Genomic DNA, 72,089 nt, shown 5'->3' on the forward strand with positions numbered 1-72,089 from the left:
CACATAAAGAAGACACACCCATCCACACATACCCTTTTGCCAAGAACAATTACAATTGGCAATTCTATGCTTTGTTCAGCTATGCAGTCCTTTCCCTCATAACTGTTATTATGCAATTAAGCCTCAGAAAAACATGGTGAGGGAGGTAATGGTCACGTATTGATCACAATGATTTTCAGTAAGAGGCAGCCACTCCCAGGGTGAAGCAATCTAGCACACTCAGTACTGTGTGACAATTCAGGACAAAGAAATAAAAAATCGTTATTCAGCTGAACCTGCATGAGTAGGAAAAACAGGAGGAGACAGGATTTGTCTGGAACATCGGTTCAAGAACGCTATTCATACACAAAGACCTCTGGGATATTAACTGAAAAATACACCATAATTATGACTTCAGTTTTGTGAGTCATTAAGGAATTAGCACCTGCAACAGCCTACTGACTCTTCCACCATTGTGTGACATAAGTCTAGCCCTGACTCAAAACCAAAACCAGTGCCTTGTGCCTCAGCAGCATTTTAAAGGTGTTGCCTGTTGGTTTTTAATTCATTTACTGATTGTCTGAAGCTTTGAAAATGTGAAGAGGTGGCATTATATAAAAATGATTTTTCACCTATCAGAAACTTTTCAGTATATTCCAGGTGCCAAGAGAAAGGAGGCCATTGCAGCACCTAGAAAGGAATGTGTCTGAGTGCACCTTGGTGGTTCTTTTTTTAGCCTCAATTATGCTGCAAGAGATGGACCAGAAGGGGAGGATGTGTCTTGTGCAACTACCAGCAACCTTTGCAGTGTAGCTCCTCTGGGATCAGGATCTGTAGGGCGGAGGACTATATTTATTTTAAGAATAGATCCAGAGTTCACAACATGGCTCCCATTGTAAACTTGCAGACAGCTTTGTAAAACACAAGGTAAGGGAATTACATCAAAAATCTCTCTCTTTTTTTTTTTTTTTTTTTTTTTTTTTTCTGGAAGTGTTTGCTACATGTACATTTTTACTATGGAAAATGCTCTCAATTCACAGACTTTTGGTATTATCTACTTTTTTTTTTTAAAAAAAACAAACAAACAACTTTTTTTTTTTTTCTATAAAGCTCTTTACACACTTAATAGGTTTTTCTGCCTCCTCTCCTCTCTTGTGCTCATGACTCAGATGTCACACAAGATTTAAATATCTTCTTGTTCATTACTTCTAATGCAATCATCAGTCTCAACTCACAACATATTGAACAAAACCCCTTCTCTCTCTTTTCTTGGAGACCGTATTTATATAAGCATATCTGCTTAACAAAACCTGCTAATAGCTCACAATCTCTCCTTCCCTGAAATTTACCTGCAAACTGTCCCAAAATGCAGGTTCCTTTTTGGTGGTCATGTTATGTGCCTAAAATGTCTGTTTGTTATGTTGACAAACATTTTTTGGAATATCTCTGATATTAGGGATTATGCAGGGATTATGTAGGGATTACACAAGTAGGAATTCTGCACCTACAGAAAAAGACTGTTTAATAAAGAAAAGCACAGCCTTTCCTTTTAACTCTAAGAGGTCCCAAACTATCTGGTCTTAAATCCATACCATTATTTTACATCTTTTTTACTATTATCATCATTTATTTTTTTTTATACATGGATGCATGGACGGATTTCTTTTACTTCAAGTGTTTGAATTTCTTATGTACGCAAAAGTACCAAAATATTTTAAAAAAGTAATCTCTCCAAAACATGCTTGTATTTTGAGGGACAGCAAAATGCTGTATAAAGGCTATGTTGCTGTCGTGAAAACATGTCGATGTCACTCTATTGATATGCCCTGTGTAATAAATGAGTGGGAAAGTTCTCTATAAACTCTGAAGATGTCATGAAATAAATGTACCCCTATTTTTTCCTTGGTCTGTTTTCAGATCTCCTTTCCTGTCAGGCTTCCTGACTTCACCACTTCAGGGGAGAGTCAGGATTTCACAATTCTCACAATTATTCTGGGCTCTGGGACACTGTCTCTATAGTAACTGTGCTAACCTGGGCAGTCTGAATGGATTTGCAACTTTTCTTTTAGGGAGGCTGTGAATACTCCACTTAATTAAATATAGAACGTTATTCAACTATTTAAGCTTAAATATGTAAGATTTAATATTTCAAATAAATGGATTTGAAAACAACGGTCTATATGTGCATATCCACTCTGTTAAAGCTTTCCCATCCATTAATGGGAGTTTAATCCAGCCTAATTTCTTTGTAAAATTTAGCAATGCTTTGCATTTTAGCCTGCTCAGACATAAATCTTGCCTGTTCTGAAACAGATCTCCTGATCTTTCCTATCCATATTTTTTTTCCTTTGCCTGCTTGGACTATGATCAATTTAGGTGAGATGCATTTTTCAGACTGGCTGGGGCATCTGTCAAATCTCCTGGTCCACCAGGACAGATATTAACATTTTGAAAATCTCACGTTCTTCTAAGAGGCATGCCACTTACAAGCATTCTCTCCATATTCTTTTTTCCCCCTAATTTGAGACCAATAGACAAGTCAACTTATTGTATTAATAAATTATTACAAAGATCCACTTTCATCACAACAGGTATCTGACTTCCTACAGATCCAGCTTTCAGAACACGGTAATGGATTATATATTAGAGAGTCTTTCTGTCTTCCCCACTAGATAGTGCTTTGGCATTCTGATAATCTATTTATCCTGTATTTACATTCATTAATTTTATTTTTCCAGTGTTGATAGTGAGGCTCTTCAACAGTGCTAAAACAGTTCACCACCATGAACTTAACACTATAGAGCACTCTTGAACATGCTCTCTTGGATTACTAAGGCACCAAATCTTGTCCTTATTATCAATGAAGTGAATAGTCTTCATGATGGTGCAGTTTGAATTGATTTTTTCTGTTTTGCAAATTTAACACGCTTTGTGATCTTTCAGAAGACTGAATTCCATATAATGTAATAGTCATGGTCTATAATGGAGTGGAAAAATTTTACTTAGAAACACCAGTGGCATTCTCTTCCCTGAGTCAATAAAGACTCAAAGAGGTTTCCCAGCAACAGCAACACTGTAGAGGTGCTATCAGATAAAATATAAAATCACAGTCCTGAGCACTTACTATCATCAAGCATCCCCTAGCACTTAGCACAAAATTGAAGGTGTTAGTTCCATTTTCTGGCCAGATTCCCCTGTGATATTTAAATCCCACATGCAGCTTCATATTTTCTTAGTGCTCCAGCTCCTGGTTTGTTGTGTGCTCTTACAAAACTGCTTATTTCCAACCAGGACTAAGGAAAAGAGGAATTGTGTATGAGGCATTAATTCATTTGGGTTAGTAAACAAAAGACAGTTTTGAAGTTAAAATATTTGCCTTGGATACAGCAAGTGACTCTGATAAGGACCTCAATTAATTCTTACACTTAATTCTAACTTTTCATCAGGTACCTCCCTCTTTCTTCCTGCTTTATAGTACATAATGAAAAGATAAGTGATATAAATATTGGGATGACCATTAGTTTTGAAGGGAAGCTTTTCATTTTAGAACATTTACAGTTGAACTGACTAGCTGTGCATCTGCTGCCACATTTTCCTTTGTCTTTCTCAGCCCTGCAGTCTGCTCTCTGGCACAATCTATTTTCTGACACCAGAGAGCTCGGTTTAGACTGACAAGCCTCAGAAGACAAGTGAAAGTGAATTTTGAGCAAAGGCTTAAACTGAGTCTCAGCAGTGCTGTGAATGAGAGAGAACATTTTCCATCAAAACTTGCATTAATATTCCTGTCATATATACTGTATGTTATCTGTATTTTGGATGGTCTGACAGATATTGTATGAGCTTTGCCTAAAAGTTACCTCACTGTCTAATTAACACTTAGACCATATTTTAACACCTACAGTTTTTTCATATTTCTAGAAATAGAGTCATATGAACGTTTTAGATCAAAGAACCTCAGCACAGATTAGTCCAGTATTTTTCATGAATTGAAATCTATTCTGATAAGGTGGGGGTGTTTTGTTTTGATAGAAGTGCTAAACAATAATGATTGATTATACATTTTGCAAGTGCAAATACTTGTATGTGCAAATCTAAGCTTTTGTATTCTCTATTAAAAACATTTTCAAATTTTGCAGGCACATTTATGGATCTCTGAAAAAAATATTTTCAGCAGGAGAAGAATTCTATCATGGAGTTCTAAAATAGTTACTCACTAAAATAGTTACTTTAAAATTTTTACACATTTAAAGATATAGTCAAATGATTTCAGAAACTGATGTATAAAGCTTTTAAGATCATTAATCAAATTAATTGATAGTGTGACAAAAAGTTAATACGTATAAAAGTTTATTGGATATAATCACTTAATTTATTAAAAAATGTAGCAAAAATAATCTGGGAACCAAAGAATCATGCATGTGTTGTGCGTGGTAAAATCTTTCAAAAGGATTAAATAGAAGTGAATAAAAAAACCTGAAAATTAAGAGAAATGGTTAGATTGAATAAGTGGTTTTTGGAAACTTAATTTTCTTAATATTGCTCAAAAAATGTATCAACAGAAAAACGATAGGAAGTAATTGCTTTTTCTCTTTGGAAAAAATAAACAAAAACAAAAGCACAACCAAACAAACAAAAAACAATGACAACATTTCATGCTTGCTCAAAATTTTCTTCAAAAATGTTGAATAAAGTTGTGATTCATTAAAAAAATATATGTAAAAATATGAAGTCAAAATTTTTCCATATATTGAAAAAGAAATGTTGCAGGGGAGATTTTGTCCTGATTCTCTCGTTTTGTTTTATTGATTCTGGACACTTTCTTTGTCCTTGGCCAATATATATATCCCTGAGATACATATATTGCCCTCATTGCTTGCTGGGAGCCAAAAACCATACAGTATCATTGATTCCATAAACTTCCAGGTATCATAAGGGACTGTGGAACATGGAAGTTACTTCCCTGACAGTTTTTCATAAAATGAAAATGAGAGATTTAGCTATCCTATACCTCACAGGTTTCATATTACTGCATTTTAAGAAAGAAGTCATCTTTTAGCAGCACGGACAAAAGTAAGGGTCAAGTCTGCTGCTTGAACAGAAACCCAATATAGAAAAAAGATGGCGGGAAAAGAGATAGTAACTTGCTGAGAGAGTGAGGGGAAGGCCCATATCATCAGATGGATACAATAAAGCCATCCAAAGTTGAGTTCATAGAGTACAATATATGACCTACAGCTCACAGAATATCTGCTAACCTATGCTACTGTCTGCAGTATCACTGGAATCCTAAATCTACCTGTGTTTTAGGGTCCTACTTAACATTTTGCATAGACCTAATAACAATTTTATGGTTGCTCAGAGCAAATCTAATGGTCCCTGAAAACTTATTTAAAGTGAGAAAGGGAAGCAGTTGTTTGAAAACAATATTTACCCAAAAGACCATAATGGCTCATTAGATACATTTGTATGTGGGCTTTTTTCACTTTACAGTGCATTATTGAAAATAAATGTAAAATTTAACAGCTCCCCTGAAACCACTTAATCCATCATGTACTTTCTCTGTACAGATCTGTGGTTTACTGTTGTGAAAGTACAAAAAAGCTCTGCAGTGCAAAATACAATTCTTATTAAGTACAATTACTGTTTCCAGCAAAACATTTCAATAAAAATAACTCAGGCTTGTGAGTTAGCTTCAGGAATGTGAGTTCTTCAAACTCTTGTAAAATTGCTACAATATATTTTACACCATTTTCCAGATCTGATTTCTCTCAAATTAGGCTAATGTTTGTGATATGACAGAATGTGGATAAACAACAAATAAATATTCAGTATGGAAGAAGAAAATTTACAACTATTCTGCAAATTAAAACATTTTACATATCTTAATAAAGAGATTCATAAAGCAACATATTAATTGATAAACTGTGCTAAGTTTTTACTTAAAGGTACTTCTGTGAGTTCACTCATAGAGTAATGTGTGAACCAGGCTCCAAAGCCAATGGACAGGTTATACTAAATATATACCCTGTCTTATGAGATAGTGAAGCAAAAATGAAAAATTATAACCTTCTGCATTAATTCTATTAATTTCTGAAAAGGGATTAATAAGAATTAACCAGGTGATAATTTCTGAAATTAGATGTCCTGATAATGTTGCAGCCTGATTTTTCATATACGCAGAGCACCCATAAATCAAGTTTAGACACAAAAGTCATTTGCTATTATTGTTAACAATACAAAACAAAACCAAAAACAAACAAACAAACAAAAAAAAAAAAGGAAAGAAAAAACAACCACCAACCTCCTCCCCCCCCAAACAGGAGCATAACTAACATAACAACAACAACAGAATCAGCAACAGGGCACATAGTGAGCTATTATTCCTTTGGCGTCTGACAACAATTTAAATTTAAGGAAATGACTGTTGAAATATCATACTAACGATGAATCGTACTCATAGAGGACAATGAAAAAGTTAAAAAGATGTTGCTCATTGCTGAACAGTTATGCTACATTTGATTGTGAAATTGTTAACTTTTTGGATATTAGGTGCAAAAAAGTGCAAAGAATATTTAGTCAACTGTTACAGTACCACATTACAAAAAGTATTTTCTAGGCCACAAAGGCCACTGCTGATATAATTTATATTAAGATACATGTATACACAAAATAGTTTTTCTATATCAACGTATATATTTATGTACGTATAAGAACTGTGAGAATGATCTAGGCCACAAAATCTCATGAAGATGATGATAGGAGAAAAAAATAACAACAAAACAGAAAGGAGATCTTGTTCTCCTATTTAAAATATTAGTCACCTGGAGCAAATGGAGGAATGAATTCTGCAAGGTTGTTCTGTAGTTATGGTGATGAAAATACAATCTTAATCAAGGAGGATCAGTATTCAGTATTACCAACCGTCTCTGGGAAATCTATTACTGTCTAGAAACCATGAAAAGCAACCTGGAACAGACATTCAAAAACTCGGGTTGGAGCCTTTTTTTTGTTATTATGTTATTATTATTATTATTATGTAAAGAATGCCTGAAAGATTTATTTACTCTTTTTTTTTTTTTTTTTTTTTTCCTTAGAAACACCAGTAATGTTAAGACCAGCCTTCCCAGCTTTCTCAGAGCAGTCAAGACACTTCAGAGTATAACTGACTGACTGTCTGACTGTTACAGGAGGAGCTGGATCTTTATTAATGTTTTCTGTGTCAACCAGGCCAAACTAACCAACCCCAAATGGTTCTTTCGAAGTCTGTCTAGGACCCCCTTTCCATTCAAAGCTAGATTAATTCCCACATTTTTTTCCATTATCATAAAATAATCTTCTATTTTTCTCATGTATGACACTTCTGTAGAAGTAACATTTTGGAAAATACTATCTTCACATGTTTCATATGTTATAAAGATACAAAAAGAGCCACCAACCCAATTTTTTCCAGTTGCAATTCAGCTTTCAAAATCTCAGTCCCAATCACTCAGTCTTTTCTGTGCTCTTCATAGAAAACAAAACAAAACAAAACAAACAAACAAAAAAAAAATAACAAAAAAAAAAAAAGGAAGGAAGAAAAAATATCTGATTGAGACAATCTGTATTAGGAAGAGTTAAATGCAGAAAATAATATGCACTTCTCTTCCATTTTTTAAATTATCTTCTTTCAGGCAAAATATATTTTTTTGTATTTGCTCTCACTTTGTATTCTATTTAGTAAGTTTACTAGTTTATAAAATTGTTACATTTTATTTTTTTTCCCATATATATTGACACAAAAATTATTTCAAATTCATATTAGACATCTAATTTGAGGCATCCAGCCAGCACCAGAAACTATCCTACACGAGCTATGCACTCAGTTAAAATAATTTCAAACAAATACTAAGTCAAGAACCAGAAAAATGTTTTGTGTAACTGAAAATTTTGGTCAAGTTTTTGAATACTAAAATTCATTAAATAAATTCTTCTATTTCAGAGCATTCTCTTATCTACGGTTTGGCCTGAATAAAGGCTGAAAAGGACTGCATGATGCCCACAGAAAACAGGCTTTATTGAAGGGGCTAGATGCACCTCATAAGGAGACACCTACTACATCTCTGTGGAGCTATATCGTCCTCCACACAGCTTCTTGTAGACACATTTGCTGTCCACAGTGATAGTTCAGTGCCATGCAGACATGTGAGCTAGCTCTTCATCAGCCTGTGGGTAGCTGAAGCAAAATAGCTGCCAAGCACAGCTGCTTGCCTGGGCGCACATGCCTAGTGGTTATGACAGACAGGTTTCCTGTAGGTGCAGTGGGCATCCTAATTGCTGGAAAGTTATAACTGCATAGATACAGTTGCGGGACCTCTTCCTTAAAGGCTGAACTAAAACCCAGTAAAGCCAGTAGGGTGCTACTCTGTAAACTTGGCTTCAATGGGTTTTTGATCAGCCCTCTTTCCCTGCACAAGGAATGAACTAGTTTTCCATACAGTAAAAAAGTGACAGTAGTTTTTTGTTGATATTATTTTCTTTTTCTCATGCAATATTCAGCTTGAAGTGTTTAGAAATCATACAGGATTTAGTGCAATTTAGAGATGTAATACAATAGCCATACATGACTATTTGCTTATCCTCAAAAGAACTAAGCATTATGATATGCAATGATTTTGAATTGCTTAAGGGATTTTTTTTTTCTGATTTCTTTGTCTATGCAAAGATACAGGTCATATAAAAACCATACTTGGATATGACACTGGATATATGCCAGAGAAAACAGGTGAATGAATTTTTATGAAGAAAGATTATATTCAGCTCAAGTCAATTTCACTCATAAGAAATTATTATAAACTGTAATATAAGACAGAATAGGAAAAATGTATTTTAATACAAAAATATGGATACAGTTCGTCAGCAGAAGCCAAACCTTCTGTTCATGTAGATGTGAGCTACATAGGAGTGTTGTACATTGAACATGATGAATGCACTCTTGTTCCCTAGGGTGTAAGCGGTGGTTTTGGTGATGAACAGGATCCCTGGCTGTCAAAACTGGTTGCTCGACCAGGTAACTGCAAGAAAAATGTTAATATAACAAATGTCATTAATATGTCCATGACTCACACTCATTTCAGAGGATGAGAGAATACCTCAAAGAAGAACCTGAGTCACAACCAGACCCTTTCTGGATCAAACTCTTAATCAGAACTGATAATGGTAAGAAAATTCCTAAAGTGACCTCATAAAAATCTCTGACTCTTTCCACAGGAGTAGGTTTAACCACCCAGAGTACCTCCTTCTTCAAACATAAGTAATTCAGAGAAAGCAAGAAACCACTCAAAAGAGGCTTCAGTTTTGCACTGATCTTTTTCAGATGTTCTACTGAGGCCTTGTTGTTGGTTGCCTTTTTTTTTTTTTTTTTTTTTTTTTTTTTTTTTTTATTTGTTTGCTTCTATCTATTACTGAAGATGCTGTGCAGCCATGTGCTAAATGATTGAGAAGCCAAATGGACCATGTTGCTTTGGACTGCAGCTCATTTTTCTACAGAGACTGATTTAGGGGAGGGCTAGAAAGTGTGTCCTCTGTGTCCGAAAGGTCCGAAAGTAGGATCCATTGTTTCTTGAGACTTCAGTATGAATCTTTTCAAACCCAAAGCTAATGAGCATTTTATATACAGAAAATCCATAAAATGTGGCCATAGCAGGCTGAAGAGGTAGTCTAAGCCCAGGGATTTGTAGGTATGCATTGCACCCATGCATGCAAATAAGCTTCCAATCAGTGTCTGCTTGAGCAACTCTGGAGGTAGCTGCTGTTATGTTGCCGTAACTTAGCACAATTAGAAGGCCAGTTTCAGGTTAATGTTTTAGCAACATAACTATTAATGTTAAATATTTTTGAATAGGAAATGATTGCTTTTGAAATGGTTGCAAATGATTTCTTATAAGTGGATGTAAGCTCCTTAATTTCTGGTATTTTAAATGTTTTAATATTACAATGTTGTATCATGCCGTATCATCATGAAAACTTTTGAAATGGAAAATTTAAATAAAGAGTAAACCCATGAAACTAGATTTAGATTGAGGTAATTATATTATAGCTGCTTGACAGATGGACAGTGACTCCCATGTTGCACTGAGTTTAATGATTCTCAGAAGCACATACATGTTAGAAAGAAAATAACACAAAACATTTAAAATACTGAGGAAAGAATTGTGTTACTTCTTACCTCTACCAGTGGATGCCAGTGAGTTATTGGTTTGCGTGGGTAAGCCAACATTTCATTCCAATGATCTCTTCCAAGCCCTTCAGCATCAATTCCTGTCCGACATACCCCAATGACCTCATTGTGCCCTACTCTGGGAAACGTAGAGACAGTTTTTTTTTTTTTTTAAATAAAAATAGTTTTAATAAAATCTGATGTATAATTCAATTTACTGGTTTAATGCAGCAGAGAATGCATGCCCAAGGTTCTCCTATTATTTATTACAGATATTAGTTTTAGTGGTAATATAGTAATACGAAGTTCTGTAATGGCAGCATCAAAAACCTCCAGCCACTACCAGAGTGCTTCTAGAAGCCATAAAAATAGCAGTGAAGACTTAACCTTTGCCATAAAAAGGTTAAAGGCCAAAAGACACAAAGACAGAAAAGAACCATGTTACACCAAATGATCTAGAAGGAAAGCATATTTAAATTTTGTTGCTGAAGAAGGTGAAAGAATAAATTTTCTGCTCCAGGGAATAAATTTCCTGTTCCAAATGCTTCAGACATAATTTCACACTACATTTCCTAACTCTAACTGTTGTGGTAATTGGAACTTCAGCCAAAAATGAGAAAGACAAGGGGTGTAACCATAACAGGCTATACCTTAATATTTCTACATGCCTGTTGAGGGAATCCAGAAGGTCATTTTCTGCACCTCACTTATAGATGCCTTAGAATAACATTTCCTACTTTCCACAAGAGCTGATGAGCATTGAAGGTGTACAAGTTGCAGTACTATCCTCCTCCTAATAGCACTGCAGTACCCCTTTCATATTTTCAGGGAATACCTTCCTGACTCAAGTTAGAGAAAAATGAAACCGGATGTTGAGGAAAAATAATCTGAGGTTTGTGTTGCTAAACTGGACTTTCACTGTTTATTTGCCTTGCAATCTCAAGAACTCATTACTAATAGCCCTTGAACAATGCAGGCTTGGCTCAGACATGATGCTGTCGATCATTGTCTAATTTAACCTGCAGTCTTAGTGCTACTCTAAGCATCAGTCTCTTCAGTTGTCAGTGAGGTTACAGATTTGTTGAGGCTTGGAAACATTATCAATGAGGGCTGAACCCAAAGGTTACGAAGCTTCTTTATTGTGTCAACCAAATAATTAATTATGACTTATTATACCTTAATTCAATGAGACAATTAAGCACCTAATTCTTCCATTCTCTTTTAAACTAGAAGACACACTTGACAAACTTTTTGCATAGTCCAGCCACCAGATGGGGACAGAAATGCCAATGTTAGTGGCAGGTAAGGAGACTGAGACATTTCTTCCTCATCACAGTTATTTATGACAAAAATAAAATGAACTGAGCTTTAAAAGTTGAGGAAGCTTTAAACTGCTCCAGGAAAAGGTCTGAAGGCTTTGTCTTTTGTGATACTGAAGCTACCTGTATGTTCAGGGAGGTAGAAATTGGTTGCTTGCAATGATCAGATAATGTCTCACTGAAGTTTAATGTTCAGAGAGCAAACTCTGCTTACCGATCATAGTCCATCACTGCAATGGAGAGGCTGACCTGATCCACATTCTCTGGAGGGATATCAAAGATGATGGCCTCATTATAAACTGGATTGAGTGTGTTCTTCTTCGTGGTTGTTTTCCGCTTTTTCAGTCTTCGACCCTCACACATTAGTGACACTTTGACGTATGGATCTGAGTAGCAAATAATCAGTTGTGTGCACTTGGACTCAAAGTCTTTCAAACATGTTAAGCGGTGTTTTTGTAGGTATGTCATATTGGTAAGACACATAAATACAAACATTTTGTGACCTTGGAAAACTATGTTTTCAATATGCTGTCAATGCAATGGAAAGGTATAGGCTTCTGAATAAATGTACTAAATGTCATACCAGAGATAGCAAGTAGATCTGTACAGAAGCTATACCCACTATCTTACTGCTTCCTTTCACAACCATGTTAAACATACACATACAAAAAAGGAGTTGCTATTAATCCACTTTTTGAATAGACTTGACCTTGTTATTTAAAAAAGAAGTAGATTCACCTGATGAGCCAGTTATATCCATTGCTTTGAGATTTCTACATTTGATGACTGTTAATGTCATTCTCCCAGCAGTAGGCAAATAACAAAGGGAAAACATGATCTCACCCAAATCTATGCTTTCCTGAAAAAGAAAAATAATAATTAATTATCTGACTATAAGGCCAACAATAAATGCAAAATTCAGATCATGCAAAATTTTAGAAATACTTTTACATTCACAGAGACTTCTTTTTGCAGCTTCAGATGCATTCAAAGAGATTGTAAACAAGAATATTCAGAAATTACTTCTACAAAATATGGAAAGAGTAACAATAGGATAATATTTTAGTGACAGGATCTGGAATTGCCAAACTGAGAATTTAAATCAAAAATATGGTCAAAATTTTCTTGATGTCTGATACATTTGTGTTGAATTCACATTGGAAAAGGTGATGAATGTAGAATGTTAAGACCCACTCTTGAAAAGACTCCAATTCCATCATCCCCAGTAGAAAGAAATCAAGTGGGATATTTAAATGACACACATTTCCTTGCAGTTTAGCCACTGAAATGTAGGAGTTTTATTTGTGCACATATGTATGTACATGAAAAGTTCATCCTCAGAGATTTGAAGAAATAAAAGCACTTGTAAATGTTGCCAACCTTATTGCTTTCATTGTGTTTTGGGGGTTCTGTTCCAGAAGAAAAGCAAAGCAAAAGAGTAACACCTCTAACTTTCCTGTCTAAGGGATAACTTAAAGGAGGATGGTATACTAGAAAAGATGGATAAGGTATATATGGATCTTAATACTCACAGAAAGATAATTTCTTTATTGAGACCATGTGCTGCAAATTCAAACAAAATGATGTAGCTATACAGTTCAGATGCTACAACATTTGGGGAATGTGATCTAAAGAAGAGAGGTTCCATCAATTCCTGTTTTTTCTCTCATGAGGAGAACATGTGATTTCTTTAATATCACACAAGATTAGTTGTTGAGATATCACTTATGTACCAGATTGTTTCTGTTCTTTTAAGATTTTAAATACCTCTCCCCCACTCCAAAAATCCAACACACAAACAAACAACAATAACTAACAACAACAAAAACATATTAAGAACAATTTAGAATTTTTAAATGAAAGTTTTTAAGGAGCTTGTAAGGCAGTCAGTTTAGTAAGGCAGCAATTCTCAAGCTTGATCTCAAAAGACTATTTTTGACATTACTAAAAAGCCTATTTTTTAATATTCCTTCTTCAAAACCTGTCAAATCTGCAACTACTCTGAGTGTGAATTTGAGAACTACTGGTACAGCTACAGAACTACTACTATGGTACAGCTGTTCTAGCATCAGAACACAAGTGTGACATATTTTCAAATGATACATGCTAAAATAATCGTTGTGTGTATGACAAATATGTTGCTCATAGTTATGAGACAGAGTGGGACTTCTTCACATATTTCAGCTGCTTACTGGAAATATTTTATTATCTTATTTTTTGTTAATGCTTTATCTAAATTGAAGTAGGTACTTAGGATCTTTCTTGATGAACTTAACCAAGTGCCTCTTTTATTTTATTTTATTTTATTTTATTTTATTTTATTTTATTTTATTTTATTTTATTTTATTTTATTTTATTTTATTTTATTTTATTTTATTTTCCTGCCTTGCAGACTCTAGCTCAAAGAATGTAGGTTTAGAATATCTTTGAATTCTCTGCTGCACTGTTAATAAAATATAGGCTTTTGGCTGGTTGGTTCACATGTTCAGTTATTTTACTGGGTTTCTGTTTTGAGAATTAATAGATTGGTATATATATTAACAAGTTATGAGGGGAAATTTCATACATGTTAAGATTTCTCAGAATTTCAAAATGATTTAGCTCATTCAGTTTACATTGGATGAACAGGCATTTAGCATTCCCTTTGCCCAACCCCTTACTTTGCCACACACAATGAAGAATTTGTGCCACAGAATACACACACAGAAAGCAAACAAATTTACTTTCCTATTTCAGAAAATATAAATAGAACTTGAACAAATGAAGTGTAATTCTTTTCAATCATTTATTGAAGTGGTAGATGTCCTCTATTATACTTTGCAGTTTTGTCACATCTGAAATCTGTTTTAAACACAGCTTCTGTTTGCTTTCTAAAACACATTGCTTTCTGAATTCAGAATCTGATTATTGATCCTCATATGTGTGTATGAAATACATTTCACTCTTTTGTTATAGAAGTAAACACAGTTCCCCCACATCTAGCACTTCAAAGTGTGAGTTCTGTGTTGAGAGAGGTGATGAAGATGGATTGTATCATAGAGCATAGTGGACAGAACATGAAAAAGACTAAGGGGTATAAATTCTTCTTTCAGAGACATGATTTGTGTAGGTGAATAGAGAAAAAGTCTTTTCCCCCAAGAGCTGTGTATGAATTTGAGTCTTCTATTATCTCTTTCTGGAGAGAAATTACATGCACTCAAAAGTTTGAGTGAGCTGAAATTATAAACAAGAACACAAACAGCGCTATTTAAAGTGACTTAAATGCTTTTAAAAAAACATTGCTCAAAATACTTTCAAAACTCTTTGTGATTGTTACCTCACCTTAGTTTTCTGCAAACCTGTGAAAACCTCAGTGCTTAATGGCAACAATTTGAGGCTTATGCTTGGTCCTTTTTCTTTCCTTTCTAATCCCCATGCACTGAAATTGTATTGAATATGAGCTTGGAAAATCCCTTGCAATCAAACCCAGTGTGTTTGACCATGAAATTAATAAGAAAGATGCCTTCATGCAAAAATAACGATTAGACAATGAATGAGGGGGATGTTTTCACTCCACACAGCAGGCTGTCCACTGAGGTTACCAGGGCTCAGTAATCTGTGTTCTGGTACTCCTCAGTTTGAAGTAAAAAGTTATGGGTTGGAAAAATTGTCTTTACCATTCCAGTATTTATGCAGGAATCTTCTGACACCTATGACCTATGCCTAGAGAAAAAGTGGCTCGTGTTGCCCTGCAATGCCTGATTTTCACATTGTGGAACAACTCATGCTGCTCTATGCATTTCTACAATAGATAAATTCTTCAGTAGAATAGAATACATATTACTTCAGATAAACATAATCTATGTCAAAGACATTTATGAGCATCACATTGTAAGATCAAAGGGCTAGAAATAAAATTTGTAGTTACCCTACACTAGGCAGTAGACACCATGTAACTTACCTCCTTTTGAAGTTCTTTTGAAGAATTGAGGATAAAATTATTCACATATAAATAAATACTATCAGAGGCTGGGTATCACATAAAATGGCTGGGTCATCACCAGCTTTGTTTTCTATTTTTCTTAACTTGTATGTTAGTGGTTCATATATTTGGAGATGAAAACACAGATTCAGACTTGGATAATGAATAAAGTAAAACTCCGCATTTAAGCTTTTCATGAAAGTCTGTCTACTGCCCTGATTATCATGAGTAAAATTTTTAAACACCCTAGGTGCTTGAGTATTATTGATTTTAATTGAGATTTAAAAATAGGATTTAAATTACTTCAGAATCCCAGCGCTTTAGAAAATTCATATTTCTCTCATTTTATAATACACTTGATAAATAAGTTCACACAACTTATTTGACATTAACCCTTCAGTACAAGCAAATCTATGGAAGCCAAGGCATCACCACATCAATAACTATGTCTGCACTGCATTCCACTTCAAACAAAGCACAATTCAGAAAACATGAACCTGGAACCAGAGGCTGCCTCTCACACACTTTTTAAACTATCCTTCATATTATATTGCATGTACTATATATTCACATATAACTTTTGTTAGAGTAGTTGTGCATTACTTAGCTAACTCATGAAATATTCTTCCTTTCCTTTGCCTATTTTGATTTTTTTTTCTTCTTAAATTAATCTTAGATTTCAATTAACAGCCAACTTTACAGATGCTTATAATGATCCAAACAACAACAAAAACCAAACAATCAAAAAAAAAAACCAAAAAAACAACACACTAGCATAGCTGCACTAAGACAAAAATAAGCATTTGTTTGTAATGTCTCTCTCTTCTTCATTTATTTCCCTTTTGTGTACAAAAGCCATCATACAGAACTAAGGAACTGGAATGGTGGTAAGTGCTATACCAGCTTCAGTTATTTTTATGGTTCCCAATCTACTTCACTGTCCAATTCATTTTTCTGGTACAGCAACACTAGAACAAAATAAAACAGAGAAAACACAGACTTCAAATGTGTATGTCAGCTACTGAGATGAATTTGATTTTTTTTTAGCTATAGAACACAGATTCTTTGAATAGTGTAATTCTTGTCCCACACAAGAAACCAAACCTAAATGGATACACTAATCAGTTGCCAAGGATCTGTATGCATACATTGCTCTATGAGGTTTTGGGATATCAGTCCAGGGGTTGGCAAAATCAGACAAAAAATAATTACTCTTTTTTTTTTTTTTTTTTTTTTTTTTTTTTAAATCAGACTTACTGGAGAACAGTGGTCTCACCTTCACACTTAATCCTGTAGAGGCAGTAGCAGCATTTCTGTGGAAATGCTCCATGTTCACAATATGGATAAACAGTGAAGGGGTGTAAGAATTTTGAAGCCCTTGAATGGGAACATAAATTATTTTGATCAAGTTTTTAGAACTATTGTTGCTGGAGAAAGTTTTCCTGTTTCTCACTCTGATTAATGTTTCCAGTTGCCATTGAATTCAATCAGAGAGAACTTTCAGCTAAGAATATCTGCAAATTCAGTGAGGAAGTTAGTAAGTCAACCTTTAACATTCAAGGAAGTTTCTTCTCATATATCACCACCCATAATTCTGAATTGAATGGGAAAAATTATTTACTGATTAAGTTGAAAGTGAGATAACTCGTACAGTGTTCCTCCAAGGTCTTTGCTGGTTTCATGTGCTAGCAGGAGAGAAAAGTTGACAGAGAGCTGATACATGAAATACAGTGTAATTTTTGCATCAAATTTTGAAGAAAAACGTACTCTAGCCATTTGTTTAACTGATGTTTGTTTTATGCCTTTCCCTTTTTCAAATTTTGCTATTTAAATAAAATCTTAAAACAACTCAGTGATCTATGTGAATGTTACTGGAACTCAAAATATTTTATACTTTTATTGGTACTAGAGTGTCATTAATTTATGTTGTTAAAATATGAATTATTTGCATAATTAATACTGCACTAGAAATCTAATTTCCTAAAAACCATTCTGGGTAGTTTCATTTTCATTCCAATTATCATAATCCAAGTTAATAAATTAATTCTTAATCTCACTTTTATTATCTAGAACTACTTTCCTAATAATTGTAGTTTAAATGATGTTTTAATGATTACATGAGAAAGTAAAATAGTGAAAATCCTTACAGTGACTTGAATTTATTTTGCAATTAATTCCTAAATAAATGATTTGCACATTTTCTCTTTTAATTTTCTTACTGTATGTTGAATGAGCAATTGTACTAACAATCATTTACTAGATGTGAAATAAGTCATTTAGGCATTTGCATTTCTAGACTCTTAGCTGTTCAGTCACAGTGAGGACTGTCTTTCTGTTTAGTATGCAATTAAGAAAAAAAAAAAAACAACAAACTTGGATTTTTTGAATACTGCAGAAAGATAATTTCCCAAAATGAAATTTATTATTTCCAACAAAAGCTATCTTTGCATGACCTCAATGTTCAAGAATCAGGGATGAAATAAAAGATAAAGCTAAATGTTAGGGGTTGAACAAAAAAAAAAAAAAAAAAACAAACAAAAAAACAAAAGAGGGGCTTGTCCCCTCAGAGAATCAGCAAAGCTTAATGTATTAAGACATTTCTGCTTTTGAGGTGTAGATCAAGAATTAGAAGAATGATAGAAAAGAAGAGTACAGAGCTCTAACAATTTGTTTTCTCATCTGTGCATTTTGACTTTGATGGTATTTATATTATCACAGACGTTGTCAAAAGTTACCTACCTGAAGCTCAATAATACAGGGAATTCTCCTATCTCTCAAAGGGATTTCACTTTGGAAATCTTGTCCCCACAGCTAATATTTATCTCCCTCTCCTGTTAGTCTTTGCATATCAAATTCAACTCTTCTTCCCAACACCTCTTATTGATTGAGCTGTTCTCCTGGGAAATAAATCAATCAGATTTGTGTTTGTTCTTGCCCCTGTGGAAGATGGTCTGGAGACACTGGGGCCTGTTGCTTCATAATGACTGTGTCTACTGCTTCTGGAGGCCTAAATCTTGTTTTAGCCTGACATCCTGATTGCTCTGGGTAAGTGCAGCTGCTGATTGTGGTCCTGATTGCAGAGAGGACTCCCTGAGACAGCAGGCTGGGTCCAGCAGGCTGAATACTCTCAACAGGAGACCAGGAAACCTCCTGCATGCTTCTTTTGTCATCCCCTTTGTACATAGCCATCTGCCTTGTGTGGTATGGGGGTAGTTTCATTTTGCCAGACACCAAGGAAGCCCATTCCTGCTTCAGAACAGCTGGGGACAGAGATGCTTATGTAACCTAACCGTGGCATCTATTGGCATGTGAATGAAACAATAACTAAGTGGCTTCAAATACAGAGATGCACTTCTGAAGCAGCAATGCATTGATTACAAAGAGAATATTTGCAGCAAGAAACTCATAGAGTGCTTAGGGCATAGAGTGATCATCAGCAGAACATCAAGCTGAACACTTTAGCATAGCTACCATGTACCACCTAGACACAGAAATATTAATTTTCCTTGAGGAAATCATATTTTTAATTCATCTGATATTTCCTACTTTTAAGGTAGAACCGAAAGTAGCAGTTTGCCTCCAGCAAAAGAGAATATTCAAATAATTTGTTGTTTCAAACTAATAATAATTCAATAATTCATTCAACTCAATTTGTTCAATAATTCAATCATTTAACAATAATCAAAGCCTTCCCTGCTTTCAGTAACTAGAAAGAAACTTGCCCTTTCTCTATTGTCTTTTCTTGTTATCACCCAAACCTAAGGCAGTCCCAAACCTAAATGAAAAACCTAAACACTTTTCTTGTAAAAACTGCCCCAGAATATTGTCTCATGTACTCAGCAGCAGGTGATCACATGGATCATCTTTATATCATCATCATTGATTGGAAATGACAAGTGCCACCTATTCTTGGTTATTGGGGGGCTGTTCCCATTATAGAGATGATAAATCCGAATATCTCTAATATTAGGGGGCCTTTACTTTTTTACGTTTAACATTGTTTCGTGGCTTTTATGGACATTTCCAGAAACAATAGTGTAAACCCATTTTGATGAGGAACTATGAGGAAAACTAATCAAAGACAATGGCTGCAATTGCTCTAGATGGACTGCAGAGGTAGGCTTAATTTTTGTTTGATTTTGTTTGAATCAGAAGAATCTCTCAATCTCTCTTCATAACAGAAGTCAATGTCAAATAGGATTACCTGTGCGACGTCCTACACTGGCGAGTGTTTGAGATAGATCTACTGAGACAAATGTTACTATTTTTGTTTGTTTGTTTGTTTTTAAGTTACCTAAACATTTCTGTCTTTTCCAACAATGTTATTCATTTATATTCCAAGTGCTTTAGAAGTAGAAGTCACTCTTCATGTGCATTATATGAAGTCTGTATCCTTACATAACCTTTTACTAACATCCCACTTCACAAATGGGAAAAATGAAGCACTGTAATGTTTGGTGCTAGAAATGAAGTAGTAATCAAGTTCCATCCATCTACATGAGATAATTCAAGAGGCTACAAATATGTGACATCTCCATGACTAACATCCCCAGGAGATGACCATTATCCTGGAAGTGGCTTTCATCTAAATGTTGAGTTCTATTAAATTTTTAATCCAATTGCAGTGTCATATAATTGGTTACACTAACGGAGCTCACAGAATACCTTTACTTTCCACCAATATTTTGGTCAATGGTGTTAGAGGCAGGGATTTCCAAAGCAATCTATCAAGATTAAAAGAATAATCAGAAGTTAATACACTTTTAAATCCAGAAAGTGTTAGATCATAGCAAGAGGGGGAATTTTTGTCTGAGTGATTTTACAGTACTGAATATTTGCACTTAAATGATTATCAATTCAAATTAATGTTTTTTGTTGTTGTTTTTTTTTTTTTTTTGGTTGTTTTGTTTTTTAAGTATGCAGTAAGTATTGATAGTGACAAACCTCAGAAATATACATGAAGCTCACAAGCACTTTGCAAAAACACATGACAGATATTTTGACTAAATAGTTCATGTAATATTGTTTGCTTTTGATGCTATGAACTAATCTCCTACAGTGTTTTAAGAACTGCAGTATTCCAATATACTAAACAACCTCTGCAGGTAGTCCAAGGCTGCCTCTGGTTTGTCTTTTTATTAATCAATCAAACAAACAAAAGTAAATGATGGATTATTTATTGAAAGTTCAACCACCCAGTTATAAGCAAAAATTGGGGATGTTAATATCATCAGATATTTGGGATACTTATTTTTTCACAATCAATTTTACACCAAATTTATCTTGGTAAATAAACATTAAAAATGAAAATGCGTTAGCACTTATAACAGGTACATGCTACATATTATACAACAGCTACAGGTTTCCAACAGAACGTGTAACAGAGAAACAACGATATGAATGAAAAATTAAATGAAGAAAATACAAACTACAAAAGATGAATAAACATCAACAATTGTAAACTATAAGTGTAAAAATGAGTATGTGAGGGACCAATCCTGCACTTGTAAAATCATTTCAAATGAAAAAAGAAAAAAAAGAAAAAAGAAAAAAGAAAAAAGATTCAAATTGTGGTTTCCCACAGATTCATTGGTTTTATGGCCAAAAAAACTCAATGCAACCATCCAGTCTGATCTTCCCTTGGTTTTGTATTTCCTGTACCAAATAAAAAAATCCTTGCAAGCAAAACCTTTAAAAATGCTCTTAACTAGTGACAGTCTTTGCATAATGGAGAATCTGATCTACTGTGGTAATGTCTTTTACTGGCAAAATTTTATAGTTCATTTCCTTGGTAAATCTGTAAATCTCTTCAACTCCTATACTGTAGAGCCTTGTGTCATAAAATCAGATTCTTTCCAAGTAGGTAATAGTAACAGGATTCAACCAGTTTCTAACTTCTCAACAGAAAATCCTTGACTATGGAATAGACATAAAAGACTCAAAGCTGAGGAGAGGCCACTTCTGTGTTGTATTTTAAGTTTTGAGCTCTTTTAAGTTTTGAGCTCTTTGAGCTCTTACTTTTTCCTGTTTTCTACCACTTATCATTTAGCAACTGTATGAGTAAACCATTAGGTATGGAAAGCATGTCTGAACAGTAAGGCTGGAAACTTCATACAACATACAGGAAAACAGAGCAGAGGTGATGAAGGAAAAAGAGTGAGAGAAATGTATTTGCATATTGGCATCTTGGTTCCTATGCTATACAGTGTAAGTATGGACCTTCCTGCTAATACAACCACTTCATTTATTTATTTATTTGTTATATGTTCTTTATGAACATCAAAGCATGTGTTCCTGGAGTACAGTTATTTCTCACTAATTGCAAAACTATCTGAGTCATATTTTTCAAAGCTTGACCCAAGTTCTACTGACTCTGGCAAGTGCTACTGCTAGTGAGTGACACTGGTAAACTTTAGATCTGGTATGTAACTCTATAATTCCCTACTGATTAACATCTTATGCACTGTTTATTGCTGTGCAGGATTGGCTCCCTCATTTTACAGTTTCTGAAGTGTTGGAATTATTAGTAAGCAAATTTTAATCGACATGAACCAACTGAAGTAAAACACAAGGCAACACATTGCACATATAATAACAGGACACCTTATAGGAGGATTTCATTTTCACAGGGAAAATCAAACAAATCAGTTTCTTACACAGTTAGCTGAGAATAAGGTAAGGCTTGTGAAAGTAAGCAGTCATTGAATACTAGAATATATTTCCTATTTTTGTGTGTGTTTATTGTTAATGGTTTAGGTGAGGACAACTTATTCAGCCCAAAAGGCTGAAATCCAAAAACTAAATGTTTTCTCCTAAATTTCATAAACACTAAAAAAAAGCAACACAGAATGAACTAAGCACTATAGCTGAATGTTCCAACCCTTAGTGATGAAGAAACTTGGTTTAGAATTCAGTGCCAAGATTAGCAAGCCAGATGTTTATCAGCATCCCTCCCCACAGCATCATCTGGTATGGAATTTCAATTTGCTTAAAACCAGTGATGAACAATCCAGGTATTCTAACTTACTGAAATTGTTCTAGTTGTCAGCTAAAGATCTCATACATATGCCTGTATATATACATATATATAGGCCAGTTTGGTAAACCCCACAGTTAAAATAAATATTTTCTAGAATTCACAAAATTCTGAAAACTGCCCTCATTATGAGACCATAACTCTCTTGTACTTCTCTCTCAGGAAACATATTGCTCATACTCATACTGGTGAGCAAATCCAAGTCCTCTTTGTCTTCCTGGTCATGCAGACCTAAATTTCCCTGTCCAGCAGGTACGTACAGCATGAAAATATTTGGGAAAAGAAGCATAGGAAGCCTCTGGCTCTATCAAAAGAGTGGTGTGAAGCTTCTGTCATTGAAGCAGTGACTAGTACCTCTCTGTCCTCTGTTCATCCCTGCTACTCTATAGATGGCAGTCCAGCTCATGCTTAAGGACATGCATGACAAACTGTTTTGGTTATCTCTACAGAAAAATGGATGGGAAATTTTTCTACATAAATAGCATAGTTTAAAAAACAAAACAAACAAAGAAAACAAACAAACAAAAAACACTTGTTTCCCCCTTCTCAAATTCTAGCTAGGGAAGATGAGTTTGGATTTCTGTGTTAACAAAGATAATGGTTGGACACTTGTGTTTTTCCTGATGGTAGCTTGTCATCTGTTCTATGAGTGAATTGCACAGACCTCCTTTTCTTGCTTACAACAACAGCAAAATAACAATTTCTCTTTCCTAACTTTCCTTCCCTGTGTCTCTTGAGTTTTGCTAGCAACCAGCAGCAACACAGATACATCTACTAGGGGACCCTAGGTAAAGGGCAGCCTGCAAAGAGCATTTTAAACTTCAAGAATTTTGAGCTTCTTACGTCTCTCACAGGATCCCAACCCCATGAAGATGTGCTAACAAGTGCAGAACAGGCTCTACTCTTTAATAGATGGTTACTTTGAAGGACAGGGTATTTTCCTGCCAGGAAAATGTTAATAGCTCTTGTTAAGCAGTGACTTTCTGTGATGTACTATTTATTTAATAAACCTAATGCACACTTGTACAGTGAGCCATGAGGATGATGGTATGTTCTCAGAAGATTTTTTTAGTAATTAAATTTTCTAGCTTCCTAAGCATCTTATTCTCTGTGCTTAAAGGAAAATATTGACTTTTTTTTTTTTTTCTTCCAGAATCTGCTGATGATAAACAGGATGCTCTGCCATGAACTACAAAAGAAAAAATGAAAATATCACATTAATGGTTTTGGTAATGGTAACACATTACTTACTGTGGTGGCACAGTGGATGTCTTTCCATACATTGGCTTCCCTGGAGAGATCTGAGACTTCAAAAAGGTTATCAAGAATTACTTCCCCAATCATGTCATGTCTAGAAAATCTGTCAAAATCATAAACACTGAAATGCAATTTCCTGTTGCTGAGTTGATCATAGGCTACAGGAAACTGAAAGGTTTCATCAAAGACAGGATTTAATGTCTTTCTGTGAACTCGTGTCTGAAACTTCTTTTTCCTATCTGGAAGCAGATATATCTTAACGTAGGGGTCGGATGTTCCTGTGAAGTCTTTAGCAGGCAGATCTAAGGCTTTGATAATTGTGACAGCCAGAAGTTCATTCTCGTAATCATACCGGAGAGTGAAATTAAGTTTTCCACATGTTTTCACATCTTCTTGTTGCCCATCAGAATCCACAGACTTCTGTTTGTAGAGTTCTGGTTTTATTCTCCCAATGCTGGTTGTTGTCTCTCCCCTTTGTAAAATTGGATCTGTCCCCATGTTAAAATCAACACTGGACACTTGCATCTGTCTTGGCAAGTGCCTCCTGAAAGAATTGTGCCTGCACACACACACACAAAATGAGCCATAGTTATCTCCAGAAAAGACCTGGCTATTACTAAATAGAAAATACATCAAGAAGACTAAATTAATAAGGGTTTGTATCTTTAAAATAATTTTAAAACAATCCCCCAAATGTTTTACAAGTGTTAAAACATCTTTGAGAGGAAATGATCATTCAGAACGAAATTCTTGACCTGAGAGACACCCAGTGTCCTGGCAATACATATATTTATTACCTCATTTTCAAGCTATGCAGCTGAAACTGCATTCAGGTTCTTTCATAGAACAACTTTACAGTTCCAGCATTACTTGATCCCACTGTGCTATTGCATGGACAAAATGTAGCCAGGAAGAAAAAAAATAAATCACCTACAGACAACAGACTTCCTTCCTGTCGTTTGGAGGCATTCATTGGCTGTTTTTCAATTAAATGTTTACCATGCTTAACATTGATTACTGTGAAAGGCCTGAAAAGGCCATGCAAAGCTTTGTTTGGAGGTTTTCAACATAGTGCTTTGCCATCATACAACATTTTAAGTATATCCATTGGGTATTCAGTACAGAGGTACAGGTTGCCTTCTCCAATAACATTGTGAACATTTTGTTCTGGCTGCAATACATTTCAAAGTTTTGGGTAACATTTTCCTGTGATAGTTTTTATTTTCCTTATGTTTTCATACTCTTCTATGCATTATATTAGAAAACTGATTCATATACTTGTACCAAGAAACATTATGTTTAAATCATTGTAATTCTGAATATTGTGTAGCATATATGTACATATTTATGGACTTATCCTGACTCATGACCATCAACAGAAATTTTGACCTTTTCTAAGATTGAAATCAAACCTCTGTTATGCCATGCAGTTTTAAAGTAGTATAAAATATTGACCGAAAGGTTTCATAGAATTAATCATTAGCAGATTCCATTATGACCATATTGTCCAGTTTATTTTTTGGACATTTTCATATTTCCTTGGTACTTCACTACCCTTACAATCTGTACTGGAAATACTCACTACCTCCTCCTGTGAGCGTACTTAGTTGCCATTAAAAAGCAATTTAATTGTCAGAATTTCCTCTGCTTTTTGCAATCAATTGCTTATTAATGCCAAATGCAGCCTTGCCTTATTGCCTGGTTTCCCTGTGGTGTTGTGTTCTGAAAACAAGAGGTGTCACAGCTGTGTGTTTCTTTCTTTAAATCAGAAATGCAAATTGTCCATTTGAAAGCAACCAGGACTCATTTTATAGATATTATTTGTATTTTTGATGTAAGTGAAGTGGTTGCAGAAGGCATATAGCACAAAACTACTGCAATTTAGCTGGGCAGAGATACAAGAGGGTAATCTGCAGCCATTAAATAATAGACAAGAATGTTTCCCATTTTGGCTGTTTTAGTACTGCTAGGTGTAGGGAACAGTCCGACTGTCACAAAAGAATAGGGGAGGGAGAATAGGCCACGTTTGATGTAGCTCCAAAAAAAACAGGTGTTTTGATCTCAAATTTGGATGAATGTTATACTCCTCTCATAATACATTTTACCTTTCTTAAATGTTTCTTAAATGTTTAAGCTGCCCAAATTCATAGCATATGATGTCCATGCTGGACTGGAGTGAGGACTGGGAAGGCCCTAACTATAACCATACCCTCAGGGAGTTTCAGGGCTGCCCTTGAGCCTTTGCCCACTGGAAAGTCCCATCTCATAGGTGTGCCAAACACAAGGGAGGAACTGAACTCCACCCAGAATGTAGTGGCAATAAAAATTTGGGCATGCAGTGATTTACGTGCTAGCACTCTAGTATCTCTGACTTTCTGCCTATGCAGGGGAAACAGTGAAAATGCCTGCATGCCATTTCCAGTGTGAATGAAATTGGATACAAGACAAACTCTTTTTTTTTTTTTTTTTTTTTTTTTTTTTTTTTTTCTCCTAGAATTTGTTGTATTTATGAATATCTGAGTTAATACTTGTACATGTAACTTGTAAAAACATGAATCTATGATTTCTAAGGTGCCAACCTCCTTTCAAATTGTCAAACATTGCATACAAAAGATCCTCTAGCGAAGACAGTCATTGTTGTGAGGTGTTGCTAAGTAGAACAGTGCAGCTGTATGGCTATGCCCCATGGGAACCAGCAGTGCTTTTGCTCTAGTAAGCCAATGCCCTAATTACATAGTGCCTAGTATCTGTTCTGAGTCACAGCATTTCACCAAGATGGCTAATCGGTCTGTTAATTATTAAGAAGTTTCATTGTTGTCATGGCAACATATTTGTCTTCCTTTGTTCTGCAATAACAAAGGACTTAATGACTGTTATAATGAAGTACAAGGATGTCAGGCAACCAGGTTGTGAAGATGCTGTGAAGCTACTAATGTGTGCAAATCCAGGTACTTTGAGCCACTACTGGCTTTTACATAGCACTCCTACAATAGACATGTGTTCTATAACTTAGAGCAAACACATTTTGAGTGACAGTAAGTCTGCACATAAATCTCTAATATGAAATGTGCTTATACAGGAATAATGATAGTATGAAGCTGTTTTATTACTCAATAAGATTGACATATGTAAGACTAAAAAGTAGAATAGGATGCTGATTTATGAAATGACTTGAGATTTATGATGTGTGGCTCTGGTCTAGCTTTACTACATGACATTAGAGTTATGTTTTGGAACAAATCCAGGAATGGACACCAGCACTTAAATTGTATTTAGACAGAACTGAGGCTGCTGTTTCCTCCTTGATGTCATCAAATTCAAGAGACCTGCTTGTTTTTCTTTAAACTTAACTTTTCCAAGCACCTCACTTTTGCATTTATACCTCTTGGGAGCAGACTTACTCTTGTAGAGCCGAGTGGCAAGTTTCTCTCCCACCTAACACCAAGGAGCTCAAAGCACTCTGGAAGTCAAGGTGAACATTTGAAGGATGAAATATCACAGAAGCAATACACTATATTACAGAATAACTTCACAAAGTTCTGGGAAAAGTGTCTTTCTCTAACACACAGCAAAAATGTATGTTAAGAAACACCACTGATGCAGGAATTCTTCTATTGTAGTTTACTAGCTAATTGGGATCAAGGACTGAAGGACTTTTTTAATTTTTTTTTTCTTTTTTTCTTCCTTTTAAACTAGCAGGTCTTTTCTTACTATTAGGAACTATGCAAATGGTGTCATTCTAATTAAGCAGAAATTTATCATTTCCGTGCAATAACATGTCTCACAGACATCAGACACCAGAGCCAGTTTTTAATCATTATGTGATCCAACATTCTGTCACATGAAAGAGAAGTAATCCAGAAAACTGGTCTAAATATCCTGCCTTCATCTTATATATGACATTCTTGGCAGTAATAATTAATATGGGCTGTGGGAAGGTTTAGACTCACCAAGCAGTCAGGGTTATAGAAAAAATGCATTTGCAAATACAGAAAGGATGATTTCTAGGTACTTTTGAAGATACATCTCATTCTAAACACTTTGTAACAAGGTATTTTGTTGTTGTTTGTTGTTCATTTTTGTTTTGTCTTTTTTTTTTTTTTTTTTTTTTTTTTTTTTTCTGAGCAAAATGTAAAGGAAGCTGAAGAAAGTGTTTCCAAACCCCCTACTGCTAATTGGCTAAAGTGGGAAAGATTTAAAACTGATATTCTAGACAGGGTAAAAAGAAAAAGCTTCCTTACATCGTGCAGAAAGAGTATGATTGATGACAGGTTTTAATTTTGTAAAACTGTCCTTGGCCTCGGGGATATTTTATGTATTTAGATCCCAGTCCAAATCACCCTGGAGGCCTGTGGGAATATTTTCATAGCCTGAAGTGGCTCTGGATCATGTCCCCGGAACTTCTTTTTTTCCCCTATATTACCACCGAGAGTTTTCAAATCTATTTGCCAGCTAGCTATTTCTTCTGTCTGTTCAGGTAGTCAAAGAGCCCAATCACCTACAGATTTACCTGTTGGTACATGATGGATAAAACTCTTCCAATTAATATCCAATTAGATAGCCAGTTACATAATATCTTTATCATGCTAAGCTGTATCAGTTTTGGTCCCTCTGTGTTTCCTATAGCAGTTACCATGTCAGAGCTGTTTTTCTAGTATTTTGGAACTGTTCCTCAGAAAGACTTGGATACCGTGCTCCACCTCTTAGCAGATGGATACAGTAGTTGGACTCAGGCACAACTAAGGCAATGTGGCCTCAAGCCAGCTGTATAGTTGCATCATTCATCATAGTTCAGCTGCTAGAGTCAGTTAGACCTCCTTTGGATAGAATATTCTAATTTTTGGGAGCCTTCTGTGGTTGCTTTTTGGCTGTTCCTCGTTGTTGGAATAGCTGGAAAAAATGCCTTTCTCTACTCACCAGCTCAATGAATGCACTGAGCAAGCAAAACACTGTCTTAGGGACTCTCAGAAAGCCAGCAAAATATGTGGCCACTAAACATAAAGTATGTCTTCTCTAGTCTTGTGTCTCCAATGATTATTATGATTATTATGTGAGGGATATTTTTGTTGTTGTTGTTGTTTTGTTTTGCTTTTGTAGCTTATGTTGATTTAGCAAATAGTCCATTGAGTGAAAGCCACTTCTTATGTAGCATTTGTACTCTTACTTGTAGCATTATGCAATACTTCAGGTGCCTCTTTTAACCTTCAGTTTCCCATTTTGTGTTTACGAAACATTTCTTTTAAAAAATTATTTGTGTATTTATTTTGTTATGTAGGAAATGATCTTTGTAGTTCACTGTCTATTTCCCATACATTAAATTGCTGACAGTATTTGAAGAAAACCCTGTTTGATACTACAGGTCACTGCACATCTCTTCTTCACTACTTTACAAGATAACTCAGGATCTGTGACAAAATTAAAGTTTGTGTCCTTCACTTTAATACAAAAGAAATCACTGCAGCAATATTATATGCTTGACTTTTATTTAAAAATCTATATATAATCTGTACTGCTTTGAGGTCAGTCTGTAAGGGTCTATATTCTTAGACTGGGACTTTAATTCCTTTATAAGTGGCAAACCGTGTCTTGAAGAAATGTGCCATCAACAACAAACCTGCCATTTATTTAGTGAAGAAGAAAACTTTCAACTGCAAAAGCAACTCCTCTACAAAAATATCTCTGTGAAATGACAGACTTGCAGTACTTGCAAAAATCACACTCAACTTGATTTTCCTATACACAAAACCTAAAAAGGAAAAGCTTAAAGTAGCAGTAACATATGTATTTACAAAGCAGTAGAAGACAGAGATTTGATCTTCATATGTTAAGGCAGTGAGGTAGCACCACCTGTTTTGGAATATTCTGTTTAAATTCACGTGACTGCCATTTCACCCATAACTGGTAAAAACACAGCAAACATCCTATGATATTAGAAGTTTTCAGCAGCATGTTCTGGTTGTACCTTTTTCCAGGAAACGTGCCACAGATGTAAGTGTCCCTTACCTTGATGATGATGTGGGCTCTGTGATCTGCCTCTGCATGCGTGCATGTCTGATCAGATGTTCTTTCAGCGCATTCTGGACCTCTGCTGGTATATCAGGTGAAGTGTGGCTAATTTTCAATGCAGCTTCAAGTACCTTTGTTGTAGGTTTCCCATTTTCTTTAACTTCCTTTTTCTCGCTGGTCTCAAAAACCTCTGTGGGAGCACTCGAGTTGCTCTGAGGGACATTACTGGCATTGGAAGTGAGAGGTTTGCTTCTCCAGCAGGGCCAACACAACTTCCAAAAGACAAAAAGTGAGACTACCAGCAAAGCGAGCCCGCAGAAGCTGACGACTACTGCTAACAGACTGACTGAGATGTCTGCAAAGAATTAGAAACAGAGATCATCATAACAGACAAACATGGAGAAAAAAAAAAGTAAGAAAGAAACAGGTAAGGAGATAGAAGCATTTTAATCACTATCCTATCAAAATCTTTAAAGTTTTATCTATTTATGTATTTGTTAGTTTTTTTTTTTTTTTTTTTTTTTTTTTTTTTTTTTTTTTTTTAATATATCTAAAATGCCTTTGAAACGCTATCATTCTCTACTATATATTTCTTTTCCAAATTCTCCAGTCACTGTTGCACAGACTAGGTGCCAGTAACAGTACCAGTAGCCACACACTGCCAGTCAGGCTTCTCAGGAAATAAGGGACTACACAAATGGTCCTGAATACACCCAGCCATGGTCATCAAAAGGTGTTTGCTCATGAACACTTCTTGCTGAAAAAAATAAACAGTCAACATTTTCTATAAGTGCACATGAAGATAGGTTAATTCAAAACACTGAGGCTGATAAAGAAATTTCTTCAGGACTTGTCAAACTTGTGACTTCATGTGCTAACTGCTTCATAAACATGTTTAAACCTAACTTTTACCTGGATAAGCAGGAACAAGATATAGTCTGTCACAACCAATAAGTGGCAGGGGTTAAATCTTAAGCACTGATAGACCACGACAACACATATATCTTGGTATCTAAAATTATGCTATGAAAATGAAGCTGGCTTCAGAGTACACTATACAATGCCCTGGGTTGTATGGAGATCTTACCGTACACTTAGCTATCCCTGCTGCCCAGCATTTGACTTTTTCTGCCACAGTGGATTAACATATCCAATAGCTCTGTCAAAGTAAAGAGAACAGATTTCATACCAACTAAATTCTGGGAACAGACGTGCATTTTAGGAAATGGTGGATCACCAGAAATGCCAATTGGGCCTTAATTAGGATTTTTATTCTATGTGACATGTTTCAGTTTGATTTTTCCAGTATCATGTAATCTTATAAATTTGACTTAAAAAATCCCCTTCCTTTTGAAAAGAGGCTTTTGTATGCTTTAAAAATATTCAATAAGCCCTGCCTAAATGCCCCTCAAGTAATGGCTGCTGCTGCTTGTTACAACAAGATTTGACAATTTAACAACTAATATTTTGTATCCATAGCTCCAGGCTACAGACTACTAAACTGAACTCATGGAAAAGTGCAACCAGACTTTGAGCGTATTTTTTAATAAAGGCTCACAGGAAGAAAAATAGTCTTCTAGGTCTGTATTGAATCTATGAAACAGTATGTATCTCACAAATACTTTGGGGATATTGAGTTTCAACAAGTTCATTTAGGAAATTTTTCTTTCATTTCCAAATATGTCTATCAGTAACAAATCACAGAATCATTAAGGTATGAAAAGACCTCCAAGATCATCTGGTCTAACTGTCCCCCTAATCACCAATATCACCCACTAAATAATACTGAGCTTAAGGCCCGTTCGGCATGAAACTAGGTGAGAACAGTCAACATAAACAGAAGATGTTTGTAGTTTGGATATTTGAAAGACATGTTTCTACTTAACCTTATTTCATATACATCATGGCCAGCTTCATGGAGGAATCAGAAGGGGATGTGCTTCTGCTTTTAAAGCATTTGGCACTAACTGCTGCCCTGCCTTGAAGAGAAATATGCCTCTGTGAACATTTTCTGACAGTCCTGGGAAAGGTGTCATCCTTTTCTGCCTGTAGTTAAATGTCAAAATGTAGCCCTTGGAATATCCATGTCAGCTTAAGGAGAAATTCATATGGTAAATTCTGATTTAAGATGTCCATAAAATGAATGGTTGCATAATTATACCTAATAGCAATGTAACACAAGAAGCAAACAATATTCTTGCATATGATTTTTCTAGAGAATTAATGACTGATAGGGGTTATTAGGCTATTTGGTTTGATCTACTGTTTACACTGAGATCTTTTCTGAGCCTGATAATTTTTATTTGGCTTGTGCACATGCCACAGCAGTGTCTGATCTTGACAGCAAGAGAAGGCATTAGGAGATGCTGAGTTTACAGCTTGTTTCAATGATTAATCACTTTGTTGCAAATTTGTATTTCTGATTTGTACTTCTGTAGTTCTAATTTACAGTCATTTCTTCTTTCATGTCTTCATATGAGAGGTGAAAAGCTATGATTTGCTTCATAAGACATGCCTAAGCAAAATTTGCTGGAAAAAAAACACCCACAAGGCCTGAAAGTCAATCACCTACACCAGTCCCTTGAATGGCTTTAACCTGGGGTACTTCATAATGTCCCAGACAATTCCTGAGCATGAATCAGGAATTACAGAAGACCAACAATCATTCTTTATATGCACTTTGGATGTGGTCCTTATATGTTAGTAGAAGACAGACTTTAAGTGTATGGACAGAGGCTGTGACATGTGAATTGGCCTCAGTGCCAGGGAATGGTCTTAAGTAAATTTAAGAACTGAATACAGAGGTATGCCCCATTGAAAGAACTCTTTTTGGTTAATTCTCCATTCTCAAATCTTGACCAAATGTAAAACTCTAGCAAAAGGTTAATGATTTTTCAGAAAGCAAGAAAAAAGAAAACCAAAAAGGAATTCAATTTGGGGTCATTTGCAGTATTTCCAGCTCAGTTTAGATGTGGTTGGCATAACTAGGTTATGTTTGGAAATGAAGGCTTTTAGAACTGAAAATTATAATTTTTCATTTAGAAAATGTTGAAACAGGATGTGTAACTACTTTGAAATAGCTGAAATAGTTTCAAAATCAGAAATATGATCATTGATGCCTTCCAGCGGTTACAATTTGATGAGCAGACACTATCAGCTGAAAAACGTTCTATCAAAGCATTTCTAGCCAATCTTATTTTAAGTTTTTAACTGCAAGACACTTTTCAAGCCTTCAAGTAACTTGGTGTCTGTTTTCAACACCTACTCTAGTTCTTCGACTTTCTTTATGTATATATTTTTTTATATTTCTATTTTAAATTCTCTCTAACCTAGTACCGAAATCTTTACAGACATTGTAAGTTTCATACACTGAAATAATCACCTGAAACATCTGAAGTCTTAAGAGCAGCGAAAATATGTAGGAGCTATTTCTAGAGATAGTTGTACAAACTACAGTCTCCATATTTGCTATTTAATAATAAGTTAAAGAGTTTCACATATTGCACTTGATAGTACAACAAATACTTAAACAAAATCATGAAATACAGTAATTGTCAGGAATTGGACCAAAAAATAGTTCATTAGGATAAAAATATATTTACTTCATTTACAGCCATAATTGCTAAAAAGCAATCACTATACCATATACATTAATGTGAATATCATGTTTCATTTCCTCATTTCCGACAGTCCCTTGGTTGAGTAACTACTGTGAAAGATTTGCTGTTATGTGAAGACTGGAATCATCTGTAGAACAGCAGTAAATGGAGCTTCCTAGACACTTTACATGTTACACCGGAAGTATCTCATGTATTACCTCTTAAGAGGAAGGTTGGTTTGAAAAAAAAAAAAAAAAAAAAAAAAAAGCTCCCAAAACATCTCCTGCAGATGAGGAGTTTCTTCACGTTTCTTCACACCCCTATTAAGGAAATCTGCTTGGGAAGAAAAATGGGTACCAAAGGATGGCTGTGTCTTTAGGCTGGGATTGTACTTTACTTATGTAAGTGTTATATAAAGATAGTGACAACTTCAAAGACTGACTAGGTTTTTAGAGGCAGAAGGAGAACACTCGCTCTTCTGGGACAATGCTAACTGTCAGTGTTGTAAATAATGTTCTCACTTGTCTCCGGCATGAAGTAAAAGAAAAATAATTTTCAACCACAAGCAGTTTTTTGACAACTCTTTTTTTGTAATTACATCTTGTCTTCAATACTACAAGTTTACACAGAATAGGACATCTTTCTGCATACTCATCAGGGTGTACAAAATTATATTTTTGCCATTCTTGTTCACATGCTGGATAATTTTAGCAATGTGAGGAAAATTCCCATTCTCTCACACCGTCTTCTGATCAGTGGGAAATCTTTCACTGATTTCACTGGAGTTAACATTTCACTCATGGTCATTTTTCTTTACCGACCTCTCTTTAATGTCATCTTCATAGTCTTAATAAAATGTCATGTCTGAAAGAAAGTTTCCTCTTTCTTCATGGTTTTCTATTTAAAACTACTATTTGAAGCTGTGCAATATTGGACAATTTTATATTTCTCATTTGAGAAAGACACACCTACTTGGGTAATGCCTGAATTATATTTACCTCACAATCTTCTCTCTGCATTTTTTATAAATATCTGTGGAAACACATTCAGCATAAGAGGATCCTTGACAGCAAGTGTTTGATATTAGGCAAGTACTGCAGAAACATATATATATATATATATATTTTTTTTTTTTTTTCCTTTCTGGATGCAAGGAATATTTTGAGCAACGGTTTCTGTACTATCATTTGCAACAAATTTTTGTTTGAAATTTGCCTCAGGAAGGTTCTGCATGTGAATCCATTCTCAAACATGCACACTGGCAGACTTCCATGTGCAGACCAAATTAAGTTCATTTCCATTTCAGTCAGTGCCCTGAAAACATAAGGCCCTTAGTGCTTAGCTTGAGAAAAAGGATATTCCACCAACACATGGTATTGAATATGAAGAGGAGACCAGCTTATGTGGTTACATGGCTGCCCACGTGCATAACTGGCAGGCAGCGCAAGGAGGGAGCAGTCACCTACATTTGTGTCAAGTCACAGTATTTGGTGTCTCTCACATCACATCACATGCCAGAAGATATGCCGAAGTGCAGTCAGTCACATTGCTCCAGCTGGGGTAAAAGAGATATGCCTGCAGAACAAGACTGTATATTGGACTCATACTTCAGGACTGTTGCAGAGCCCAACAGCCTTGCTTTGGCTTTAGAAATGTGCTGTGAGTGTTCACAGCAGGCAGGAGATGAATTACATCTGACATGGACCAAGCTACAGAGAATGTACTTTTCCCAACAAAGCAACAGCAGGAAAGGACGTTCTGGAAAAAGAAGGCTTGTATCCTCTTTTGACCCCCTTCTTGGTCTATAGGTGATCTTGGATCTCTTAAATATTTAAAGTTCAACATCACGTAAAGTTTTCTCAAACCAATTTTCTTTAACTATTTTTTTCTCTCTTGTTAATCATCCATAAGCAACTCTACCATCTCCACAGGGACTACTCTGAATGGAACTCTGTAGTCTGGAATATCAGCAGTTGGCTCGTTCAGATAAATTAATATGTCTCTGATTTTCTAGAATTCGAAGAGAAGCGGAAGCTTTATTAATTATAAATGGTCTGGGTCCGATAAACCTCCTTTACTCGTGTGAACTAGTTGTCCCAGCCCATCATTTTTGCTGTTAAGTTTTCTTTGGGGAACTCTGAAGAACATCAAAAGTTGCAGGTGTTCATTTTTACTCGGCATTAGCAGATCTTCCACAGTTACCTCAGTATCATCTAAATCACCACAGATAGGGATATAGCATACCTCAGAAAGTGGCAGGTTCAATCTTTCTTATTTTCTCTTAACCTGAACCTGTCAAAACACCTGACTTACACTTCAAACTACAAAAATAACCTTTCACTTAAAAGTCTACATGTAGTATCCTCTACTGTTCTCACAATGAAACATGCTTTGAATAACTTCTCCAAATCTTTTGACTCTTGCCCTGTTGTGAATGTGTTCCCTCCTATGCTGCTAATTCAGTCTGATGTCTGAACTTGTTCAAAATAGCCATCACCACCTCCTGGCTCATATATCATTTCTTAGTGCTAACAGAACTCTAGGGTAGCATATTTCTTAGCAGCAAGGGAACCAACCGAATGAAGTCAGGTATGACTGTGTTTTACTACATCTTTAGAGCACATAAAATTATTAATCTCTTGTCAAAATCATTTTATCTGTTATATTGTTTATTAATGCATCTGATAATCTACTTCTGTCCAACCACAAATGGAACATCCTCTTTTACCATTTCAAACTCCCTATATAGGCCTTTATACTTTAGGATGTATAGTAGATCTTGGGTATTTCCCAGACGCTCGTTAGCTTTCTCCTATCTCTATACATCACCTTCTGCTTTCCAGAAATCAGAAGGAATTTGCCACAGCAGCAATGTAATCCATAAGTCTTGGTACATGATTTGCATGCTGTATATAATTAAAAAGGATGGCTTTTACTTTGCCTGGCTGGATACTTGTGTTTTGCCTGCAGTGTAGGAAGCAAAAGACATTGGACTGAACATTGGCCTCTCCACTCTAACATACCAAATGTAAACTGGAATCCTCCACTTCTAAGGCTTTCTCTGGCCTACCTGTTTAGCTACTTTCATACTTGTTAGTTCTCACTTAATCTCAAAAGGAGATAAATTTCCATCTCTGCTCAGCCCCTTTCCCCCCTCTGCCTTCCATTAAACAAAACAAACCAACCAACCAAACAAACAAACAAAAAACACAGCTTTGAGCTTGGTCCCATTCTGCTCTCACACTTGCAAGCATATCTAAACATCTGCAAGAATACCTCATTATACTCTCTCAGAAAAGAAAAGGACATGAAAACGCATCACAGACCCTTTGGACGGCCAACAGTTATGAGCATGTTGTAGCTACAGCCAGGTTCACATAGTTTAAGTGTCATTTTTGAATTGGCATGGTTAAGTTTATTCATACATAGCATTATATAATGAACATACAACACATGATAAGACCTAGCAAAACACACAAAATTGGCATTATTACAGATTTGTCTCCCTGCTGTTGTAAGCATTTCTGTATTTTTTCTTTGCAAAACATGGACAGAGGAAGATTCCTTTATAAATGCTTGCCTTTACTGTGCATCACTGCTGTATGTGTGTTGAGCACTTCTGCATTGTTGTGACTGTCTTCACATTACTGTAAATCTTGTTTCTGTGGTGCATTTACCCCTCTTTTCTACCACTACATTGCTGAATTAGCTATTTCTGTTTTTCACAGCTTGTTACCATCCATTTCAGAAAGCAGTTTTCAGTAACCCTGCACTTTTTCTTTTTTCTCCCAAACCATATTTCTCTATGGTAATAATTTTGCTCTGTCCAGGTGATGCATTATACCATAAAAAATTTGATCTGTATTTAACTGTTCAAAAGTTTATTATTTATTTTTCTCACATTTATTTGTAACAGAATGCTCAATTGTTTCACACAACAGTTACTTTCTTATGAAGAAATATGTTCCTTTCTTGTATGATACTCTCACACTGATCACAGTAGTCTTCACATTTGTAGTCCCCTTTGTGCTTGCTTTTGGCACAGTTGAGAAGCACTTATAAGCACACTACTGGATAAATCTGTTCCTCTATCCCCCTAAACATAACCAGGTGGTTCAAGTATATCTTCAGCTTATACTCTGCATGTGTATACCCACACATGCATGTACACACAAGTATGTTTAAAGGAACCAGGACTGATGTAAACCACCAACTGCAATCATCAGGATGGGAACTGGCAGAAAAGGAGCTGACAGCCAACAGGAGACTCATGCTGGCTGCAGCAGAAGGAACCTCCCCAATGACATTGCTCTTCAGGGAGGCACGAGGCTATATTACAGAATGGCCATGCTTAGGATGCTCTTGAGTTTTCTTACTCCTTCTGTACTTCTGTAGTAAACTGTCAATCAAAGGTGGGGTTGGAAACATGTCAGGTTAAAGTTCTATGGTAGTAAAATAATTGTGAGTGGAATATTTAGGTGAATAGAAAACAATCCTGTAGGAGCTGATGCTTGTTGCATGGTCAACTTTAAAAATAAAAATAAATCATTATCTGACAATCAAAAGAGCAAGAGCAAACATCGCCCTCAAGTACTCTCTAGCCCTCATCTAGCTCACTAGATGACTAAAATGTCCTCCTGGCAGGGAAAGAACTGTGTTCCCAGCTCTGTTATAAACATTGGTTCCCCATGAGAATGGATAATGAGGTTCTTAAACTCTGCAGGACCAGAAGGCCTAACAAAGCAAAGACAGCAGTAAGTGCCCACCATTTGCAGAGGATATGTGATAGCAGTGAATTTTGAACATGTCCCTAGAGCAGGAAGCCTAACTTCCTCTCAGTACACTTTATGCAGCTGGTTTCAGAAATGCTCCCAGCTGGGACTTCGATATGCTTGGCTCCTTAAAATGAAGAGGGATGCTCAACTGACAGAAAAATAGAAAAAGACAGAAAGACAGAAAAAAGACAGACAGAAAGACAGAAAGACAGAAAGACAGAAAGAAAGACAGAAAGAAAGACAGAAAGAAAGACAGAAAGAAAGAAAGAAAGAAAGAAAGAAAGAAAGAAAGAAAGAAAGAAAGAAAGAAAGAAAGAAAGAAAGAGAAGAAAACCCTGGAGTTCCTTATTGATCATATAGCCTGAATGTAAATACAGGTATAACCAAGCTGTACCTATGAATTTTGGGCATTTCTAGAAGATAATTTATTTGCATTAAAGATGAATTTTATTAGGTGCAGTTCTGCACACATCTATCTCCCATATATTTTCTACCTGAACTCTTCTCATTTTTTCACAAACATCTTAATAATTTTGCCCGAATCTATTGGGCATAAAGAAGGTGTAAAAAATAAATAAACCAGTTGCACATCTAATTCAGCATTTTATGAAAAACATTATTCTCTTCAGAAGAAATCTCACTGTCATCTGACTATATAGAAGTACCATAAATGTAAACAGCTTCCTAATCTTTTTTTTTTTTTTTTTTTTTTTTTTTTTTTTTCTTGAGCATTCCCCTGAGATAAGAGAATTAATAGTCCTTGTAATTACCAGGGCAGAAGATATAACAGCAGATGTTGTATTTTCACTAATTGTCTAAAGCTCTTGGAAATTTACAAAATGTGTTCTCTCAATAAGATTCTTTCCTCTGAGTTCCATGGATTAATTATCCATTACACTAAATATGATTACCCCTTCTTGACCCAAGCAGTGAGCTTGAGGGTCCTAAGGTTTTGTTGCTGTCACTGAGAAAAAAAAAAAATGTATTGAAGAATCAGCCATTTCTTTGATGTAATCCTGTTTGTCCACAAAGAATGTCCAAACTCTTATTTCTGTAAGAAAACGGGGAACCAAACACGTGGAGGTTATTTATTTATTTTTCTTAGCTAGCAGTAAACCTCAGTAGCTCTCTTTCCTTATTTGTTGATTCATTTATTATTATTATTATTATTATTATTATTATTATTATTATTATTATTATTATTATTATTGTTATTATTATTATTATTATTATTATTATTATTATTATTATTATTATTATTATTATTATTATTTTATTCTGCCCTTCCAAAGCCAAACCTTCCATTTCTTGTTCTGTGTCTCTAGCTCCCTCTTGTGTGTTTGATTCTGTTACCCTTGTCTTGCTTCTTTCTCATATGTAGACACCTACACTATCAAAACAACAACAACAAACAGTACCCAGCCTCTCCACTTGCCAGTGAAACATCCTGGGTCACAGGGTCAACGTTGTCTCATGTTTTACTTTGAGCCTGCGAATTGGTGGTGATTCCTCTGAGAAGCTCAGCTGCATTTTACAGGCCAGTTGAACAGAAAGCAATCATCACACGCACCAACAAAACCAAATCATAGCAGTATTAGTTACCTATTTTAAAATTTTCAACTTCCAGAACATGCTTGTATTCATGTATTAAATAGAAAAGATCTTCTTTCCTTTTTATCATCTACTTTTTTTCTTTCTGAAATGTTTCTTGTACTATTCTTTCCTGTCCAAATATGGGTCTCCTCATCTTTTAGCCTTCTTTCCTCTCATGAAATTTCATTATTGATTCTTCCTTATACTACATTTGTGACACTTTCAGGTATCTTGTTTTTGAGATGAGAAAAACTAAATGAATTTAGTGTTCAAAAGGACAATATACAGACTTTTTTTTTCTTTTAATTTTTGCACCCCTTTTTATGTTGTCTCATTGACTCTGCTTTTTGAATTTGAAAGTTTAGCTGATTCTATAATATAAAAACATACAATAATAAACCACCATTCTGTAATCACCCTCTCAGTCTTCTATATCATCTCCACATCCTCCAGAACTCCTTCTCACAGCTCAAGTATCTTCTTACTCTTACTACAGTAGATTCTTCACGACATGCTTCAGTGCTTGCTGCAGGGGTTAATGCCTGACAGGCTGCACAAAGCCCCAGACAGCAAGTAACTGAAATGGTTCATGATGCGTGTTATCTAGCTTGGGCAAACACTGGGAAAGGGTTTCCCACATCATCATTTGGGGAACGCTAGAGCAAAATACAGCAAAACCAATAGGGCTAAATAAGCCATTGCTCTTCTTTACCCTACAGCTACAGTTGCATGACACCAGAATTGTGCAGAATTTACTCAGCCACAGCACCACCGCCACAGACTCTCACACCAAATACTGGTAAGCCCATGTACCAGACACCAAAGTTTCAGGAAAACACAAACATTTATGGCTTTATTCTCCAAATGAAGATGGAGAACACTTTAGGTTTCTACCTTTAATGAACAGCAGCTGTGGGTGTTCAACACTGTGGACAACATTAACTTTACACATAGAGATGGAAATATACATGCATTTGAAGAGCAGAATAAATACCTCTCTAAGGCATGGTTTACGTTTCGATGACCACATTTTCTCAGCCTAGATACTGTATTTACAATCTTTCAACTCAGCAAATTCATGAGAGTAATATTTACATCTTGTCTATCCAAGTGTTTACATATTAAAATATTGTCAATTATCAACAATGACTGTGTGTCTGTTCTTCCTCTGAAGTCATAAAGTATTAAAGTATGATTACTAGCACTGTTAGTAATTGATGAAAATGTTTAATTTAATGTGTGTGTCAATAAAATCGACACCCTTAATGTTTTTCTTTTTGGAGGAAAAAGTTAGATTTAGGAACTCAGTTGAGATGTGGGACCATGTGATTCAAGCCCTTTCTTGGTTAATTGTCAATTATTATTTTTTTCTAATCTCACAATTACAACTTTATTAGGGTTTTTGTATGTAAATCACCAAGAATATTGTTGACTTTAAAGAAATGAAGATATTTGTTCAAAAATGTAGACAATTCTTCAAAAGAAGCTTCTGTAATACACAGTGCAACATGAAGGCAAGTGCTGGAGATTCAAATTTGCTAGACAGCAATACTTGGTTTACCTTGTGGGACATTTCTGTATCTTTCACTACCCACCTGTTTATATATTCACTTGTTTTTTACATGACACCTAATACTGACTCCCTGTGCAGCACTCTCTAAAAATCAGATAGAGAAACTAATCTTTTCAGAGCCCAGTTTTCAAAGCTTCATGAGCTTATTTTCATGCCACCTTTTACGATTTGGACAAGACGGCTCAAAGAGTGTACATATACTCGTCAGATGGTATTTACAAAGCACAGCAAATCCACAATCCGTGCTGGTGGAAGCATGCTACACCCCCGCACCCTGCTGCCCTGGCTGTCCAAGCCCTGATGGGTTGGTCCGGGCCCCTCCTGCAGCCTTCACCGGCTGCAGACTGAGCACTTGCCTCAAGCACAAAGCCATAGGAGAACCGTGCAGGTACCCAAGTCTGTAAGAAGAATTGCTCCTCTCTAAGGACGGTAGCAGCAACAGTTGTTTTGTTTGTTTGTTTGTTTGTTGTGCTGAGATACTAAATATCTCGGAATTTGCAGTAAATTGGATATTAGAAGGAGAAAAAAAAAAGGCAACAAACAAACAAACAAAAAAAACAACTAACAGATGCCGTGGTAGCAACAACGCAGCTGGGGCACATGCTCAGAACCTGCTGCTTTTCATGACTTGGTGTCAATTTATTTAATTTGTGCTGTACGCTTGTTATTTGTTGGCCATAATGCAAGCTATCCTGCTGCATTTATGAACTTACAGAATAGGTTACCGATCACTTCTGGCAGAAATTAAGAACTTGGGCTAATTTTCAAACCCTGTCCTCAAAACCAGCACCATGGCAAAACAGTGGTTCTGGAGTGTAGTGAACAGAAAAATGCAAATGAGCAGAGCCAGTTCCAGAAGATCCAGACAGTTCAGAAATCAATGACCAAAGACAAGCCCATTAGGAGTCTGTCTGGTTTCGACACTGACATGTTTTTCTTCTGGCTTCGGAATATTTAAATTTACACGAATTCCCTCATCCCACCCCCCAAAAATTTTTTTTTTCCGGGACGAGTCCTGGACCAGAGCGACCCGGAGGGCTGTGCTGCTCCTGTTGTCTCCTGCCGGCAGGCAGAGAGCTCTCCCCCGGCTAACAGAGGGAATACGCACCCCTGTCCCGCAGCGCGCTGTCGCGGGTCACCGCACGGTGCCTGGAGCCCGGGGACCGCCAGCGAGTAACGGGGCGCCCCGAAGGGCAGCTGGGGAGATGAGAAAAAAGGGACGACGGGGCGCAAAGCCCCCGTAGCACTGAAGAACGCCCGACTCTGCTGCCCAAGCATCAAACGCAGCCGTCGGCTGCGGGAGGCAGAGGATTTTAAAGCGGGCTGCGAGCCTGCCCCCCCTAGTCCCCCCCCCCCATCCGCCCCCTCGGCACGCAGGGAAGGCAAAAGAAAAAGTTGCGCTCTCCGGCCGCCCACGCCGGCGGCAGGACGGGAGCGGCGGCGGGACGGGCGCGGTACCTGTGCCGCCGATGCCCTGGCGGGCGGTCTCCAGGGGGAAGATGCCGGCGCACTTCTCCCGCTCCACCTGCCCGCCCAGGCACAGCTCGGAGATGATCTGCAGCGCCTTGTGGCACAGGCTGCCCACGCCGTCCTCCGCGGAGAAACTCATCTCTTCTGCCCCGGCCGGCCGCTCTAAGCCATGGCCGGTGCGGGACGGCTCCGCACCGGCACCGCACCGGAGCCGCACCGCACCGGCACCCGCGCAGCCTCCCGCGGGGAGCGGAGCGGGGCGGAGCGGAGCGGCAGCGGAGAGCGGCGGAGCGCCGGGTGCGGTGCGAGTGAAACCGCGCTCTCATCCGAAGAAGAAGTAGTGAAGGTTGGGGGGGGGGGGGAGACGCCAAAAAAAAAAAAAAAGGGGGGGGGGAGGAGGGAAAAAAAAAATCAAAAGAGGAAAAAAAAAAAAGCATCCACTTAGCAACGCCTTTTGTGCCTAGCGGGCTTCGGTAGGCGGCTTGGCCAATGGCAGCCTGGCGAAGGGGGGCGCAGGTGGCGGGGGGGCCCTTCGCATCCCTCGGGGAAAGTTTGCCTTCCCCGCCCCGCCGCCGGGTGAGGGGCGGCGGCGCCCGGGGGGAGCGCGGCGGGGCGGCGGCGGCGGCGCTCAGGGGCGCCGGGAGCTCAGGGGCGGGGGTGCTGCTGGCGGAGGCGGGTGGGGGGCCCCCACGAATCCCCCCCGCTTTCACCCGGGGACTTGGGGGTCCTGTGGGGTTCTTTGGTCGCAGAAGGAAGAAGAAGAGTTTACTGAACACCCGGCCCCGTCGTTTTTCCCAGGACATCATTTCTTAGATGAGCCGGGCAGTGTAATCTTCTATACCGTCTGCTGAGCAACATCAGATAATTTCATTCACAAACAACAACAACAACAAAATAATTAAAAAAAAAGATCTCCAAGACGCTTTTCAGCAGCAGAGTTATGAAACAGTTGACTTCGGCTGTTCCTCTAACTTGCAAAGGAGTTAGAGTAAGCTTGCAATTGTCTGGTGTATTTCCTCAAAAAGTTTTTTTTTTGTTTTGTTTTGTTTTGTTTTGTTTTGTTTTGTTTTGTTTTGTTTTGTTTTTTTTTTTTTTCCTTTATTTATTTCTTCTTCTTTTAAGTTTGTTTATGGATAAAAAGTTCCCTGTACTGTGTGTGCTCGACACACATTGAGAAATCAGTACAGCATATGCTGCTAGTAGTTGTTTAAGTTACTGGCTGCATAGCAGAACAGGACTTTGTGCTATTTGTTATTATACTTCCTGACATTCTGATTTTTTTTTTTTACGTTTGTGAAGAAAAATGTTTCTACTTTGATGGCATATGTGTCTTTCAATACTTAATTCTAATTAGGCATAGTTGAAAGGAAGTCCGCTAGCAGATTGCTTAACAGCACTGCCTGTAGTCTACTGCTAGTATGGCTTGGTTTCATAAGCATGAGTGTACTGATGTGCTTTTTTCCCCCGATTTCATTTTTTTAAATCTGTTACCTGAATATTGATAATTGTCTCTAACAAAATGCAAAGCTTAACATTTGAAAGCTTTATAACCATCAATAACTGTAAATTATGAAATACTACAGAAATGTTTATCTAGGTTTAATTCAGAAATTCTGTACTTTGTATAGTATAGGTGCTTGTAAAAAAGAAAAGTTGCTTCTGAAAATGAGCCATTTGGCATTTTGAAGGCTCATGCATTTATGCATACTAATTCATTCACAGGTATTTTTCAAAATCTTAGGAAACCAATAGATTCTGTAGTACACAAACTGTAACAGCTACAGAAATTATGTTCCTCAAAGCTTTTTCACACACATAGCAGGCATTTCAGAAATATCAGATGCTACTAAATACATCTTTCACTGCTCATGCATTTACTGAGACTAGCATTGTCAAAACTCTGTGTTATTACTGCAAAATGTTCTGACAATTCCTAGAATGTTTGGACTCTTATTATAACTATTCAGGGCACAGAACTGAGGAGACCTATTTGAGCAGTCATTCAGCTTTCATAGGGATCTAAATCAGTATGATTATCTCATGAAAATAGGCTTGCTAGTAATAATAATAATAATAAAGTACATATTTTCATTATAGTGAAGGCAACTGGTACCTACTTCCAAACTTCAAAGTATGAGCATATTTACTGTTCATGTGACATTAACAGTGCTGTTCACAAAATTCTGTCATGCACCACCAACTAATAATTAAGTAGTCTGTTTATCTTTGAGACAAATTCATAATTCTAACAGAAGCTTACAGGAGATACACATACAGAATGATGAAGAAAGGGTCTTGACCAGAAATTGGTTTTAAAGAGAGTGAGGACTGCATTTAAAGCCAGAGAGCTAAGCTGCTCTATTTCTGAACTTGTCTACAGACTCTATGTGCGCATGGTTGTATCAGAGTTCATGAGTGAAATCTATCATCTAAGGTTACTGGCACTGTTGCCATTGAATACAATTGAGTCAACATTTCACATGTAATGTAAGCTTGCAACCCTGCTTATTCACTTATATAATGAGAGTTAGGTACATTCTTACATTGTTTGCTTTTGCACACAAAAGCTTTGTTTCAGTGAAGATCATACCATCTTATTGCTGTTATCATTCATAGTATTGATAGGTACATACATAAGGAAAAGCTTATTCTATGTATTCTATGTATTCTGTGTCAACATTGGTATATATGAACAATTTATGAAGACTGAGATTTTCAGATAGTTATCTGGAGCCAGATACCTCTCTTAGCCGTCCTAAGTACTTTTGAAAATGTTTTTATGTACGCAGAAAGTACCAGCCACAGTCAGTAGTATGACTGCATATTTATCCTAATCTTTAGTAAGTAGCATTGATTTAAACTCTGTTTCATCAACAATCTCTTTTTTCTCAGCCTTAGTACTATGAAATGAGTTTTAGTAGAAGATGAACGATTCTTCTCATGAGACACGACAGTCTTATCCTAAGTCATATCCAGAAATACCTTTTCTTGTTGGAGACAAGTTGTTCATGAAGGGAATTTTTCCCATCTGTATTGAGAAGTTTGGTTAAAAATGTGAATTCAGGTTAGAGATCATGCCATTTTTCTTCAACATGTTGTTTCAGTGGAAAACTTTTTTTTTTTTTTTTTTTTTTTTTCTGCACCTGAAAGGACATACATACTTGCTTTCTAGTTTCAGCTTCCAAAACTTGTATTTTTAATAGTCTGCCAGTTCTCAGGTGAATGCAATTGCATTGTGTGTCCTTGTGCCCACAAAGCCCAGTTATCTTATTTCCCATTTGGAAGTGCTCCCAGGCAGTCTCACCATGTGTAATTTGGTAAGACATGGTGGACTCATGCCTCATGGCTTCCATGATTGCACCAGACCATACCCACTTTTACTATGCTGACTGCTGGTCATTACAAAATGGCTTGACTGCTTTCTGGTGACTGACATTGACAAAGGAAAAATAATCAATTTTTTTTTTACATTATTTCTGTATATTCACATCCCCATTTTGTCAATGAAATATCCAACTAATGGTCAAGGTATTATACTTTGGACTGGAATAAGATGGAAGAAACACCCAGTTTTGTAAGATGTATCCTTCAACAGACACTGTATAAGAATTCTGAAGTTTAGTCAGTATGGATAGCCTAAAGACAGATATAGTTCAGATTTCTTACAGAACTAAACTCCACTGCTAAGTGTAAGGCCACAATTTATCTAATGTAAATGAGTGAAAAACTGGTAATTCACAAAGGAAAGATGGTCTAGTAATTGTTGAGTGAGAGGTACTCTCCCTGTTGCAGGTGTCTGAAATTCAGCTAGGGTGGCAGTGTACGATGCCAAAGATGTCTGTCTGCAATAGAAAGTGGACTGTGACCGAATTTGTAGCTGTGCTTGTAAGTAGAGACTGGCCATGAGGGTACTGATGGACATGGCCAACTAGAGACTCTGTAGATACAGCTGAATAGAACCATGGTTAGGCCTTGACTTGTGCACTTTTCACCAGCTGTCCTCTGTTTCTTGTACATCATGTACTTCTTTTCATATACTCTGTATATTTCATTCAGAAAATGGTACCCTGATCTTAGCCGTTAGCTTCAAGTATTTCTGTATTTTCTTACCTCATCTGAGAATTTGGCCTTGGTTTCTTGATTTGGGATTCAGTGATGATACCAAAAAAGCAACAGAGTTGGGGAAAAAAGAAAAATTTCAGCTTTCAGCATTTAAGAGGCTACCAGTAGGGAAAAATAAAAATAAAAATATATGTGAAGATACAGGTTACAAATATAATTTTTATTTGTAACAGTTACACGTACAAATTTTTCCTGATAGCATCTTTTTAAATTTTAAATCCCATATGTATAGAAAAATAAACTCTAAAACATTAAAGATGGCTGTACTTTGTCTTAATAGTTTTAACTGTCTAATTTTCAGTAACAAGCACCTTTCCCTGCTAATGTTAAAAAGAAAAAAAAAAAAAAAGCCAGCAGCAGGCATTATTACAGTTATGCAGAAATCCATGAGACAGTCAAAGAGGAATGTTTCTAACCTTCAAATTAGAGAGAAGGTACTGTAAGCTTTGTAGAGGTGCATGTAATAATAGACTGAAACATTATGTCAGATGGATATAAGAATGCTACTGTTCTTCTTTTTCATCCTAATTGAATGAAGATCAGATCATTTTTGTCACAACTAGGCCTCTGCTCAAAAAAAGTGCTCTACTAAAGTGAAAGTCTGGCACATGATTCCAACATAATAATTTCCTTCCTTGTTGTGATATGAAAAAGTAACTGCTTGGCATTGTTTTGTCATCAGAGCAAATATTGTACAAGGAGGGAGACAGCTTCAAGCTTTCTGAATATTCAAAACTGCCTGCTTGGAAGAGGACTGAGGCCTCATGGCTACAGCAGTGAAGGGCCTTGGGTGTGAGTTCCTACTTTGATCAGTCTTCAGGCTGTCCCTGTGAATTTGAGAGTGACTGCTAATTTTTATGAGCAGTTTCTCTTGACTAGTAATTTTTTCTATTATCCTTTATTTTATATATTATTATATATATATAATACATAGTAAGATATATATATTTATCCTACGTAAGTTTGAATACTTTGGAACAGGAACCCTATCAAGTTTCAAAAGTACTAAACAAAATATTAAATTTCCATTATTATAACATTCTTCTCAAATTTGCTCTTCTCACTTCTATCTTTTTCATAGTATCTAGCACAATGGAGCCCTAATCTGTGTGATTTTTTTCAACTTCTAATTCCCTATAAATAAAAAACAATATGTAAACCTCTTCCTCCCCATTTGGCCCAACCATATGCTCCCTTGATTTTCAGAAATATTGAACAATAACTATGTTATTTTTCCACATAATCTGGTGAAGTTGATATTTAAGACTAAAAGACAAAAGAGTCCTACAGGACATATATAGGATGTGTACAGAATGTTGCTGATGCAACTCTGAGAGTCAGCAGCAAATAATGTTTGCAATTTTGTGGATTTATTATTATTGTTGTTGTTATTGTTATTATTATTTCTGCAAAGCCTTAAGCATGTGGTATGGTCTTTTCTGTGAGTATCTGAGCGGAAGGAATAGCAAAGCTAAAGGGATCTGCAGATCCCAAGAGACCACTCTGGCTATCTTGGGGAAGGGCTGTGTGGTCTGCATGCCATGTGCCTCATGTAAAGATATTAAGACCTACCTGCCCAATAATGTACAAAGGAACTGTGTAAGTTCATTGATTAATTATCATGAAATGAACATGTAAGTTGATGCCAGGGTGCATGAAGGGCAGGTAGCTTACTGAGGGTCATGGAATTGAGAGAAATAAGGTGTCCAGGCTGGGACATGGGCCCATGGGCAGGCCCAGCTGGGCTGATCCTCGGGCTGAGCATGGCAGGGCTGTGGGGAGCTGGTGGCTTGTGAAGGCTGGGGAACACTGAGGCCATGCAGCAGTCTCTCTGGGGCAGGTGCTTACGGCCCTTGCCTGACGTGGGGTAGAGGAGCCCTGGGGGAGCTGGGCAGGGACAGTTCGGCCCAGCAGTGCCCTGAGGGTCCTGTCAGTTGATATATTAATGGTGGTAATTAATAGTAGATGGAAGTAAGGAGTGCTTAGAAAACCTTATCTGGCTAATCTTCTGTCATAAATGAGTTGAAACGGTGGTTGAAGATGTGGTGTTTTGTGGTGAGGTGCTCCAGTCTGGTGACAGATAGTGGAGCAAAGCAACAGTGACTCCTGTTGTGTGATGGCTGATTATGCTTTGGCAGAGGTGACAGGAGTGATTTGGAGACAGTGCCCTCCTCTGATTTATTTATTTATTTATTATTATTTTTTTCTTTCCCACCTACTTCTTAAAACAGAAGAAAGGCAAAGTCACACAAAAGCAATGTATTCAATGTATTTGAACAAGTGTGTAAGACACAGTGCCTTAAAAGGGCATATTATATCAACAGGTAGCATATTAGCAATCTTGCCTTTTCTTTTTCTTCCTTTCAGCTTCCCTTCTTTCTCTTAGTTTCAGTTATTGAGAAATGAATTTATGACTGGTACTAGACAGTTTTCTTCAGCTGTGGATAAGTCATGCTGGAATAATGTTGTGATTTAGGAAGTAGATGGATCAAATAATTCAGAATAATTCCGAAAAGGACAATAGTTGCTTTTTTTTCTTTCTCAAAGACTTTTCAAAGTTTTTCCTCAAAGTCAGCTTCCTAAAAGTACTCTGTCTCTAATAATATAAGCTAGCCATAAGCCTTGGTGGAATAAGGTATGTTTCACTACTGGTGTGGTTCAAAGCAGCCAGATTTTGCTGATGAATTTAGGTCATTCATCTGCATCTAATGAATTGATGTTTCTCTGTGCCTTCTAGTGAAATGGCTATGAACATGCTCCTTATTGATTTCCAAAAGTTATTACCAAACTGAATCCAGCCAAAAGCAGTTTGTTTGATGATTATCATTTTTTGTTCTGGTTTTGTTCTCAGTACTTGATTGTTTCATGGCAAAGTTCCTTCTATAACAGCTACAAAGTTTGTTTCCAAAATATTTCATTGAAAAGTCTAATAAATTAAGGATTTTGTAGCCCCTTATTTTGTACCTCTGTCTCACTGTAACAAAGTTCAATCTTAGTGGAACTCAGTTCCAACTCCTCCTGAAATAATTTGTGGCTGTGCAATTACAGGAAAAAAGGAATACACTCTTTTACAACAATACATTAAGATATCTTCTGTTTAAGCTAATTAGAATAAAATAGGTCAACTATTTATGAAATGAACACCTGTTCATCTGCACTATCAATAGCCACTGAACAAAATTATTATATATATATCAATCATTTAGTTCCACATAATAGAAACAAATACTACTGAGCATTGTCAAAAGAGTAAAGACACCAACTCTGCCTCCACATTCATTCATGATAAATGAGCCTCATTTCAGCATTTGTTGAGTAGCAGAAGACCTTTATCCTGTGGCATTGTCCTATTCCACTGTCATTATTTCTTAATTATCTCTATCATCACTAGTTTGGAGCTTGTTGTATGTTACTGGCCAAATTTAGCTTTGACTTAAGTGGGTACAATGCCATTTACTCCCAACAGAAATTATGTCCGTTTGTGTCAGGACTGAGCTTAATTCTCAGTTCTTAACCAGTAGTTCATGATTCATTTTCTTTGTTCACAGCAGATTCTGGAAAATGAATTCAGAAAACTAATTTTTACAATGAGAAGATGCCATTCAATGCACATCTGTGTATGAATCTCATGCTGCTATCTTCACCCTTTCCTTGCCACCTGCCCTGCTTGGGAAAAAAAGAGAGCTGCCCTCAAAAGATGTCTGATGTCCTACAAACCAGCTTTGAACACTTAGACATGCTTGTTGAAGAGCTGATGGTGGTAACACTCTTTAGCCATCTTCAACCAAATCTATCCCCAGAGGTAATTGAAAATTAATCAGATTCTTCCCACTGTGCTCAACTCTTTAGTACTTTAACAACTTAAAAACTGAGTAATACTTTGGCTAGACCATGACACCATAATAATGTGTATAACTGTAAAGTGATATATCATTCTGAGAGGATCTTCTTTCCCAACTGAATTATGGGAAATACATTCTGTTAGGCTTAGAGGGATGTTTTCAATTCTCTTATTTATTTATTTATTTTGTCATTTGAGAGAAAGGAGCTAATCTCTGGTAATTTTAATTGACACAACTTCAATTTTGTATAATCAGTCATTCCAGGGATTTCTTCCTTCCTAGCCCTTAATCAGCACTCTGCATTTAGTTTATAGTCAGGGGAATAAGCTAGAAACAATGCTCAAATACAATGTGTCAGCACCATGTAAAGACATGTCTGTGGAGCTTTTCTCACATATTTCAGTTAACAACTGGAGTGCAGTTGCTGCTCTCTGAAGAATTTTGTGGGGATGGGAACTGGCAGTGGGCATAGCTTCCCAGAAGGAATGGAAAGGAAACAGACAGAGCCATGGCATTGTTTCTTTTCTCCATCACTGACTTGCAAAATGGGCAGGACTGGTGCTCTGGAGAAGTGTGCTGCATGTCTTTGAACAGTTGTCATTTTCTTTTCACATGTGGCTGGAGGGAGTCAGATTTCCTTGTAGGCTCCTCATTATACAATATTTGCAAATGGCTTAAATAATGGTCTTGCAAATGGCTTAAATAAATGCCAGGAAAGCTGATTCCCTCCACCCCACCTCAAATTCTGGTTATCCATCATGGTTTAATTACCATAACACAAAGTATAATATTTACATATATCTTAATCTAGTGTGCAAGCATTGAGGAAACAGGCAGCAGCAGAATCTGCTTAGAGGTCACAGCTAATAATTATTTTGAAAGCTGTATCAGTGTTATTTTATTTTAAGTGCACTATATATATTCCATGCTTATGGAAATGTGGAATTTTTCAGCTTGTTTCAATATGCTGTCATGTTGGCCCACCACCCTGGTAAGAGTCCTGTGATGCATACAGAGATGTAGGAATGGATCAGGGTATATAACAATATTCATATTAACAAACCAAGCATGTAAACCAACGTATTTCAAATGTAGCTGGATCATGAATGTTCTTATCAAGATTTCATATCAGTATTTCTAACTTGTCATTCAATTACTGTGAGCAGTGTTTGCCTAAATAAAGTCTGGTGAGGCACAAATAAACTTGAAGGGGTGGGAGAAGAGCCAAATATTCTTGCTAGTTATATATATATTTGTATATATATATAAAGTATATGGTTCACTAACTTTCACAAGCAGCTTCATTTAACGTCTGGTCTCAGTGTCCGTAAAGGAAGATGTCAAAATATGCATTTCATTGACAAATTGCTTACCTGAGAAGGAACATGACAGAGCTGTAGAGGATGTTTTACCATTTCAAAACTACTTAAGAAAATCTATACATGCAAAATGTCCCTTCCAATTTTTTCTTTTTTTTTTTTTCAGCATTAGTTGTCACAAATACTTTCTCTCTTAAAGATGTGAACTTTTCCCAAATTGTTTATAATTTATGTACTGAAAGGAAAAAAGGAGCTGGTAAATGTCACAATAAAATTATATATTGATTATTAGAATTTGTCTTATATTAACTGACTGAAAACAAACTTCTGGGGTATTCTAATAGTAGCATCCTCCCATTAACTGTACAACTCAAGAATCAAGGCACAGTTTTAGGGTTAGAATCACTGCCAAATAATTGTGAACACTGCGTGTTTAGCGCTCCTTTCTTAAACAGTGAGTTTCTGAGAAATAAATTTCTCCTCCCAGTAAAGGTGAAAATATGGCCAAACTCTCCTCTACAGCTAATCACTAGAAAGAAACTGCAAAGAATCCAGTTGTAGATCTGGTTATGAGACTACTCCTATTCAGGTTTTGATCAGTTTTGAGGGTTTTGCTTTGTTTCAGGGCAGCATAAAAGCTTATTTATTTATTTATTTATTTATTTACTCTTTCTTTGTAATGCATAAACATTTTATGGTTATTGTACCAGTCCATTAGTCAAAGATCAGCTAGAAATCAGGTGATGAGAGTTTAAGACCTAGGCCTATAAAAGAAGATTTCAGAAGAATTTATGGTTAGGATTCATCTCATCTACATTTAAATATCTACATTGTAGAAGTATATATCTGATCTGGTCATCCATTTATAGCTTTTGTGTAGTGTATTGTGATTTATCTGAGCCCTCTTGTTTGCCTTAAGATGAGATAAATTCTTCACTTGGAATAACTGTTCTCCATTGAGTATGAAAGTATGATCAGCTCAGGATGGGCACAAGAATCCCACTCTAACTCTGGACCCTAAGTCCAATGATGTCATTCAGAATTTCGTCTTCTAAGAAAAATGGTACCCCTAGAAAGTGTTAAGATATTGTAGTACACCATACAACTATAGAACCAAGAATTTCCATAGGAAAGCAACTTGTTTTCACTAACCTCCCAGTTCCCCACTGAGTGTGATCCAATGTGGGTGCTTGGATTTGTTATCTGATGAACAACACCCATGACAAAAGACACATGCCAAAATAATTCTGAGATCCCCTTGCACAACCTCCTCCTGCACCTGCTCATTTTCTTGGAAGCCAGAGCCCTTTCACTGATGTCCTGCACACGGTGTCTGTTTTGGCACATTGTCATGGAAAGGCAAGAGAATAGCTGCTGGGTGGTAGGGCTATAGTAAGACAGACTTAGGAATCAATTTATGTTATCCCTGCCTGGCTTCTGTTCTGCAGCATACATGCCTCAGTTCTGGTGTGATTGGGACTTAAACGAATATGCATTGTGTATCATAAAAGAGCTTTGGAACTAGATTATTAAGTACTGTTATAGTATTTGCTTATTACCTATATGAATGCGAGGAAGCAGACACTGTTTTCTATGTCACTTGAGTAATCTAATGTAGGAGTAAACATGCTCTGATACATCTATCATACAGGAGCAGGGTTTGGTCTCTTACAAAACGGGACTGAGACTGCATACTTTCTAAAGTTCCCTGGCAATGACCAGCTGTCCTCACAATGAACAGTTCCCATGCAAGTCTCATGAGCCTGATAATTAAAAGCAATAAACAGATTTCCTGCACATGCATAGGCACCTGTGGGCAGTACATGGTAAAATTGGCTGCTCTGAGGTATGTTGACAACACCCTGGTAATTACAGTGGTTGCTCACTAAGTGGAACTACTTTTATTTTGTGAGTCTATGCTTTCCCTCAAACCACATATTCCAGGTGCTACATGGCAGTGTGTTAGAGCAATTGGGAAGAACCAGAAATTCCTTAGTCTGCTCAATTGCCTGAATGGCAGCAGAGTTTGGACTGATGATGAGAATCTTACCCACAAAGCATATCCATGGATGTAGCTTACCATATCTGCGTGGCTATGTGAAACTATGATGAATATATGAAGAGTATATACATCCCTTTAATTTGTAAATCTGTTCAAAGAAGAAGCTGGAATAAGCTGGGCTGGAGAAGGCTTAATAGCTTAATAAAAGAACAAAATAAATGTGTGTGTCTGTACATATTTGTAAATACATTTTTCTATATGTTATACATGTTACATATGAGGAACAAACCCAAGTAGTAATTGTCTTTGTAACAATTTATTAAACCTACTATAAAACTTAAGGAAAACTCGCAATGCAGAACATTTACATGATAAAAAAATCTGGTGAAAATAAAAGGCAAAACAGAAGAAATGTGCATAAATATGAGTTGTAGTCAGTCAGATATTTGACTGCTGAGAATTATGAAACAAAAGAGGTTCTTCAGGGCAACAGAAGGAAAACATTTGAAAAGATAGAAGCATAGAAAATGTAGAAAATGAAAGATAAATGAATGCATCAAGTTATTCCCGCTCTGAGTACTTAAAACAACAAAACAAAACAAAACAAAACAAACAAACAAACAAACAAAAAACCACCACCAAAATAAGCAATAAACATTGCTTAAAAGGTAATAAGAAGACAGGAAATAAAGAAGAATAGCAAGCTAGAATGGGAGGCTAAACTGACATCAATAAATTAGTGAACGGTGTATTGAGCAGAGAGAGAATTAGTGTAGTGAATTTGGCTGATGAAGTTCAGAGGCACTTAATTTTGATTCATGATCTAGTGATATGATGGATTTATTACAGTATGGTGGAGAGAATTTGGGGTTACCTTCTGTTGGCAGGGAATCTCTAGCTCATCCCTTTTGTTTAGTAGTACTTGACAACACACTCTTACCAATGCTTAGTAAACAGTATGCTGAGGAAACATCCTAATTTGGTGTTTTTATCAATCTCAATAAACAAATTTGCATGTCCTGTGTCTGGGAGCAATGATAGACCATTTCAGAAATGACCTAATGGTTCCTTAGAAACACAGGCTGGGAATTCATGTCTAGACTATTCCAATAAAACAATGTGCATACCATTATTTATTTATTTATTTTTGAGCAAGTTTTTATGATAATTAAAATACTATACAAAATTATGCATTCAACACCTTTAAAAATGAATAATACAACACTTTAAAGTAATAGTTCTCTTTAATCTCAGTTGAGTAGAACCATGATGGTTCATGGCTACTCAGAAGCTTGTTGAACAGTAAGAATTCAGTTAGCATGCAAGATGGCCATCTCACTTTAACTGTTGTAGACATATATATGCATATTTAATATGTAAATAACATGAATATGTAAGTGGTTTCTTGGTGTGCAAATTTCAACCACCTGATGCTTATATTTCTCTGATTTATTATTGTCCTATAACAGCACAACAATTCTGAAGTAGCCTGCATAACTGACAACATTATACAATACCCACTTAGGAGCAATCCAAAGCCACTTGAACTAATGAAAAGATTCATATTGACTTCCAGGTGTTCTAGAGCTAACTCTCAAGAGTCTGTTACTGAAAAAATTCACTGGATTTCTGCTGTTATATAATCTAAGGTTATAAGATTATTTTTTTTTTCCCAAGAAAATCTGAATAAGAAAGAACAAACACAACATGCTTATAATAAATATACGTATATACACATATGCATAATATACTTACCTATGAATCAGTAAATTTGCATTAAGATCCTTCATATATCAATACATTTATATAATTTATTAATGTACAACTGTCTAAATATGTTTTGCAGGCATTATATCTTTAGGTACTAAATAATTAATCACTTCATCTTACTTTTCAGTAGAGGGCACTCAGAACAAATCATAGATCAAAATAATGTATAAAAGACACTAACCATAATGCAGGATATTCGTTGTGTCTTAACACAAAAAAACACTGTGTCTTAAGCAAGGCTGCTATGTATTTACATCTGTTTCAAATGTAAAGCAACTATATTAAAAGATAAACTTAAGAAAACTTGAGCTGTCTCTTTTGCACATTCTTACGTATTTCACAGCATGATGTAAGTAAGCTATTAAACTTTGAGAAAAAGCAGTTTGTTCATTTTTATGGATTAACTAGCCAGGGTCTAATAAAATATTTAACAACTTTTTAATGAACTAAGCCTGTCCTTTCTTGCCAGACATAATGAATAGTGTGTATAGGTCTTGGCAATAGAAATTATTCCCTTTTTTTGGTACAGATCATTTAAAATATGCAAAGTAGAAAACATTCAGGCTTCCCCCCCCCCCCCCCCCCTCCACCCCCCCCCCAAAAAAAAGGAAAAGAAGGAAAGGAGAGGAAACTAATTTGTGAATAAGAATAATGTCCCGATTCCTTTCTGTTTTCATTTAACTTTTATGCCAATATAACTCCAATGAAAGCAGCTATCACACCATTATAAAAAGATTAATGCAGTGTGTATGTGGACAAGCAATTTGATTATATTACATTTCATAAGGAAATACAGCAGATTCAAATGAGCTTTTATAAAAATGCTAATATTTTAAATAATATTCAAGAAAAGAATCAACCTTTGTCACTTAGAAGACATTTCCAAATGGAAGTGAAATGTAACAAACTTAAGAAATGAAAACTTTTAATGCCTTTCATACAGTTGTTATATAAGAGCTCTATTTTGTTCCATAAATATAAAATAGAAGCTATTTTTCTTTCTTTTATTTTTTTTAAATAATATTTATTTTACCTTACAAATATCTGAACTTTGAATAGGTATCTGTATTTGATACAGTGAATACTTTGTGAATTAATGTTTGTTAACCTGAGCCCATAACCCTTGTACACACAAGTTCCATAAAAACATGGTTTAGTTATTTTTTGTGCAGGAATGGCTTTTTTTTTTTCTTTCTTGGAGACTAATTTCTATTATCTATCATGTCCAGACTAAATTTAGAAAATGGTTTATGCTTGTTTGTACCTATATAGAAATAAACATCAGTCACAGACATTTAATTATTGCTTCAAGTGGTTGTTTTATACCATTTTATATGTTTTCTATCCTTGTGGAATGCTAAAACTGCTACAGTTTACCTACAGAAGAGATACATGAAATGAAACTCTCTGATACTTTTCCAAAAGTGCATTTCAAGTTTGACCTGCTGGAGGTGCAGGAAATTCTATCTGCATGTTAATTCCTTATTGGGAATGACTTAAAAATTGTCCTAGCTAAGGTGAATCTACTTTCACTGCTTTCAGGACTCAGTGGCCTGACTTTAGCTTTAGAAGGTTGGAGTTTATTTTGCCATGTAATGCACCTCACTAATAACTGCAGTACTTCTGCTATTCTAGTGATAAATTTCTATTAAATCAGCACTGTTAACCAAGTGGAACAGGCACCAGTTCTTTGGGACTAGCTACTAGGTATTAGCAGAAAAATTGCAAACTCATTTTATTTCTGAACTAAACTGGCACCAGAATATGAAGCTACTCCTGTAAAGGTGAAAAGCTAGAAAGATAATCTACCGTACTGCTAACTCTAAAGGTTCAGCCAGTGCTGTATCACTGTGTGACATAACTCAAGGCTTTTCGTTTTTAAAATGTGTAACCCTGGTGATTTAGGTATTGACTTTAAAGATCTTCCTAGAAGAAAGTTTATTATATTATCTCTCCTTCATGTCAGAAAAGTATATACTGTGAAATTAAAGTAACATACCATTTCTCAAAAAGAAAAGAAAAAAAAAAAAGGAAAGGAAACTAATCTGTGCTCTAGCTTTACAGCTTTATTGAGGAAAAAAAATAATCACAAAGTCATTTAAGTGTGTTTTATAAATATACATGTTATATTTGAGGAAGACTACAAGCCAAGAAAAAATATATGTATTTGGTTATGCTCTTTGAAATATGTATATGTGTATATATATATTTATCATACAGTATGTTTCATGAACTGCATACTGCTAGTATTTTAAACTCCCGTAATGATGCTTCTGAATGTTTCAGAAACTCACATATTGAAATGAATATAGAAGCATTAAGCATTAATGGTTCTATCTTGCATAAAAGGAACTTACATTATAAATTTAGACAACAGCAATGCCCACAGAAGGTGCATCTACAGTTGTTTTTCTTTCAGATCAGGAATTCAGCTCCAGTTGTTCCCTTTTTCTATGTTTCAGTTCATATCTTGGGGTGGTCTCAGAACTCTGAATTGGATTCATTTCCACAGAAACAAAGCTAGAAGAAGAGATCCAGGAGTGTGCTCAACATGCTCCATCGATAAGTACTCATTAATCATTCATCCATCAGGGGGCCAGATTAAACCTCCTGAAAAATGTGATGTGGATATTTGGTTCTCAGCACCAATGGTTGCACTCTGTGAGCCTCTCCTATTGTGCTGCACTACTTGTTAATACAGGCAGTGCTGAATCAACCCCAAATCTATATATTTCAGCCATCTTAAAAATTCTCATTAGTATATCTTGGTCCATAAACTATGCAGAAACGGTTTATCACAGGCATTTGAAAGCTGAAATTTGGGCTGTGTTGGTTGATTTAAAATGTGTATTCAGATCAGATGGTAAAATTCATATCCTGATTAACTGAGGATGGGATTGGAATATCTGTGTTTGTAAATTCACAGTTTGTTTTCCACAGATATTCTCCAGTGGTCACTTATAGTTTAATGTATTTCTGCCAAAAAGCAAGTTTGCTGTAATAGTCCAACAAAGATTCATGATTATAAGAACTGTGAAGGCAAATTAATCTTCTTAGAAATGGTTTTACACTCTCCTTGGGACTAATTTGGTCTGCATACCTTTTCAGAAACAAAAAAAACCATTTTTTTTGGACTGTTTTAATAAACATTTACGTTAAAATATTAATAACCACAAGAAAAGTGATTATTTTTACTTGCAAAATAAAATGTTAATGATGGCTGAAGGAATCATTGTCCTTTTGCATAATGGCATGCACTGTAGCCATACAATAAAATACAAAATGAGAAATATTTTATCTATTTTTTTTTCTAACACATTTTACACTATTGAAAATATTTTTTAAAATGTCTATTCCTATTTAACTTCATATGTCATTGCCCTCATCCAACCATAGCCGTTAACTGCCTTATGTATATTTTTCTATTTAGATGCCATACTCACTTAGATAAATGAATAAAAGTGTGAACGCAGAAGAAATGGTAACTGCCTGTTTGCATTAAACATTTTCCACATGTGCACACACTCTGATGGATGACTCAAAAGCCTGGGATTTTCAGGCCTCACAATGAATCATAGAAGTTTCACATGACATTCATATATATTTTTTTAAGAATTTAAATTAAATTAAATTAAAAGATAGCATGAGAAGACTAAAGACTTTGCATTGCAAATATATCTACATGACGTTTTGTTGCTGGGTCTCTGTGTAGGTACAGCAATTCACCAGAACAAGTCATTTGCAGAACCATGTTTTTTTCACTGTTAAATAGAAAAAAAAAAAAAAAAAAAAAAAAACAGGAAAAACAAACAAACAAAAAAAAGTGATCTTTTTACACAATCTGTGTTCAGAATATAACCATATTAAGTGATTTAGAGACATAATGGCTCAATTTATCAATGGTAAGCATAAAGCAGAACAAACACCAAGCTGTATCAAATCAGTCAAGTATTAGTCCAACACCCTTTATTTCCTAGTGTTCAGATGAATTTTCATAACACCAGCATTTGCTGACATGCCTCAGGAAAATTCATGGCTTAAGTTCTTGTGCAATGAATGAATATGTCCATTATTCATATAAATAATTTTTAATCCTGTATTTTATAATTTTATTTAGAGCTTGCCTTGAAATAATACTTTCTGGAAGAAAGGCTTTTTACCCTTTCTATCAGTCACAAACATTGTATTTCAGATCAGATATATCCCAATAAATGCTTTTAGCATAAAGTCTCTCTGACAGTTACATGGGAAACTAGTTGTCCTGTTTCATAATTTTAAGAAATAAATTAGAATAACATTGGTCCTAGAATGGGTTATCATTTTTTTTTCCAGGCTCTGGAGAAGAGAGAAGGGGCTTCAGCTTATCTTTGCAGCTCCAGAGCAGATATTAAGCACTTGTAGTCTTTCCTACATTTGAGTTATGTCTGAATGAACTGTTACATTTTACGTACCTTTATCGCCATAAATTCCTGAAAACATTTTAGCAGGGAGGAAAAAAAAAAAAAAAAGCAGCATTCTTTTGTGCATACTCATATTAGTCTAATGATGCCAGTACTGGCATGATAAGGATAACAAAAGAATACAGTCACAAGGCTGTCATGCTGCTTAATACTTGTGCCCATCTGGCTCCATATCTATTTTCTGACTGCAGCCAATATTTGATGCTTTGGGAAAGAGTACAGGAAACATGACAAGAGCAGAATGATCATTCTCAGCTTCTTACCAACTTCCTGGTTTAAAGTTCGCTTCTAGCTTACTGTGTTATAGATACCAAAGGACCTAACCCTCCTGAATTTTTGTCAGGGCTCTCCCAGCCAGTAGCTCCATGCTTCTGATTTAAAAATTTATTATTATCATTATTATTATTATTATTATTATTATTATTATTATTATTATTATTATTATTATTTATAATAACAACAACAACAAATATTAAAGATCTTTCTCTCTGGAAGATCATGTTTTAGGAATCCAATCAAAATCTTTATTGTATGCATTTTTTCATATATTTCATAAAACTATTGAAGCAGTGTGATCCATCCTTTTATTGGTGCAGATTCCTATGCAGAGCAAGGTAACGCTAGCCCTGTGTACCCATGTTCCAGCAGGTACTTTGAATTGCAGTATGGTGACATAGTGCAAACTCACCTTCAGTGCTGATTTCAACTTGCTGAAGTTGAAATCAGCTTTGAAGATTTCAAAGCTGAATGGTGGATGGGAGAAAATGAATCATGAGCATCCGTTGTGCCAGTTTTGCTGGGGGCTGGAGAAAATAAAACAATAGTTTTCATAAAAAAGACTGGAGTGAATAACTATTCACTATCATGTCTAAAACAATTTCAACAAGATGTGCCAGAGCTCACCTATCATGTCTACTTCTGAAAAATGCAGTCAAAATGACTTCTATTAGCTCTGGTTTGATGAGGTAATTAGATTATTATGCACACAGGAGAGATATCATGAGATTTTCCTTTTACAGAAAATAGAAGGATTTTCTATGATTTCCTAAATTTGTTATTTTTGACAGAGGAACAAAGTGATATACTTAAATGAATCAAAACTGGAGTATGTGCTTCCATGCAAAATACTTGTTATTCATAATGTCAGATGGATGCAATCCTGATCAGGCTGCAGAAAAAATGAGGTGACAATGTTGTGCAGGTCTGTGGTTTAGACCACGTTATAGATGTGAGACTTCCTTCTGAACTAGGCAGTGCCAGTAAGGAGGTTAAATTTCCCTAGTGTCAGGACTAGAAAGTTTGAAGAGATTTTGCTTTTGTAATTAGCTTGTTATGTTATGTGGAACAGCCAGCTGCATCAATATTGCCTTCCTCCAATATTTTCTGAAACGTAGATATTTACGGGAGTCTCCTTAAAACACTTTAAAGTTAAGATTCCTTTCAGATCCCTCTCCATTGAAGAAGATACTATTTCTATGAAAGTGACCCATAATACAGAAACATCAAACAGGGGGAAAATAAGGGTTTTCCTTGTAATCATTGTGGGCATATGGCATTATTTAATTTAGGAATTTTGCTCTTGATATGTTCCCCTTTTTCTGTTATAAATGTAACTCAGACACCAAGTCCAGGACTGTTGATGCTTCTCTGTAGGCCAAGCCTACAGAGTTGATATAATGAGCACTGCAATGATTAAGACTTGTAGATTGGGCTCCACATGAAAAATGTTGTTAACAAGGAGACAACAATAACCAGAAGACTGGCAGACACTAGCCATCTCTGGCAGACTGCATCAGTGCAATCAAATGAGTGGCTTTCCAGGGCTTCTTATTCTCCAATTGTTATATCAATTTCTCCATTTTGGTGATGTAGCTGGTGAATTATCTCCTTGACCATTTTTTTGGAACAAAGAACGAATTATGAAAGGGACTTTGCAGCTGAAGAAAATTCTGATGGGGACTAGCAACAGTTATCATATGAACTCTTTGGCTATCTAGCTTAATAAATACTATTTAAGCAAAATAATTTGGCAAAATAAATAAATAAATGAACAAATAGCTAATTGTCACTGGGTGGCCAGAATAGAACATTTTTATAGTACTCCAGCTACAGAACAAACATCATACTGCAGTGAATAATCCAGTTATGAACATACAATACAGACCAAGTAAGATGTATGTCAATCCAGGTAAAAGTCTAACCCTGTCTTCTCATTTTTGAAAGGCATTATGGTGTTATATGCCAGGAACACTGACTGCACTCAACTTTGAGACCAGTTCCAGGGAGTTCAGCAGAGACATTGATGCCGTGTTATTTACACCTCTGACTTGGGACTAGGACTGCCTATTCCAGGGTGCTAAGTTTAAACCTAGAGCTGTGCAATATTTGCCCCAAATCTAAGTCTGTCCAGATACACTATCTGCTAAATAACACTATGAAATCCATCTATTGCTCACCAGCAGTAAAGTCTGAAGTACCACCGACAGAAGAGAGGAAATACAGGTTTCCTGCTGAGACAGGGATAAGTACAGTAGGGTTTGGGGAAACCTTATACAGACCTTTTGAGAATCCAAACACTCCAAACTGTAATTTTATACAAACACCCTAACTCCTTTCAATTACTGCTCACAGCACTTGTGAACCAAGATAATTAGGACATATTGAGAATTTTTTATGAGTTCCCCAGAAATGTAGGAGAATAATGCCATGAGAAGTAATGAGTCAAATGGTGAAGTATAAAGAGGCAATACTCACTTTTATATAAACTTTTCTCTAAGTAAACAGAAGGTTTTCTGACCTTTTCCCAGATATAGAGTTAATTAACAACTACTGATCTTTAGCACCAATGTTTTGCCCCAGACTGGAGGAATATGATTTCTCCACCCTGCAGGATTTGTGCAAAAGGTATTTAAATATATAACACCAGATTCTCTTGCTTGTTATATATATTCAGATTTGGCAATGAAGATATCAATGTGGCCATTTTTCAGAGAAATGCATTTTAGTGTGAATTGTGGTTGCCGGAATCTGGCCAATACCTGCATCGCTCGATAGTAATTACACGACAATATATACTGACCAAATGAGAGCATATGCAGGCAAAATTTGGATATTAAAAGGTTAATTCAGCCACATATTCATGCATGTTAGGTATTACTTTCCTTGTGACCAGTTCTAGGACCAACAGTGGTAAAAAAAATTATAACACACAAGGCATGGTAGTAGAATGAGATCTTCAGTAGAATGAATTTGGAAACCAAATTAGAATAGACAAAGATGGGGTTTATGAGATTTCTGTATGAAGACCCAATGAGGGTGCATTACTCTTCAGACATTTTAGCAACTGCCGGATCCAATTATGTACTTGGACTAAATCGTATAAACTGCAAATTGCAAGTAATTCTGCTCTGCCTACACATAAAATGACACGAGAAAAAAGATGAATTGGAGAACTTTTCTTCTTTTGTTTTGCTCTAGCCCCTATTCTAGAGATTTTCAGGAACACTATTCTCTGTGGAAAAGGCAAGAGGCAGCAGTCAGCCTTTGCTCTGCTTGTTATGCCTTCCAAATGACATGCAAGTCATGCTGAGATGGCTAAGAACCTGTCCATAAACTCTCCATTTATATAATATAATGGTGAAATCACACTATGCTCAGCTATAATGCATAAAGGGTCTCCAGGGTCTTTTTGTGTAGTCCTGACTTTCACCTCCTTATTCTACTACAACTGGATGACGGTGTGAAAACACAACCACTGCCTTTGGGGCTTTTTACAGGTAAAGAATGGTCAGCACAGTTTTATTCAAAAATACAGATGAAGGCATTAGGTATGTGTTAGCACTTGTATTTAAGTTGCTGTAATATTACTGATGAAAAGGTTATGCATGAATGATAATTCATAATATCTGTCACAATCAACAGAAACAAAATTATTCTCTCTCTTGCTTCTACACAGTGACAGCTTTAAAAGAAATGATCCTGTTACATTCAGAATAAAACAACACTGTATAAACTACATTTTGCTGTATAGGAAAGAATAGAATAAAATGTAATATCAGTGTTGGCAAAAGCCAGACTGTAATCCTTGTATAGGGCTTTAAACACAATAGCTGAATGAATTTTGGACAACATCATTCCTTCTTAACAGTCCAAAAACATGCATAACATGTTAGACTGACTTTTAATAAAGAAGTGATGCTTTTAATGTACTATTTAATTTCTTCAAAGCTGGAAAATATTAAATATTAAAACATAAATGGATTTGAGAAACAAGTAAATAAATTCAACTGAATTAAAGAAAGGTACTTAGAAGTGAATAAAAAAAAATAATGAAGAAAACAGTGCTCAGAGTCAATAGCCACAGTGAGTAATATTAAGTGTATTTGGCTTCTCTTTGATTGATGGCAATAAAACAAAGAACCTGAAAAGTGAAAATAACTAGCTATCTGAAGATTTCTCAGAAGGTGTATAAGCATGGAAGATTTAAAAATCCATCACAGCAAGATAACTTTGGTGGCAGAAGAATTGGCCACATTGAGACACACTGCAGTATCCAAAGGAGGGTCCTTACCTTCTGCACTGCTTGCAAGCAAGGGCAGTCAACTATTTGTAGGCAATTAGGAAGACATGTTAGCTATACTAGACACTATAGTGCAGCCAACTAGCAAGCAACCATTTACTTTTGAGAGTCTTTATTGGCTTTGAGAGCTGGAGGGTAGCCTCAATCTGCACATGTTCAGCTTCCAGAAATCAGGAAAGTTCACTGGTACATCTGTGACTTTGTTCCTGTCTTTTTATTCTATGCTAAATGATGCTGAAGGTCAAAGGTCAGGAGCATTGTCTTGGAAGGCTAGTTGCCAATCTACCAAGTACAGGATAAAAAAGAATTTTGTGGATTTTGGTATTTATACAAAACAGCAACCACATCGCACAGTTCCTACCTCAGGTATGACGTAACAAAGGTATCATTTTAGTACCCCTTGTTCTTGCATAATTGCTTTCCTGAGAATGACAGGCAGCTGAGTAGCTTTTTTGGCTCCTAAGGGCCATAGTTTGCATTTATATGTATTGCTTTTCATGTAAAATACAGATGGTGTTCCAAAGTTCAGATAATCCATAGGGGGTTAAAATTTGTTTGGGAGTATAGGTTCCCAAAAGATTAGAGTTATTCAGACCATTATCTGAATAACTGCAAACAAAACAGAACTACTGCATTTGCTTTATTTTAGGGTGAAAGAAATGGGGAAGGGGAAGGAGCAGTCACTCTTCAGAAGCATAGCTTTTTTTTCCTTTCTTTCTTTCCTTTTTTTTTTTTTTTTTTTTTTTCTCAAAATGTCTTCACATCGAGAAAAAAACAAACAATTAATTGTTTGCAATTGTTCTGAAGCAAGTCTTTTTATTATTTTCAGAATTATGTACTAAAACAGAGTTACATTTTTATTTTTATGAATTAATCCTTTCAAAATTATGTTTATGTATTTATTTATTTTTCAGTGTTTCTCCTAATCTTCAGGACATACCTGTTTTCCCAAGTCTATTCAATATCTTGCCTTATTTTAACAAGACTGGGATTTGTTTACATTTTGGCTGCTCTTTGTTTACATGGGGATTTGATTTCTCTAGTTCATTTTTATGTTTGTTTGTTTTTGAAATGAAGATGTTTTTTGTGTATAACATTTTTAATATTCTGTGTAGTTCAGAACTTTTAATGCTTGTTGGAAAAGATTGGTTTCATCTTGCTTTCTTTCTGGATCATTATTCACCCATTTATCTTTTCTTCATGAAGGTCCACTGATCTTTGCAGTTTGTTTTGTTTGCTTGAGGATGTAACAGAGCTTTTTTGTTTTGTTACCTTTGGTGTTCTGGTCCACCAGATTTTGATTTTGTGCCTTTAGAAATTTGGAATGATTCCTTTGACTCAATGTGGTTAAATATTTCAGTATATGACAGTCTTACTGAGAGTAGATTTTCATCTACTGTGTCTTACTGTGGATTTAGATCCATTTGAACAAGGGAAAGGAAACAATCTAATCATTAATTATAAATAGGCTGAATCACAGTAGCTCCACAGAAATTGGATTTGTATAGTAACCAAATAAATTATAGAAATGTAATGTACATTAGATATGGATGGTTGTCCCAGTACCTCTTTTCACTGTGATTTTAATGGTAAATAGTAAGGAAGTAGATTTTTTTTTTTTTTTCTTCCGTGTATCACTCCCATTTGAATATTTAATGCTATGAATGTGCTAAGGCTCAGTTGATTTGATTCAATGCACACTTAAGATTATGCACGGCTTAAATCCTGTCTATTAGGATATTACCATTTTCTCCTTGTTTGTTATTGATACAGAAGTGTGCATATATACCTGCACTAATATGCAGGTATATATACAGTATGACTTCACAGAAGACACAATAATTATAAGTGAAGTCAGATCTGTTGGCATTTTCCTTTTCACTCCTGAATGCTCCATGACAAGCACAGCAACATCGCATTGAGTTACTTGTGTGCAGTTTGGCTAGGACCAGTGGAGGAAAGTTTTAAATCAAATTAATGGTAGAAAATAAAGTCTCAATTTTGGCTAGATTTCTTTACACAGTCCATTACAAAGCAGGTCTTTGCAACCGTGTGGTGAGCATTCGGGTATTCCATGTTGATGAATCACCAGGCTAGCCAAATACTGGACAGAATGAGCAATAATTGACATTTGAGAATGAAAGACAGGAAAATCTCACTCCTACCATATTCTCCCCGTTTATCCACTGAAAGACATTTTCTAGGTATGCTTTTCAGAATTTTGACAGACTGAAGTTTAAATAAGGTCAGCTTGTTCAGCTTTCCTTCTTAAATTCCTGGCAATGCTTTGTACTGCTGGAGGCACATTTAAGGCCCTTATTATTCCCTTGACAGGTAATTTTCATGCAGAGGAATGGAAATTGTGAGTTTGAACTAATGATGTTTTCTCTTTTTCCGTTGGAGAATATTCCTTCCATAAAATAAGCTGAGAATTCAGCATTTTACAGACACAGATTGTCAAGATCCAGAGAGCTCAAGGCCATGAGCACAGAATTAGGTCCCTTATACTACCCACCTCCACTTCTTCAGTTACTTGATATCTTTTGTAGTAGTTGCCCTAATGCTGGTACTGAAATCCACTTAAACACAATGAAAGAAAAATGGGTGGGAATCTCACTCTGTTCTAGTACTGAGAAAGCATGAAGGAATCTCTAGAGAACTTAGCCCCCTAAAATGCTTTGAAAATACTTTCCATTTGCTGAGGCAAGTCCCTTTCACGCTGCCTAGTTGCATCTCCTTCCTGAGGATGTGGGTGCCTCATGGGTTTATACCAAGCTAATGTGCTTGTTCTTTCATTATCTTCATCAGTAGGCTGGGACATTGTAGCAGATTCCATATTTTCACAGTGATCCTGTGCATGTTTATTACCTTCTTTTAATTTAAATGAAATATTCAACTACAATTTATTTTATGGTTGATATGCAGAGAAAGTTCTTTGAAAAAATGAGAACACGTGATCAGAATGTGGGTTGCATACAAAGCTTAATTATTATTTTTGTTTTCAAATTTACAGTCATTTTTTCAATAGCTTGGTCTTCAGTTGGAAGCGTGTCAAACTGTCATGTATGAATACTACTACAGATGTATATGTTAAGATTTTGTCAAATGTGAAGATTAAATGAATTCTGTGATACTGCTGTTTAGGTTTGTCAGCTCATGTTTGCAATTAAATTAATGTGTTAATCTCAGATTTGGTATAAAATTAGCCAATATTTAAATTCCTTAATTAATTTCACAATAGCCATATTAAATGATCACTCATGGAATATTCTAAAACTCTTAAGAACTTTCTTACAAATATTGTCAAGGAGGACATGTTTTGCAAAATGCAATTGAAACTTTAAACATCCTGGGAAGAAAATCCAGCTAATAATTGCAGGAAGCTAAGATTTAAGAAGATCTCAGAGACAATTATATCTGATAAAGGCTAAGGAACAACAGTTCCTAAAGCCTTACAGTTGTGGAAGATCTGGTCTTGGGCATTGATGACTTTCAATCAAAATGCTGACTTAGCCTCTCTGGATAACTGATACTGAGAAGGAACAGAATATAAATTACTACTTCCACTCTAACACATTATCTAAATGCATATGTTTCTGTACTTAACATCTATGGGGAACTGGAATGTTCTCTTATTAAGTGTACACTTTGTATCGGTATGGAGGTAGAACTCCTTAATTTCCAAACTAGTTTTAATACCATTGTTCTTTTCCAAACTGTAAAAAATAAATTTAATTGAAAAAAATATATTCCTAAAACTGCCATTATTTTAAGCTCAGATGTTCTGCTCTTTGCATGAGTGTGCATGAACACAGGTTCCAGAGCATTACAAGCAGCTGTGACAGCATCAAAGCAGGCATTGTTTCTGCTGTCCTACTATCAGATTTTTGGTGATGCTGAGACTGAAATAAATTGATAAATAAGGAAAAGTGTACTCCAGCAGCACATCTTTGACAATAACCATGCAGATATAATGCCAGAAAATGTTTTGAATCAATCTTTAATTTCAAGTTTTGTTGACTTAATGGAATCACAGAAACAATGCTATTGTGGACAGGAAAAGGTAAGTGCTGAATTTAGTCTTCAGACACATCAACTTCACGCTAACTCTAATACCTCTTTAGAGCATATAAAGAGGACAATTTTAGGGACTAGAGGATGTGCTCAACTCTCATATATCAATACAGTACCTATTGAGCTATTGGAGCTTTGCTGATTTAGATGAAGAGCTGGTCTGCTCCTCTATTAGCAGTGCATTCTCAAGAGTAAAGTTTTGCCAAGAAAGAGTTGAAGCTAGAACTTTCTAAAAATCCTCAAAGTGCAGATGAATCAGTTCAGAAGGACATGAGGCTAGAATCATTCTCAGAGTTTTCAGACCAGGAAGTTGTATTGAAGGAAGATCTTACAGTCTGTATTGATACACGTTTCATTTCTGGGTGGAGATTAATATCAAAGTGTTTATCTCATAAAGCCATAAACAAATGTCCTTTTCTTTTTTTCTCTCTCTCTCTCTCTTTTTTTATTTTTATTTTTATTTTTTTTGTGCAAAATCATTTGAAATGGTAATGGAACGAATCACTATAATTGATGGTCTTTTGGATCAAAAGGTTAAAGGAACCAAAGACATAAATTACTAACTACAGAACAGTGCTGTAAACAGCATTTTAAAAGAGAACAAGAGCATCATGGATTCATTTTTATGACTGAAAGATGCTCATCATGATTTCTAATAACTTCAAATGCAATTTTTTGTAACCCACAATTGAATTTATTTTTATTTTTTATTTTTTCTTACGAAATTCTTGTGACAGTCCTACCTAAAGTAACTAGAATACTTAATTATTATTAAGGACACACTTACTCAGATACTCAGCCTGTTATATACGTTGGCAGAAGTAATGTGGGGCCCTTTTGTGGGCCCTTAAATTTCTAGGGCAAATAGTGCCATTTCATCTGCATGTGTTCTGAAGAGAGAAAAAATTAGTTATAAAGGAAGAATGATAGATTATTCCTTTGCAATGAAGTCTTTGATAAAATCACTGGGGAAAATATTACTTTAAGCCAGGTGTTTTTTGGTGTGTGTTATGTGGGTGTCCTTGTGTAATTTCCCATTGCTTAAATGCTCAACAAAGTTTGTTAGCTCAGCCTTCATGAGTGCCACTGGACATAGCTTCTATGTTCATCTAGGTGAAGTGTTTAGAGATAATGCCTGATCTGATTTGCCATTAATTTATTCAGGGTTTGGAAATTAGGTTAAATTCCTCAAACTTCCTCCATATAGGCCAATAACGAATGATGTGTGCTGGCCTGTAGAGTGGTAAGCTTAAATGTTTGGATGTATGGAGGAAGCAGTTACATACTGGAGCTGTTATACTGTGTTTCACTAACAGATAAATAAGCATTTTATTTAACTCCTATACATAGACGTAATAATAATAAAAGACTAAATAAATAAATAGGTTTTAAAGGAAATATAATAATCAATAATTCATTCAGCAAAGGTGAATTCTATATGTTGATTTCTGTTTACATCATCTAGTCAGCTCAATGATTTTCCTTAGAAACCAATTTTCTAAATGAATAACAAACTTTGGCTATTAGCCAGGATCTGTGTCACTGGAGCATTTGTCTATCAATTTTGATGATGCTTATGAATGTACATTGTTGTTTAAGAAAAAACACTTTAAAAACACTTTAAATGAACGCAGTTACCTAAAAAGAGATTGTACCTCACTTGCATTTTAATGAATGATAACTGCATTCTGTAATTACCGATTTTTTATTTTTATTTTTATTTTTTATTTTTTTTTTTTTTTTTTGCATAATTGATGGAGATCTGCGTGATTAGCTTTTAGAGATATTATGCAGTTGTTACAATTCTGATTGCCTCTAGACAGAGGATGCATGATCTGCAGGTTCTGTTTAATGAATGCAGAAGAGTACATTGCCTAAAACTTCCATAACTACAGAAAGGCTGGATTGCATGTGCTATTTGTTTAAGAAGAAATAATTATGTTGATTTCTTTCTGCAGAGATTCTTAAAAATTGCTCTTTGACAATTTATTGTTTAGAAAGATAAAGAGCAATTTTATGAATTTAGAATATTCACTCAGAGAACTGTTGCGCCTAATCTACTTTGTTTTTCTCTAAGTAAAGATGTTTGTATCATCATTAGTTTTATGCCTCTTCTTCAGAGAAAGAAAATATGTTTTCTAACTTTATACCTGTTAAGCTAACTATTTCAATCTTTATTTGTGTTCTGAGTTTTTCAGCCACAACTACAGTGGGATGCTGGTTTTGGTGGCTGGGAAGAAAAAGTTGTAAAAAACTTGATGCTATCCTTTTCCCTCATTGTGTGAGTCAGTTAAAGAACTGTTAGACACTGACCCTTGCTAAAGGCATCTAATATGGTCCCTGTAGATACAATCAGCTTCCTTCTGGCATACCACTGACTGCTGTTTTCAGAGGCTGAATAGGGGAAATGGTATCCTAAAGCATATGCCAGGAATAATTTTCCCAGTTAATCTTCCTTTTATTTTCTTCCATTTCACTGACTGGGATCTAAAGGGTACATATTGACATATTCAGCATATTGACATGCTGAATATCAGAGAGAAGTAATTATTCATTGTGCATTCTTGTGGTCATCTTATAGGGCAGAGAAGATGGTTCCACCTGTTTTAAACTCTGGTGTTATGATAAAGGAAATTTCTCCACCAATAAAAGAAAATTTATAATGCTACTTTGAAAAAAGTATTTAAATAACTAGTGTTTAAGTGGAACATACATTTCAGACCAGGACAGAAGGGTCTAGAGTGGCTTATATGTAAACAGAAAGCTAAATATGAGAAACAGTAACAGCAGAAGAGAATGAATACTGACAGGAAATTCTGACTTGTAATATTACTAGGAATATAACTAGAAATAACTAGGAATATTATGTATGCGTGTATATTATGTAGTTATGTAATATAAATAGGAATCAAAAGTTAAGGGAGAATTCAAAACATATTTGAAAGCTACAATGGGAGAAAGTTTTAACAAGGACATAATTTTTTAAGTTACAGGATTTAACCAAATTCCATCAAAAATTAGGAGAAGCAGATTAGTGGGTTTCTTGTCACTTCTAAGTCATGTGCTATTGAAGAGGCAGGCTATCGGTGTAGATACTAAAAAATAACCAGAGGACAAATCTTTCATCCTTAGAAAAGTTCTTGAAATAAACAGATTAA

General features: G+C 35.8%; 1 protein-coding gene across 2 annotated transcripts; it reads right to left on the reverse strand.

Annotated features, from left to right (window-relative positions):
• Positions 1 to 8,892: 8,892 nt before the first annotated feature.
• SYT10 (synaptotagmin 10) lies at positions 8,893 to 43,053 on the reverse strand. 2 transcript variants are annotated; one of them, XM_082751660.1, is made up of 7 exons: positions 42,767 to 43,053; positions 29,751 to 30,108; positions 23,742 to 24,306; positions 12,232 to 12,352; positions 11,708 to 11,879; positions 10,184 to 10,313; positions 8,893 to 9,029 (listed from the first exon to the last, which is right to left on the reverse strand). In XM_082751660.1, the coding sequence occupies exons 1-7, from the start codon at positions 42,900 to 42,902 to the stop codon at positions 8,958 to 8,960; spliced, it is 1,554 nt and encodes a 517-aa protein (XP_082607786.1). In that variant the 5' UTR covers positions 42,903 to 43,053; the 3' UTR covers positions 8,893 to 8,957. The 2 variants fall into 2 exon arrangements, with proteins under 2 accessions (XP_082607786.1, XP_082607785.1); XM_082751659.1 differs by having other exon boundaries at positions 42,752 to 43,053.
• Between the last annotated feature and the right edge of the window lie 29,036 nt (positions 43,054 to 72,089).

This window comes from Aythya marila (genome assembly GCF_965140915.1).
Source record: "Aythya marila genome assembly, chromosome: 1".
Lineage (NCBI taxonomy): Eukaryota > Metazoa > Chordata > Aves > Anseriformes > Anatidae > Aythya > Aythya marila.

Coding starts and splice junctions, on each gene's coding strand:
- SYT10 (XM_082751659.1), bottom strand. CDS start 42,902: ATGAGTTTCTCCGCGGAGGACGGCGTGGGCAGCCTGTGCCACAAGGCG. Junction 24,307..29,750: donor GAGCCCACATCATCATCAAG/GTAAGGGACACT, acceptor GTGTGTGTGCAG/GCACAATTCTTTCAGGAGGC. Junction 10,314..11,707: donor GCAGTGATGGACTATGATCG/GTAAGCAGAGTT, acceptor TACGTTTCCCAG/AGTAGGGCACAATGAGGTCA.